Source organism: Lathyrus oleraceus, chromosome 6, assembly GCF_024323335.1.
Source record: "Lathyrus oleraceus cultivar Zhongwan6 chromosome 6, CAAS_Psat_ZW6_1.0, whole genome shotgun sequence".
In the NCBI taxonomy this organism is placed as follows: Eukaryota; Viridiplantae; Streptophyta; class Magnoliopsida; order Fabales; family Fabaceae; genus Lathyrus; species Lathyrus oleraceus.
The window spans coordinates 429990011-430062099 of NC_066584.1; the positions used below are offsets into that span (position 1 = coordinate 429990011).

The window sequence follows — 72089 nt, forward strand, 5'->3', positions numbered from 1 at the left end:
AAGAATCCGAATGACTCGTCCAAATCATTGGGGCGCATCATTTTGTCATACAAAAACCTAATATAAAAACATCATTAACACCTCTTTTGAAACATAAAGTAAACCGGATTAACATAAAGTAAACCGAATTAATAAAACAAAGTAGACCGGATTTACCTAATATATGTATTGACAACGTTGACGCCGATTTCTTCATGACCAAAAACTTGCATGAAGTCTTCATTACCAATCATTTGGTCGTGAGCAAAGCCGAAAATCCCTTCCTCCATATGTATAGTCCGAACACCTCCGGTCGGTATATCGGTCATCTCTATAAATGTCCTGAGGCACGACCTATACTTGGTGGTAGGTTTTTTCCTAGCTACGGTCTTCTTAGCACCAGAACTTTTTTACCCGTGCGGAGGCGTTCTTAACCTCCTTTATTTGTTGTGCGGAGGCATTGCTAACCTCATTTTCTTGAACCTACATGTCATATAAATAGTTAGATCAAATTAAGAATGTAACAACTTCCATGAATATATGTCATATAATTGTATATTACCTCTTTTCTTGATTTGGATTTTGTGGGAGTCTATTTAACATAATCAAGGAAAATATGTAAGTAAAATTTTAAGCATAAATTTTAAACTTTGAATATACACATTAAAGTTAACATAAGTTTTAAGCATACCTCATATCCTACGCATATGAGGTTTGTCGGCCATGCAACAAACGAACCTACTGCTTCGTGCACCGTTGTTGCATCCGAATCATCGCTAGGATATGGTAATAATGCATTCGGGTCAACTGCAATATCAACTGATACCTTCAAACATCCAGCAGGGAGCTCTCTAGTGTGGAGTAATACTCCGCTAACGTTATGCACTTTTCCCTTGCCAACCATCCGATAGTGTGGTGACGACAAATACAGCTGACAATGGGAAATGCCCTAAAACCAATAATAACAAGAAATCGTTAATGTGTATATATGTCAAATACATAATTTAAGCAAACAGTTCAATTTAAGACAATTATATGTAATTACCTCTGGAATGTTCGGCTGAAAGGTACAGTTGATACTGTTTTTGTCCGAAGCATCTCTGTATACCGTTGAGGCGCTAGTCTCTCTTTCTCTCCTCAATGCATCAAGCTCAGCTTGCATGGCTTCCAATCTTGCATGAAGCTCCCGATTACTAGGAGCCTTTCCTTTTCTAACACTGAGGGAGGTCGGAGTGACTCCAAATCCCTTACCCCTCACCCGACCAGAATACTCAGGGACATCTAATGCCCGACTAAGTATGCTCTTAGTATCATCGGGAGATAGAGACTGAGATAGCTCCTCCTGAAAAATCAGATGAATACCGTATACTTGTCAAATATGTGTATAAAAATGTTATTCAATTAATGAAAAAATAGTATACTTACACATTTCTGGTATACGTTTAAAACTTCTTCTTGTGGAACTCCAGATTTGCCCACACGGGCTTCCTTCCACAAAACATGTGCAGGAAGAGATGTTTCTGAACTTTCCTCCTTCTGCAGCTACACATTAAGTCATACAATTTGATCAGATAAAACTAATATATGATGAACAAATTTGTTTTCGCAATTTATAAATACTTACCATGGATTGTTCTAAGCGTCCATATCCGACACGTCCTTTTCGGTACGGATATGCGGGACTTGATGCTCTTTCCCGATTTGTAGCACTTATTCTTTGAAAAGTCGGGTCTTGTCTTTTGGATTTGAAAGCTTCCCATTCTTCAGCCGATATCAAACTTTCATATTTTCTAGGAAGCTCCGCATCCACAAAATTACCATCCGCATCCTTAAGGAACTTGGATGATAAAAATGTCCGAAACCCTCTAAGAAGCTTTCCGGCCAATTTCATGCAAAACCCTCTTCTTTCATGAAAAAATATCGACCTTTTCTTCCACCCACCTTTCACAATCTTATGTGCAAAAGGCTTGCCAAACTCAGTACGCACATCTTTCACCTTTTCAAAAACTTGTTCACCTGACAATGCGGGTGGAGCTCTACGATGTTCGGTGTCTCCATTGAATGCTTTTCTCCACCCACGGTAGTGATGTTTAGAATGTAAGAATCTACGATGACCGAGAAACACATTCTTCTGGCAAAGTTCCAATCGAATCGTATCGGTTCCGTCTTCACAAACAGGACACGCACGTTGACCTTTAATGCTATACCCAGATAGATTCCCGTATGCTGGAAAATCATTAATTGTGCCAAACAACATCGCCCTCAAATTGAAACTTTCTTTCCTATATCCATCATAAACCTCCACACCGTTCTCCCACAAAATCTTTAAATCTTCGATCAGAGGTGTCAAGTATACGTCAATGTCATTCCCTGGTTGTTTAGGCCCAGAGATTAACATAGATAACATCATGTACTTACGCTTCATACATAGCCACGGAGGTAGGTTATAAATCATAAGAATCACAGGCCATGTGGTATGTGAGATACTTTGAAGACCATGTGGGTTCATTCCATCAGTAGATAATGCCAATCGAAGGTTTCTTGCTTCTGATCCAAACTCAGGATAATCATTATCAATCTTCGACCACTGTGGTGAATCAGCCGGATGCCGATACATTCCATCAATAATTCTTTCATCTGCATGCCAAGTAAGATGTCTTGCATCGGTTTCACTACGAAACATGCGCCTAAATCTCGGAATTATCGGAAAATACCATAAGACTTTTGCGGGAGATAATCTTTTCTTATATCGAGACAAACCGCATTTAGGGCACTCAGTTAACATTGCATATTCGTTACGAAACAAAATGCAATCGTTAGGACAAGCATGTATCTTATCATAGCTCATGCCAATAGAGCACAACATTTTTTTTGCCTCATAGGTTCGATTAGGAAGAACATTATCATCCGGTAGCATTTCTCTCATAAGGGCCAACAACTCTGTGAAACTTTTATCCGACCATCCATTACCCGCCTTTAAGTTGTACAACTTTAATACCGCAGAAAGTCTTGAGAATTTAGTGCAACCTTTGTACAACGGTTTCTCAGCATCGCTTACCATCCTCTCAAACATTTCAGGACAATCATGAAGATCTTCTTCCAGTGCTTCTACAATCTCTTCAACTCGATCACAATCGTATGTTTCCGTGTCTTTGTCGTATGAAGCATAGGTCGTACTACTTTTTCCACTCGATTCAACATTCTCGTTAATTTTCTCACCATGAAATATCCAACACTGATAACTTTGATCAATTCCATGCCTCAGCAAATGCGATTTCAATCCATGTGCGTCAACCTTACCAATATAACAACAACGCAAGCAAGGACAATGCATTCGTCTGGGGTTTTCAGCGTGTTGAACAGCATACTTAACGAATTCCAAAACCCCACTCTCGTACTCTTTGGTCATTCGATCGGCACAGATCCATGTTTTATCCATGGTTTTCCTACTTATTAAAGTAAACAATTAAACCATGTCGTATAAAATTATTAACAAAGTGGTTGTAAATAGGTTGAAGATTATTATTCCTCCAACTATCTCTCCTTTTCAATCACGCTTTGTATTAGGGAGAAATATTCATGATAATATTATGATGGCATAAAAAATGGATCATAACATACATAAGATAAAAGGGAAGATAAGATATTTTGTGATTAAAGTTTATCATAATATACATAAGATAAAAGTGAAATATTTGTTATTTTTATTGTTAGTGAAATATTTGTGCAAATTCATAATTTAATCAAGCGAATTCTTAAATTTTTCTTCTTTTATTAATTGATTATATTGTAGTCTCTATTTCTAATATATTTCTAAGTTAATTGAAAAACCATGTTGAAACAAAGATCGAAGGTGGACTGGCTCAAACTGGGAGATAGTAATAATAAGTACTTCTATGCTTCTCTCAAAAGTAAGCAAAATCAAAGTAATATTAGTTCCATGACTATGGAGTATGCTAATATCTTAACTAAGCATGAAGAGTTTGAAAGTGAAATTATGAGGTTCTATAGCAATTTAGTTGGCTCCACTGCAACCAACCTCCAAGGCATTTGCTAATTTTTACCAGGGGATATCCAACATCTATTAAGTTGGTCATGCAGAAATTCAACGAGTTTTCTCAAGTTACTGGTTTGGAGGTTAACCCTAACAAGTGCAGTCAATAAACTAAATATTTCAATAACATTTTTATTGGTCAAGATTTCAACAGGGCAATAGCAAAACCATTAACAATGACAGTTGTGGTGGATAGTAAAAATTTGATCAAGATTGCAACAGGGCAATGGACAAACCACAAGCATTGAGTGTAGATTCAAACAGGACAGCCATATGCTAACACCAAACAAGCACATTTGAACTCATTGCATTACAATCAAACAAGCACATTTTTAGAGCAGAACGTACCGTGAGAGGCGAGTGCGGCGGTCGAATGTTTCGTTGACGGCGGAGGGACCCTCGACGGCGGATAAAAGGGTTTTCGGAAGTTGAAGGAAAATAGGGTTTTCGTGTTTTGGAGTGGAAGGCGTGATGTTGTGTGCTGTCGTCTTTTAGAGTGGAAGGTTGCTGGAGATTGAGGGGAATACGAGTGCGGCGGAAGCGCTGTGAGGTGAGTGAAAGGTTGCTGGTGAGTGAAGAGGCAAAACAAAAGAACAGAGAACGAAAGCGCTAAAGTCTGAAATTTTATTTTTATTAGACCTTAGACAGCGCTTTTGGGGAAAGCGCTTTCTAAGGGGGGCCTTAGACAGCGCTTTCCAAAAGCGCTTTCTAAACCCCCCCTTAGACAGCGCTTTTGGTTTTATTTTTTTTTTTAAATTTAAAGACTTTAGACAGCGCTTTTTCAAAAGCGCTGTCTAAGGTCTATATTTAAAAGCGCTTTCATTATTTTCTTGGAACATTTTCAGCGCTTCATTTTAATTTTAACCTTAGACAGCGCTTTCTTTTAAAAGCGCTGTCTAAGATGCGCTGTTAATAGTCCTTTTTGGCGTAGTGATATGTCATATATATTTACTATGTTAGTATCATATAATAAAAAATGTGAGAGGTAGGCTTAACCTTGCGGTAGTGACCAAACAAATCAAGGGCAAAGACAGGAAAATGGTCAAACCTAGTTATAGATTGGAAAACATAATAGATGTTTAGAATGTTATAATCAATTCTTCTACATATGATTTATATGTCGAATATGTCATACAATTCAGAAGAGTATGTGCGAAATATCCAAATTTCTTGAAATATGTTAAAGGTACAATATTATTGTTTGTGCATGGAATAATCATGTTAAACACTTTGGGAATACCACAATTAACAGAGTTGACTCTGCTCATGCTTCATTGAATAACTTGTTGAGAAATAGTTAGGGGGATTTCTATAGAAGTTGGGAATTAATAAATGAGATGATTCAAAATCAGCATAACGAGATGCATACATCATTTGGTTGTAGAATCAATATATTATAACATAAATACAAAGACAAAAATTTGTATTCATAATTGGTCGACAGCCCGAGATGATTCTCCAACAACTCGCAAGGACTTAGCTCTCTCCTTATGCATTAAAGCATGTTGAGACAGTCGATCATATATGTACTTCGGTTATTCGTCATCCAATTTTCTAAAATCGCACAAGACAAGACCTATCATTAGTAAACAAAATGACAAAACGAATAACAAACATGAAAAATCTAGATTTTGTTGTCCATATTAAGGTTCAGATTTTGATATCCGTATTAGGGTTCGGATTTTGAAATTCGAATTATCTTACATTAGATACAAACCCCATCACACACCCTACAAACCAAATGTGCTAGATTCAAACCAAGAATGTAACCTAATGAAGCTTAACTAATTTCTATTGGATGTAACATAATGTAACTTAACTAGAATTTATCAAAGAATTACATCAAAAGTAGAAAGAGTAAGAGTGAGAAACTTACCATATGTGAGAGACGAAAGTGCCTGTCTTGAACGGAAAGGAGTGGAAGTTGATGAATGTGCTTGTTTTGAATAAACATGTGTATATATTGAGAGAAAAATTGAAAAAATGTTGAAATCGGATTTGTGAGAGGTTTTTAAGGTTGTTGTGATGTTAGAGCAAGCTCACGTATAAAAAATGGTGTTTTCATAGTGAATTGAATATCCCCTTTTAACCTTATGGTTGAAGTATTTATAGAAATCTCTTCAGTCTATATCTTAGGCTCCAAGAAAGTAGTAACAACACTTTCCTATCTTATGAGCATGGGGAATGGATAGTTATTTCCCCAATATGATATGGGAGAATGTGGTTTCCTCCTTTTGACTCCCTCTCTTACACCATTATGGACAGGTACATGTTACCTCCCTCATTTCCATAAACAGACAAGTAACCCAATAAAAGGTCGACCATTATAAATAATGGGTTGATGTTTCAATAACGGACGACTCAAAAAATGACAGGAGTGATATATTGCACCGTTTGTCCTTTGAGAACCTCATACGCCGCCTCTTGTGGGGCTTTTACAATATACAGTTACATATTTCAAATGTAAGGAAATGAAGAGGAAAAGATTGTCCATGCCACTTAAATGCTTACGCTTGAATTTCAGTCTCTGTACGATGCATCTAGATTTTGTAATCCGGACATCTTTTTTAATTTCATTTGGCATGATTTTGAAAGGGTTAATACATATTCCCTCCCTCCCATATTGGTCATTTTAAAAAATCTTCATGTAAAAAAAAGTTTGATGACATCCCCCAACATTTGAAGATTCTCTCACTTTTGACCTTCATCAAATCAACTCATCAAAAAAGCTGATGTAACATTATTTTTTTTATAGTTTTTCCATTTAATCTAATTTCCACATGTGTATTTCAGTGTGTAAGATGACATAAATTTCCCCAAGTAAAAAACAAAACCTTTAAAGCTGAGAGTGTGTGAATCCTCATTTAACGAAAAAAATCTAAATTTACATCCCTTCTCTTTCGTCTTCCTCGTTCATTTTTGTCCACCATTGAAACATATTGAAGCATTCAATGATCAACATGTTTCATATCTTTCATGTGTTATCTGTTTGCAGTGGTCCTGTAGTGCGACAAAAAGGTACGATTGTAATAACTTCATCGAATTTGCAGTGGTCCCAATGCATGGTTTAATAACTTTTAATTTTTCAAATTTAGGTTTTCACTATGTAGGTAAATCATTGTTGTTTTTTTAAACTGTGAATGTTAAACTTCTTAGTTGTATTTTAACTTTTGAGTATATTTGTAATTACAGAAATGAGGTTATTCAGTGTGATGTTTCACCATGGGAAAAACATTGTTCATTACAAGCAAATGTTTTACAAGGGAGGGAGTGAAATTATTGTAGAAGGGCAAGACTCTGATAAGTGGTGTTTTTTTGAGCCAGTTAGCTTAATTAAAGATTAAGGTTATGATCGATTTAGACTTTGGAGAAAGATACCAGAACTTGAGAAATGGTTTATTTTGTGCTCGTTTCTGTTGAAAAACATGTTACAATTTTGTGCATAATTGTGTTGAAAAACATGTTCAAATTTTATGACATAACAAAAGTGCACAAGGATACATCAATTACTCAGTTATACTAAATGTGTCAATTATGCACCAATATCATAACAGATGTGAATCATTTATACTACACCAATTATGCCAACATATAATAGCAATTCATTCATTCAAAACAAGTTACAAATAATACCTTACTAAACAAATACATCAAAACATATTACATATAATATCTTACTTACTACATAGTTACATCAATTTCTATTACATGATCCTAAACCTAGAAGAAGAAAAAACCCATAAACAAATAACTACAACTATTACAAAGTTCATCTTCTTCCTTGCGGTCAACATTTTTCTTCAAATCTTTCATCTCTTTTGAACACAACTCAGGATCCATCTCTTTCCCAGACTTTTTTTTCCCATTTCCTCGTTAATTATATGATTTCTCCTTCAGTTAGAGTTATTTCTCTTTCACAAAAAAAATTCATCATCCCAATGGAATAAGTGACAGTCATCCTCTTTATCCCAATACTTGCACTTACGGTATTTTTTCTCCTAGGATTTACATTCAACTTTGAAACAAACATCTTCATAGAGAAATTATGTCCACATTTGGAAGTGATTCTTCTGTTAGAAGACATGCTTCTGAAACTTTTATTTTCGTTGAATGAATAGGAAGACTGAGAAGGAAACAACGTAGAAGAAGGGAACGACGAAGAAGAAAACATCGAAGAAACAACTTGGAACGACTGCAAGAAACGAAACTGGAGAAGGAAACGACGAAGAAGAAAGTAGAAGGCTACACTTAAGGTTTTTTCTTTCAATGAATCTCTCTCAGAGTTTGTTTTGTACTTGGAGACATTTGTGTCATCTTACACACTGAAATACACATGCGAAAATTAGGTTAAATGAAACAAAATAAAAATAACAATGTCACATCAGCTTTTTTGATAAGTTGATTTGATAAAGGTCAAAAGTGAGAGAATCATCAAGTGTTAGGAGATTTCATCCAACTGTTTTTTATAGGAAGATTTTTCAAAAATAACTCATATGATAATAGGTATTAACCCATTTTAAGCGACCGGATTTCAAGCTCCAAACAATGCGAAAGAGATATTTTTTAATTTTCCCCCAGGAGGGTAAATAATGGCAAGAATGTCATAAAGAATTCCCAAAATTAATTATAAAAGTTGGCCCATTGTATTGCAAAGCAAGCCATTATGGAAAAAGAAAATATGTGAAATGATGAAGTCCCTCCTCATTTTCTCATTCATTCATACCTTTGTCCCATTTGGACTCGATAATATATTTTTTCTTTTGTAATTAGTTGTCAACTTCTAACTATGGACTTCCAGTTGACACCTATAAATTGAGCCAGAAAAATCCAATCACTATATCTTATTAACTCTAAAAAAAAATTGAAGAGGAAACCGGAAAAAATATGTTGAAAACAAGTCAGACAACACAAAATCACCCCAGAGGCGCAGAGCCAAACAAATACATTTAGATGTTTGGAATCATCCAACAATCATTAATTTGGAGAACTTCAATTTGAAGATTGTTGATAAAAATGAAGGGGGAGGGGGGTCCTTGAAAATTACATGACTATCCCTCATTTTAGAAAGATCCCAACCCAAACAAAGAGAAGGTTTGGTTAAAAAATTCCCTCCCCCTCTATCACCTTCTTTCTCCCCCTGAACATACTAGCTACTAAGATAATGGGCAAGGCTACTCTAGAGTGATATTATCTCTAAGGTAAGCAAGTAATAGTGTATATACCCTTCATTTATCTCAACTCTATATTCTCAAGAGTGTATACACTTTTGCTTGCTCACTTGAGAGTAGCTATTCTCAAGATATGTGTATTTACATCACTATGTGCAATTATAATGGAAAATATTCACTGTTGCTGCCACTCCCGTATGGCATTGTGTAATGCATAATTAGGTACCAAATCTGTATGTTCAAGCTTGAGGTTTGTCATAGGAGAAGTGTTGTGACCACTGTCCAACCATCCCCTTATTGCCTCTTCTTCATATGTAAAGCCATCTGCAGCTATGTAGGGATCTTCCATAACTTCCTGTAAAACAACAAACAATAGCCATTGATTATCATTGTCATTATCAAGAAAGGAATTGAGTTCATATTCTTATATTACATCCCACCCACCAACCAAAGAAAAATACAAAATGCCTTTCGTAAGGAAGTGGCAGAGAAAGGAATTATGAGATCCAGACTTGATAATGAAATTTCTTACTCCCTCTTATAATATCTGTCACTTTTGAATTTTGAGCTATATCAAACTACTTATGATCACTTTAAACTAACAAGAAAACATTTTAAAAAATCAACAATGCCCTTATTTATCTTTAGCTGGACTGACTGTATATTAATTAATTTTTTTATCTAACTACTCAACTAACTACCATATTAAAAAGTATTTTAGTCTAAGATTACTATCATAAAAATTATTACATCGCATAACCTTAAATGAAAAATATGTGAATGACGTATGGAGTAATATGATAACTCAACCTAGCTAGTCAATAGTGGCATAGAGCTCCGCGATAGCAGCGGTTTGGGATGGAGCAGAGGCTGTCCGTGGTGGTTGAGTGTTTTGATCAAGACTTGTGAGGTTTTGAGTGCTTTTTTATTAAGCTTTGTGTTTTGATATATGAATATTTTATGGGTTTTGAGTTATTTGTTTAATTTTACAGTAAATGTATGTTTATGTTTATAGTATTATTCATGTAAATTTATCAAAAATTATTAAAACGCGGCTATTCTGCTACCCCAATTTTGGGGTCAGCCAGTCCGCACCACTATCCAGGACCAGGATTGACTACCTAGATCTCAACCTACAATACATTGATTAACCATTTTTATTTACTTAACTGCACAATAAGAGAGAATTTTATTTAAAAAGTTATTTTATCACTTTTTAGCAAATAAGTTTTGTTATCACGGCAAGCAGTACAGTTAATAATTTTCGTGAAAAATGTGTACTAACTTAACTCAAATAATATGAATCGGAGGAGGTAATAAATAAGAGTAGTGCTAATGACAAAATAAAGTCATTTTTTTATAGAATCCTATCAATAGCATAACACCAAAAATAATGCATACCATAAATTCAGGCTTTTGATAAAAATGAATTTGGAACAAGTTATGATCTTCACCTGGACAATGGGGCAGACAAAGTGAGAAGGAGCTCGTTGAAGCTTCTTAGAAGTCAACTCCTGTCTTCTGTTTATGCAAATAGTTCTGAATGGTTTAAGAACACTCCATACTTCTGATACAAGATCTGGCCGGTTCAGCCAAGTCTTCTCGCAACACCTTAATGCTAAACATGCTATTTGTGTGGTTTGATGAAGTGGCCATTCCCCAGCTGAAAAGTCCAACACAGTTTTAAGATTTTCTTTTTCCAAGGCACATTTCATGTCTCTAACTAGCCCCAAAAGTGGTCTTCCAGTTAGAAGTTGTAAGAGTATGATTCCAAATGAATACACATCTGACTCCGGTGTAAGTTTACCAGTATCAAGATACTCTGGATCCACATACACCAAATCTTTATGTGAGTTGTTACATACTACTGTCCCAGTGTCAGCTGAATCCACACTATGCTGGACTAAAGAAGGAATCCCCAAGTCACCAAGTTTGGCAACAAAATTAGCATCAAGCAGAACCTTACTAGGCTTCAGATTCCCATGGATAATACAAGGCTCACTTGAGTGAAGGAAGATTAAAGCAGAGCATATGTCAGTAGCAATGGACATTCGAATTTGCCATGGAAGTGGAGTCTTATCTTTGCATTCAAGATGACTTTCAAGGCTACCATTGTTTAGGTATTCATACACAAGTGACTTAGACTCTGCACAGCTTCCAATTAGTGTTAACAGGTTTGGATGTCTTACTCTACTTAAAACCTCTACCTGAAAGTCAACCAATAATATGTCCATGGTAAAATAAAACTGTGAGTTCCTTATGGTAGAAAAATCTATGACAGATACTTGAAATATCAGAGGATAAAAAGAAATTTGTTAGACCCAGCTATAAATGAAGGAAAAATATATCTCAGTAGATTCTTTTAAGAAAAAAAAAAGTCATAAATTCACCACACCTTTAATTTCTAACTCTCAAAATACATCAAATCGTCAAAGCATATTCAGAATATTAGTCAGGTATAGTATAAGTTGGAATTACATAATACAATACTTTGGAAACAGCAAAGATGATAGGTACTGATCAAGTGAAAATCACAACGCATACTGACATCTTTTGGGGGTCTTTAATGAGCATAGACAGACTTTAATTTTCAGAATACCTAGTAGTCCATTATAAAAGAGAATATAAGATTACCTGATGCTGGAACTCAAATTGGTTCTGACAACCATAAGAGGGTAGCATTTTTATGGCAACAAGCATGTTGCGAAGCAGTCCCTTGTAAACACTTCCACAACTTCCCTCTCCAATTTTCCAAGATTGGTCAAAATCATGAGTTGCCTCATTGATCTCCATGAAAGAAAATGCAGGGAATTCTACCACATAAGAGGATGAAGTATCCACTTCTCCAAATTTTCTCAGCATTTCAACCTTCCTAACTGCATTTGCATGTTCTATCCTCAGCTTATCTCGTTTTTCCTTGAAACTTATCAAAAGATCCACAGCTAATATAATCTTCTCTTCCAACTCGGTTGCTGAACACTCGGACTCAAACAATTGGTTTCTAAGAGCTGAGATTTGGTCTTCGAGCATTTCCAATTCACATACAATTTTATCTCGCTGATTCTTCATTTCTTGTACGTCTTGCTTTTCCCTTGCCAATTGTTCTTCGACTTCTTCTCTTCTACTTATCTCCTTAGCACGCCAGTTTTGTAATGCTTCATCGTCCTGTATAAAATATAAGTTTAAGCAAGTTTCAAGAGAAAAATGGAATCAAATTAGTTCATCCATAGTCAGATAATGATTCATAGAGAATATTTATTACAAGTATCGATGCATTTGTGTTTATCAATGGCCAAACACGGACATTTGCCACACTAAGCTGACAATCCTTTACAGTTGATAAGTAAGGCATTGTGTCTGACAGTCTAGCCTGAATTTTGAGGAAAATGTTTATCCAACAAATCTTTACACTTTGAAATTCAAGCAGAAAGCTAAGGTTAAAATAGAAAATGAACAAGAGCGAGTAGAAGAACCGATCTACCAGTTTTGTAAGTTCAGAATTAATGTGAATTTGAGGCAGCATATTGAAAAAAAAAAGACTAAATTACAAGCTCTGGACTTTTTCAAAATGGCGATTAAACTAGGAAGCACTCAGGTGATTGAGTAAAACATGATATTTGTTCTCGCATTTCTAAATATTATACCCTGATTAGCAGCCAAAGAGAAAAATTTAACAAACCACCTTTTTACTAAGTTTAAGTTATTTAAGACAAGACAGGCTCTGTTTTTCTTTCCACCTCAATAGTATGGATTTCTACTTTCCATCTCATTAATGCCTCTCCAAATCCTTTATGTTTCATGCTCATAGCATCTATGATAGTGTTTTCAGTATTCCATTAATTTTGCTTCTGCTCCCTTTAATCTTCTGCCTCCTGTATATCTAAGACTCTATGAATAATTCTAAAATTACCAAAACTGACAGAAAATGTCAGACTATAGAGTGAATTGAACATATTTATCTAGGCATAGACTAATATCCAAAATCGTTTCAATATACTCTCTGATTTCATTCATAAGAAACCATGACTTTTATCAAAGCATTCTTTCAAGAGCAGGAGGAAGTCACAGACAAAATGGTGGAAGCAACCAGAAAATGTAAAGGCATGCATGAAAATAGCATAAATGTGTGCAGAAAAAAGGTTGAAGGAGATCAATCACCTCTCACCTCATGAATAAGCAAGTCTGTCAACTTTGTCTTTGCAATAACACTGTTAAAGGACCATTCTGCATTTAAAGAACAATGGGAATTGACATCTTCAGTCTCTTCCATATCACCAGAATCTGCAGAACCATTTCACAAGTTATATTCATCCAAAATGGTGAGTGACATGAGCTGAAAAAAAACTTCCATTTTCAAATTAACAATGAATGAGTGGGAAGAAAATAGACATTCAGCAAGAATACCTAAATATTTCAATACATCCGGAATCAATTGTGATTTAATTTTTTCGGATTGTTTGGCTTTCATATTTGAGTTGAGCATCAATAATACAGGGGCAGTCTCTATTACAGGTGTGTCTTCACTATCTAACCTGTTTTGTTGTTCACATTTCATAAAGTGGAAGAGACATCACGTATTAGTATTAACTTAGCAAGTTATTACCAACATTACAGAACATGATAAAAAGAAAATTAAGTGGGAAGATAAAACAAAATTGTTATAAGGGCGTCGGAAGGAAAATGAAATAATAAATTGGAGTTTCGGTATATTCAGTTCTCTTATAGCACTAATTTAGTCTGCCTTTAAACTTATGAACACATTGAACGTAAAATATAAATAGCTGGCAATCATTAATTAATAAAACAAAATTAGTCATTTCTCCTTTAGCTATTTATGTCTACCTATGTGTTGTCACTCTATACATGTTTTTCAACACTCTTTTCTACATCATATAGATATAATTTGTTGATATTAGTATAAAAAAATTGATTTTAAGCTATCCCACTAATTTTCTATGGAATGATTTTTTTCACAAAGCAATTAGATTGAAGCTCCAATTTCATATATCATCTCAGCATAATGCATATCAAATATTAATCCAAACTTGATTAATGCTTCTTTGATATAAGTGGTATTAAAGTCTAATGTACTCATCACATATATGAAAATATAAACTAAATGACTAAATATTACCAATGTCAAATTAATATTTGATCAGCAGGTATTAATGGATCCCAATAATGACCGAGTTTTTTAGAGGGAATAGGGATATTATTATACATTTCCCGTTGGGGATTCAAACTTTGTTCCTTTGAGTTATAAATCTATTCGGGATAAATATGACCATTGGATCTTTCATGGATAATAAAAATTAAAAGATATGAATCTTATTGTGTGACTTTCTAAAATGATAGAATGATAGCCATGTAATGTGATCTTTCAAATCTGACCATTCAATGGTCGTGATTGGCTCCTCACATTCCTCAAATTAGACTAGCTTAGTAGATGGAAAGCCACACAACACAACAGGCAGTTTCCTATTTCCTTCCTGCAATGCGTTACAATAAAAAGCACAATGAGATTTGGAATTGGCACCTCATCTTATGTCTGTCTGCAGCTGCTCCCATTACAAGACACCTAATATTGTGTTGAGCAATAGCTTCTATGATCCCTTTCTCAATATTATCCTTATCAATCAACAATTTAGAGGCATGTACCTACACTCATATGCTGTAATGTAAACAAAGTCTAGATCTCTTCAAGAAATAGTTACTAAAGAGGGAAACCAATAATTCTAACAGTTTAAATTGACTTAAAATTTGAAGTTCCTACTTTCCTGACATCTTTGGAGAAAGCAGTTACTACTTTTATTGTTATATATATTTAGTTGTCTTTATAACAAAGAAAAAAGGCTAAAACTTCCACCCTCCAACTTAGTGACATGCGCACTTTGGTTCTCAAACTTTAAAAATGCTCAACTCTCCATCAGAATTGAACATGTGCACTCTGATCCCTACACTGTAAATCAATGCATATTTTAGTTCTTCTGGCTAACTCTCCATCAGAACTGAACAGAAGATGTCATATTTTTCATTTTAATGACCAGAGTGCACATGAACCTAAATTGGAGAAGGTAAATTGGAATTCTCCCATCAAGAAAGTGGCAGAAAAATTGCTCACAGTTATTTGAGCATGACTATTTTTGTTTATGTTTGAAGGAAATTAGACGGAAGGACTAAAATGCACGGTTTTAAAGTTTGAGGATTTTATTGCATATTTTTAGGGTCTGTTTGGGAGGGAGTTTTGGAAGGGAGGGGAGGACTTGTTTTTCTTTTCTAAATTAAGCAAGATATAAAATATTTTTAAAAATCAATGAAGTGTGATTGAATTGTTACATGATCATATATCATGGTATTCTTTCAATTGTTTTAAAATCACAAATATATATTCAAATAGACTTATTATCCCTACAAAATCCCGCTTCCAAACACACCCATGTTTGAGGACTGAAATGCACATGATCCTAATCCTAAGTTGGAGGGAGTAAATTGGACTTTTCCCTAAAGCAAATACAATTAGACTACAGATTCAGTGCTAGCAGATAACAATACATCTTAGTAAATAGCTAGTCAATAGAGGTATTAAAAATAATCAGAAAGATGCAATACCCCTTCTGGAACCAGAGTGAGGATGAACTGGTCTAGGAGTTCATGCACTGCTTGCCTATCATTCTCCCGGAATGCCTTGATTACATCATCTTTAGGTTCTATTTCAGAGACATTTGTATCTGCTTTACATTCGAGAAAATAAACCACAAAAAGGATGCTTTGTTATATATTACCCAAGCTATCAAATAAGGCCTAAGTACTCTACCTAAAATGAAGATTTGATGAACATTTTCATTACTAGCTAGATCAGTTATGCCAGAACCAGAACCGTAATCAGAACCAAAAAAAGCATATAGATTAGATATATGCACGTAAGTCAAGCTCAAACTTCATATGTTTGAGCAAGTTCAAATCACAACATTAAACTTGGTACTACATTTTAAGTACATGAGTCAAGCTATGCTTTCTCAATTTCAACACAAACTAATCATACAAGTCAAAGTTCAGTCAATTCAATTTCAACAAGGATTCCATCACTTACTTAATCAACTAATTAGTGCCCTATTTGGTATCATTATCATCAATCTTTCTTCTTCCTCAACGTCTTATGAATTTTAACAAAGTGACATAAAGGGAAACAAATAGACCAACAATAAACTATATCCTAAATTCGCAACCATTCCATTCAATTCAATCCAACAAACAAAATTAGCAATTAATTAAACCACCACACCAACAAAGCTTCCCCAGCTAAGAATTGAAGAGAGTCTCACTCAACGAATTCAGAGGATCGGGTTGGTGAATATGAAGAAGACAAATTCTCTTCCCTGAGAATTTCTCAGTTGCCCAATGCAACAGTCGTTGGCTCTTCTTCACGTTCTTCCCCACCGCAACGTAAACGGTGTCGTTTTCCACATCCTTCGCTCGCTCTTCCGCAACCGATACTGCTTCTTGGATGCTACCCATCAGATCCAGTAACAACCGAATAATTGCAGCCCCTAGGTTGCGGTGGATTGGGAATCGTTCTGAGTCAGGGATGGTGACTCGGTGGGTGAAGGACGATTCGGAAGGTAGTAGAAGAAAAGTTAGAAAACGCGATGAAATTGTGAAGACTATAGAGACATTTTTAGAGAGTGGGATTTGAAGTGATGAAGAAGTAATCGATATTAATGGAATCAATCAGCGCTAAAAACAACGTCAGTACGTTACTAGTTTCTTTTTATATAGGTGGGTCCCACGGGATAGTGCTTCGGTGAACTGTAAAACGACTTTGGATTAGCCAATTTAGATAACGAAGTGGAAAAAAAAGAAATGTCAATGTTTTTATTATTATCCTCTAAGTTATCAAAATTACTACTACACAATCTATTAATTTTTCATACAACTTTAAAAAAACGACTTTTGACATAGTTCTAATTGATATTATATCTATCTCTAAGTTATAAAAACTAAAAAAATCAATTTATTAACTATTTATATAATTTTATAAATTAAAACTTAAAGGAACAAATTAATTAATATTTGTATAAGAATATTTATTGCAGATTACATAGGGAAAAAAACTATAAGAAACTCTGAATAAGTTGATAAAAAATATTAATTAACATATTTGAAGAAGGATAAAGAAAAAAATTTAAGAAGGTTTTATTTTAAGAATAAATGTAATATTACATGTATCATTTTCAATTTAACATTTTTTATTTTTTATTTTATTTGATTAGTCATGTTAAAACTTATAGTTTATAAACTATAATAATTGTTTAATAATAGTCCTTTTATTACGATTCAAAATTTTATTTTACTAATTTATAATTTATTTTTTAGACGTTATTTCAAATAGTATCTTAATCTATAATTTATAGTTTCTATTTTTTCTTTTAATTATTTTAAAAAAACTTATGACTATTCTTTAATAATTTATTTTAATTTATCAAACAATTAAACTGTTAATTTATCAAACACTTCAATTAACTTATCAATTATCAACTATAAGACATAAATTATTAATCATTAGTCATTCATAAGTTATTAATCAACGTTATTTTTATCAAAACAAAGTCTTATAATAAATATGAATGTATTAATACATAGTAATATTTTAATTTGTATAAATTAAACAGCTAAATCATTTATTTTAAGTTGAAAAGAGATATAGTTAAAAAACATTAAAAAAAAATGATTTTCAGTTTAATAAATAATTGATTTAATTAACAATAAAAAATTAACGTTAATTAAACTATATGATTAGCCTCATCAAAAGATTATACCCAAAAAATATTTTTATTGAGATTATGCAATTATGCACCTAGAATATTCAATTTTTATCAAAAAAAAATATACAATTAATAATAATTTTGATTTGGCTTCGAAAGTTTGTTTCTCTCGAATATCATATTCAAATTCTACTAAATACAAATAATTCTTAGGTTAGATTAATTTAATCGTTCTGTCTCTCGGATATTAAGTTTAAAAAAACATTGATTTAATCATCTTTAATTTTATACTATGTTATTAACCAAGTGTAACAAAAATCGGGTCATGATGAAACTTTTTGAAGTAACTATTTGCATAGAGACACCATTTATGAATGTTTTAGTATCAAAACTTTAGTGCCAACCTATCAGTCTTGCCAAAACTTGAATGTAAAGTATCAAAGTTGACTGGTAGTTTTGATTTCTAAACTCTTCTATTTTTTTTTTCATCCATTAACTCTATTTTGCTTCAATCTTCTTCATGAGATTCCACACACACACTCACAAATCTTTATATTATTTACTATATTCAAGATGGAACAATCCTCTCAACCATCCTTCAAACAACCCAAACTCATCAATCCAGATTCACCCTACACTTCTCAAGTTTCTCACCATGTTTTCCATTCAGATAAACTTCCATACTTTGAAACTCTTTTGAGTGCAAAACAACATGTATTGGTTGAAAATGAAGTAGAACACATCAAAGAAAAAGTTGAAAGACAACAGAAAAATGAGTTGATGTTAAAGGCTTTTGAATGCTTCACTACTGTGAAAGATTCCTTATCAAGAGTAATAGAGGGATTGGAGGGTGAAAAAGATGAATCTTTTGTTAGAGAAATAGTATGTATGAAATCAGAATCAGTTGATGAATCAACGCTGTTATTAGAAGAAGCAAGGTTGATTTCAAGGCTTGCAGTTGAAGTTGAAACAAAGGTGGAAAACTATAAGGAGTTGAGGAAAAAAGAGAAGAGAGAGTTGGAGAGTAGTTTGATTAGTTTAACTGAAGAGAATAGATATATGAATAACTTGCTAAGGGTTGCTTTGTTGGAGAAAGAAGCTTTAGAGAAGAGAATTAAGGGACATGATCATAGAAGAATGCCTCTTTTGCAGTTTGCTGAGTTTGGATTGCAGAAAGTTGGATTTGGGTTCATGATGGGAGGAAGTAGTAATCATATGCAACCAATGGATAGTACTTCTGAGGGTAACAAATCAGAGAGTAGTGACTCTGAAGTCGAAGTTGTTAGTCTGGTAAGTTCTTATCTCTGTAGCACCGACACTTTTGGAAAAAAATATGTACATTTGTGATTATGTTTAATTTACGTATTGAAAAAACTACATTAGCTCTGAAATTTGTGGTCATTATTTTGCAAGGCCTCTACGGTGGAAAGGATAATGAAGAATCTACGTCTTGAAATCACTCAATCGAGAAGATCTTTGGAAGAATCGAGGTATTTTTACCATATAATTATGTATAATCTACTTCATCTAGTTTGGTTTTGGGTTGTTTATTATGAACTTCATGCCAGGTCAGACACGGAGAGACTCCAGTGTCTCGCGGAGAAACAAAACAAAGAGATTGCAGAAAATAAACTTTACATCAAGGAGTTAGAAGATAGAGAGAGTATCTTGGCTCACAATGTAATCACCTATTTGATCAAAAAATGAGATAATCATTCTTTAACAAAGCCTCTCATTCTCATTAGCTTTTTTCCTTTCTGTCATACTGTAAAAGGTTGAGGAGTTTTTGATGGAAATAAAAGAAGCAGAAGAAGAAGTAGCTAGATGGAAAGAAGCATGTGAATTGGAAGTTAAAGCAGGAAAGAAGGAAGTTGAAGAACGCGACAAAATGGTAAACCAAAATCTAATCAACATTTTTTTTTAAAATTTCGGTCGTTGTTTCAACTTTTTCTAGTATCTAGTATCTAAACTGATGATGTTTGAATGTTCCATGAGGTGGCTGTGCTGAAACAAGAACTACAGAAAACAAAGGGTGCATTGGACATATCGAAAGGAAAACTGAGGCTTAAAGAAGAGCTTGCAATGACTGCAATAGCAGCACAGGAAGCAGCAGAGAGGTCATTGCAGCTAGCTGATCGCAGAGGAGTTGAGCTTCGTCGGCGGATTGAGGAACTAACTAGACAAGTAGAGGAAGCAGAGAAGCGCGAACGGAGTAGCCATAAAGTGAGACGTTTATGTTGGCCATGGCAAGTTTTTAGATTGAGTTCTAGCAATGTTGCTGACTCTAGAATTGGAAATGCTAAAAGGATGCTACCAGAAATGCAATCTTTTCTTGGATGAAATGTATCTAACATGATTTTCCAAAACAGAACAGTGAATTGAATGATTCCTAGTAATTTTGTAAAAGTGGGACATTTTTATTTTAAGTTTTCTATTACACCATTTGCAACAACACTACCAAATTCACGAAGTTATGAGTTTCCGAATTCAAATGAACTAATATCCGATATAACAATGAAACTCAATCTAATAAGAGGATCATTTTGTTAGGACAGAAACTGTGCATTCAAGACTTAACTGTTTATTCCATGGGCTAAAGGAAATTATACAAAACTTACAAAACAAGTAACCTTCTATCTGAAAATCAGTTACAACTAAGTTAACTGATTTTCAACTACTTAACAAACTAACAACCTTTTAATAGCTAGCAGTCTCTATCTTAAACCAAATTGTCCAAACAACTAGTTTACAAACTATATAACTCAAACCAAACTAGAAAAAAACTAGAACTAACTATTTTGGAAATCTTGCAAATTCCAAACAGTTTCTTGAGCTTCTCGAACCCTTCAAACATTAGAGGCTTTGTAAATATATCTGCTATCTGGTCATGGTAACTCAATTCAACTTCACCTTCTTTACTTAGGTTCCTTAGAAAATGAAACTTATGTTTATATGTTTTCTCCTTCCGTGCATGACATGATGGTGGAACTATCATCACAGAAAATAGTTAAACACTTGTTTTGCTTTAGGCCTAAGCAATCTAGAATTCTTTGCAACCATATGACATGACATAAATAATGAGTAGCAACTATAAATTCAGTTTAAGTGTTGGAGAGGGTCACAACATGTTGCTTTCTTGCTGACCAAGACACTTCACCAGACCCTAGCATGAACACATACTCTTAAGTACTTTTTTCTATCATCTACATCTCCTCCTTAAAAGCAATTAATTTTTGTGACATTCATTAAGTGAGTTTTCACATGATGTTCCATGTATTTGCTTATCTTGTTATCTGCAAATATCAAGTCAGACCTAGTGGCAGTTAGGCACATTAGGCTTCCCACAATTTTCTTGAATTGAGTAAGATCTACATTGCTTCATTTGTCTTGTTTTGATAGCTTGGTCCTTAGCACAGCAGGACTGCACACAACATTGCTTTCATTGTTGTCTTCTTTCACAAACAATGTGTGCTCGTAAGGACACTTAATAAAGCATTTATGTTCAAATGTGATTGCTACACCTAGAATCTAAAAATTCAAAGTGATTCTTATAAGACTTATTGTCAGAGCTTCTATCTATCATGAGTAACAAGTCTTCCTCATCCTCGTACTCAACATAATTGGCATATTCTTCGAGATTATGACACTCATACTGAAAGTGACATTTGTACCACTCTATGGCACTTTTTGTTGAATCTTTTTTCTCTATCTTGATCACCATTCAAGGCACCACAACCTATACTTATCCATGCCATCCTTGCTCCACTAGAGACGGTCAAGACTTGGTCTTCCTCCTTGACAAGTTGGATATCATGAGCATGAACTAAGAAGGAACCATGTAGTTCATCAACGGAGAGTACCTTAAAATTATTTGATTCTTTAATGACACATACGACATAGTTGAATATAGAGGACATGGTCATGAGAATCTTCTAAATAGTTGTACGTACCTCCATTTTCTCATCATGAATCTTTATGTTGCCAATATTCTTGCGAAGTAATCATCAACTGATTCGTCTTCTTTCGCGTAGAGAAATTTAAATTCACCCCTTAATGCTTGCAATTAAGCCCTCGTCATTTTGGTGGATCCCTGAAACTTCTTAGCCATTGAGTTCCAAATGATTTTGAATGAACTCTTTATTTCAATGATTTCCTTCTCAATCGATTAAAACAGGTAGCTTATAACCAGTTTTTAAAAAAAAAATCAATAATTCAAAAAAAATACCAAAATAATCAGTTTTATAAGAGGATGCGCCAGATGAATTGGCACACCCCCTAAACATGAAGAGGAGGCGCCAATAGCATTGGCGCATGCATTGGGCTCCTCATGATGCATGCATTGGCCCTCTTCATGGTTAGGGGATGTGTCAATTCATCTGGCGCATTTTTTTGTAAAATTAGTTATTTTGGTTTTTTTTTAATTATTAGTTATTTTCGGAAAAAAAATGCAAAAACTGGTTATTTAAAAAAAATCTTAGTATTGTAATTCAAATATTTAATAAAAAAAAATTAGTCACAAAACTAAAACATCATTAAAAAAACTAAAATAGAATTTTAAAAAAAAATGTAATAAAAATACCCAACAAAAAAGAAAAAACGAGTTTATTGACAACTCGTCATCGTCATCGTCATCGTCTTCCCCCTTTAGCGGAATTAGGGTTTGCAGAGTTGCTCTTTGCCTTCTTCTCAAATTGCACCTTCTTCATCTTCGGCTAATAACAACTCCTAGGTTCGTTTCTACAATTCAACAATTTCAAATATATTCACCGGAACGTGCTGAGCCTCGTTACGGCACAACTTTTTTCGCTTATTAATTTCTATCAATTGCAATCAATTAGCTTAAAAAATCAAATCTTTTTTTTCACTGCACGCCACTTTGATGCATCATTGCCACTGATATTTCCTAAATTTTCATCTCAATGCATTCTGTAATTTTTAAAAAATTGTTATTTTTCTGTGTTTTTATAATTTTGATTGACCCTGTTGCAATTTAATTAAAAATGCAGAATTTTTTTCATTGGAACTAAATTGGAACTTATGGGTCATAAACAAGAGAATACTAGCAATGTGAAGAAAATAAATTCATCATGTGATGTTGAGGCTTTGAGAAAGTGCTTGGAAGAGAACAAAGGGGACTATGTTAAATGTCAGTCACAGATTGAGGCTTTTAAATCATCATGCTCAGTCAAGAAACCAAATTCTTCGCTTGATTCTTCACCACCACTCAAGACAGGTGTTTGATTGACATTGTGTTATTATCATGGCTTTGATTTTGAATTGTGATTTTTTTTTACCATTGAAAGGAACTAAAAAGAAATGACATTGTAGTTTGTATTATTTCTTCTGTTAGTTTTCTTTATACTTTATTCTGTTTTTCTTGGCTTTTTTATCTGCTTCTAACTGCATTTTGAAGATCCTAGCTTGGGATTCACTGTCACTGTTGTTTAACTATAAAGGGTAAAGCATCAAAGCCTCTTGTGTGCAGTGTGCATGTATTATATGCTGGAAAGTTTGAGGACAGATCCTTGCAATTACACCTCTTGTAGGGCATGACGTCTTTAAGGAAGGGATACAGCACATGGTCCAAAATTTATCGGCATTAAATTGTTGTTAAAGAGAGCATCGATCACAATAGATTTATCATGGTTAAATTGGCTCTAAATAGAGTCTCTGTATTTTCCCCATGATTGAACCTAAAAGTTTAAGACAGACATGTTGTAGAGTGAAGTGGTTTTCTCACCTTTCTTGGGCTAGTTCAGCCAAACATGTCTCCTTGATTGCTCCTTGTTAGTTAAAAAAAAATAGACAAAAAAATGGCGTCAGAGGCAACTGGTATGTGCTTTTTGGAAGGCTTTATTATTCTCCTCAGTCCATATTGCAAGTAGTTTAAATGTTTATACAGGTCTTTTCCATTTTCAGAAATGGGAAAAATGATTTCTACCATTTAAAAAAAAACTTTCTTTTGTGTAATTCATATCGAGAACATTTAGAGAAACATTTCTATTCTTATTTAGTTAAGAAATGAGAACGTGAAATAGTTTTTATTTTTTTATTTATTCTAAAGATGCTTATTTAATTTCATTACCAATCAAAGCATCAATAAAAAGAGGAACCTTCAAGAAGTTATGTGTAGGGGTGTTTAAAATTGAATCGGTTATAGAAAATCGTCAGTTTATCCAAATCAAATTAAAAATAATTAAAGAATTGTATTTGATTCGAATGTTTTGATTTTCAAACAAAACCTTATAATTCGTTTTGGTTTGCGGTTTGTAAAATGCAAATTATTTTACAAAATCTTACTATTTATTATTATTATTTTTAATTCTTGATAACTCAAGTGTATATTTTATTTTAATTTATATATCAATAAAAAATAAAATATTATTTATTTATAAATACTATTATTTTTATTTAAAGTGAAAATTGTTATATATTTATTTTTGTTTTTATTTTTCATCTGTTGATATTTATAAAAATGAAATTAAAATAAAAAATTTAATTTACATTATATAAAATATTAGTAGCATTTCAAATTTTAAGAATGTAATTTGTTATTTTTTTTAGACTTAAGATAAAAATTGTAATATACAATTTATATTTATACATTAAATTACTTATTTTGACAACTATAAATTTATTTTATGGTAAAAGCACAAAATTATAATTTTCTTTAAAGAATGATCGTTTTCCGGTTTATGTGTTGTTGCGTACAAGACCATAAACCATGACATGCATGCAGCATTTGCAAATAGATGACATTCAGAGACATCATCTTTTTACCTTTATATTGGCGAGATGTTCCATCATCATATATGACGTTTCATGCCTCGTACATCTTTCTATTAGGGGAAAATTATTGGACCACTCCAGACTCAGTCGAGACGAAGCCAACAAGATAATGGTTATTTATTTGGGAGTTGGCTCAACTTAAGCTCATAATGAGGTACATGACACCATAAATGCTCAGGCTAGATTTAAGTTCTTTGAAGACCTTTATGAAGACCACATGCAGATCGTAGTGGATGCCGAAGGTGATGATATGCAGGTTGAGTACCATTTGTAGTGTGCATTGAGGTGTTACCTCTTGTTCTTGGTTGGCACGTCCATGTTTGTTGACAAAAGTGAAACATACGTCGATGTGGTCTACCTTAAATACTTCATTGGCTTAACGACGATTCACGAGTACAATTTAGGGGATTGTTTGTTTGGTGTATCTGTACTCGAAGTTGGATAAAGCTTTTCTTTGAAAGACAAAGTAGTTAGTTGATAAGAAGTTGCACTCTGCTTACGGTAATTTATTGTTAATAATATTTCCATAATTCTTGTGTTACACTTGTTACTAATATTTTATTAAACTATTTTCATACGTGGATCATATCTCACTTTCCTCGCATATTCGGGTGTGAACCTGAGCCTGACTACATTAAGGATTGGCCACATGTTTGGGCCTTTGTCCCGTACAGAGGGAATTGGGCGATCGAGCTTATGAGTGCATCTTCCGTTAGATATATTTTGGATGATGTCAAAACTAGGATATTGTAGAGTTGATGTATATTGGACGGTATCCTCTGATTCTCTATATGCATCTTAGTATTAGGAAGCATAAAAGTATTTGGAAACAACTGGAAAAATGTCTCATGCATCAACATGCATGAAAAATCATTTTTTGTGAAAAACAGCATTGTAGGTCGACACATGCAATTACAGATCGACCTATGAAAAAAATTCTTGGCTATAGGTCAACACATGCATTCTATAGGTCGACATGCATGCTACAGTACTAAAGCCTGTAGTTTTTGTCTCATGTGCCGACTTTTCAGGTCGACACATAGGAAGCGCATAATAGTTATAGGTCGGCACATGACTTTAGATAGGTCGATCTGTAATTGCATAAGTTTAATCCCCCTATAATTTGCACAATTTTGTATATCCACCTTGTTCTTATAGATTTGAACTAAAGTGTTTCTTCTACATTTATCCGATATATTTTTATCTCATAATTTTATTAAATAGTTTAATGAGTCACTCAATACCTCTATCTTCAAAGATTTTTCACACTTTAATAGGTAAAAATATTGTTAGTTATCAAGTATAAACAAAACTATTAGTAACATTTATTTCATTTTTTTAACCGTGTAAACAATTGACATCAAAATCAAATGAGAATTAAAACTCAAGATTAGTTAACCCGTAAGTGTTGACCTAGTGGTGTAGGCTTGGGTCATGAAATGTGTTCCTCTCAAGATTTTAGATTCAAATCATGTCACTCAATCTTTGTGTTGGATCAGTCTATACAAAATTTTACTCTAATTTTAAACGAGACTCTCGCTAGTGGACGGTGGTAGTCATTTTGGATTAGTCAACGCAATCCCGGATACCAAGATTTAAAAATTAAAAAGAAAAACTCAAGAATAGTTGAGTTAACATGACCGATAACTGATTTTGAGATCGGAGTAAGCTATAGTATCTCTAACTCACAAACCCATATGGGGCTTTAGTTTGACAGCCACTCACTTAACCTTTTCGCTTAGTTTCTACACTGGACAAAACAGAAGAATAATATATTGCATCTGATGCAAATACTTTTTTTCTGTCTTAGTAAATAAGGGCACCTCAATTTACCATAAAATGCAGGGTGCCGTGATGATAAAATTATCAATGAATATATCAATGAATGGGAGAAATTGTACACAGTTTTCAAAGTCAAGCTGAAACAACTCTAACTCACATAACTAATACAAAATGAACTGAGAAACTGTATTCTCACACAGTTACATCTAATGTGATTGTGATGGTGGAGTTTAGTCATTGAAAGAATTACTGAGTTAAGCTAAAAGAGTTAAATACAGTTGTAATGAACTGTAATTGACATAACTAACACAAACTGATCAAAGAAAGTGTACTGGTGCACTTTTACATCAAGAGTATCCTAACATATATGAAGCATAAGAAGACAAGTGATTCCCAACAATTTCTACAGTAAAAGATTAACCAATCATCACTTTATGTTATTTACCAAAAATCACAAAAGAATGAATGAATTTTAGTTCAAGACAATAATTCATGTATAATACATACAAACTACACGATCATTATTCATCTCTTGAACACCATCTTGCCATGCTCATCCGTATCAAAAAGACGCTCAATCAATACATCCCAGCTTTCACCAGCGCTACTCTTATTGGTTGAACTAACAGAAAACTCGGCCTCTGACTTTCTCGAACTCTCCTCACCCTCATCATCAAAAGTTCCGTATTGTGATGGTGGATTAAAAGCATGTGGAACATGTAACGTTTTCGCCCTTTGTAATGCTGCTTTGTACTCATGGTTGTGTCTGGCCATTGTTTCCTGGCGCTCCATGATTTGCTTCGCAGGTACTTCCATGGTATTATCTTTCTCCAGCATCAACTGCAATCAGCAAATATGTTGTCAAAATATTAAATAGAGTGCCAAATTAGTCTAATTTGATTGATTCCGTACTTAGGCCAGTAGACTTACATTCAAAGCCCTTTGAGCCTCTTTCTCGATCCAAACAATGGCATGATCGGATGTAGCATTGCAAGATAGAACTATATGCTCAAACCTTCCATCTACTGGCACTGCTGTTTTCACAACTGGAGGAAACCTTCCGAATCTGCGTAGAAACAGTGTTAAGAAATGAAAAGACAAACGAAAAAAGGCTGTACAAACTTATTTTTAAAAGTAACCGTATAAACAAATGATAGAAAATCAAATTGATAGGTTGTGTTTAAACTGTGTTTTTACAGTGACATTTCTGCGTAAGCGCTTTGTGGAATTCTTATCAATACCTGAAAGGCTTTCTCTCAACAATGTGATAAAGTCGACCAGGTGCATAGAGTCTCCTTGGATCTTTCAGCATCTTCTCCTCCGATATACATGTATCCCTCATGCACTTCAAGCACAACAAGCACGGCAAACTACCAATCCAAAAAAACAGCATTAAAATTACAACGACAATCATTTCCATAACAGACTTATATGACAAGAACGATAATAACAAAGTTAGTAGTAAATGGGATGTTATAACATACCATAACAGAGACTTGAATATATCTTCCAATGGGGTGGCTGTCCGTGGTAAGAAGTCATCCTGACCAAGAAAAAGAGCGGTAAGATTCAGCAAGAATCAAGTATAAGGAAGTATAAGCAGAAGTTTGTGATGCTTCTTAATCTCAACTGTTCAAATAAGCCAAATTTTAAAATCATCTTAAGCACACATATAATAACTATAAGCAGCATATTTTTCATAGGAACAGATATTTTGCTATCTCATAATAAAACCACAACAATCAGACGTTTTTCCATTAACTTTCTATCACATAAAATAAGCAAATAAGATCTTGATAACTTGCCTGAAGCACAACGGAGTTTATGATATCTGCATATCTGACTGCCAAATTAAGCGACATACACCTAGCAGGAGCAATGGCATAACACCTAACCCTCTTCCTCTCAATGTTTCCAAGTCTATCCCGATTCTGCACAACCACCATGCTCAACATCGCAGCCACTCCTGATCCAAGGGAATGTCCAGCAAAAGTAAGAGTATAATCCGGATACTTCTCTACCAATTCCCTCAAAATTTCACACTCAGCATCCAAAACCATCCCAGCAGCTTTTAACAATCCATTATGAACATATCCCCCATCAAACTTTCTCTTCCCCAATTTATTATCCAACAGAACAGCATAGTCACTTTCCTTCGCCAAATTCAGCCCCCTTATAGCAAGAACTATATCAGCATGATCATGATCAAGATACAGTATATACGGCGGAGCCCTACCGTGTGTATCTTTATACGTCTTTCTAATTAATAACCAATCAGGGTTAATTCCATACCCACCAGAAGGTGCCCAAACAGGATTTCGAAGATCGTCCTCATACACAGACAAAATATATCGACAAAGACGCGGAACAGGCTCAAATTCTTCCGTGGTAGCAACCCCCCATGTTTGACTGTCATGGCCTGCAGTATGAAGACATCTCTTCCACGCCCAACGAGCGCAAGCTAGACAATACACACACTCCACAAGAGGCAAGCCACAGCAAATTGACATTGTGTCTACAACCTAACTAAGCATACACGGTACTTTCTAAAATCAAATTGGTTTTCCACCAAATGTTCAAGTTGAAATGCAAATAGAAATCTCACGATAGTACTACTATGCTTAACTAAGGGACTATAGAGATTATACAATCTGAAATAATACAAAAAAAAAAGGTCAAATTTGAATTTGGTGAATATCAAAATTGGAAACAGAGATGGCTTACAGGGACCCAGAAACTCAAAGAATCAAACTTGATAACTTCATCCAAAAACGGTCGCTTTGATCACAATCCGAAATTGGAGAAACGTGGGTGTTTCTGAAAGTAGTGCATGGAAAACAAAAGCATCAAAATTTTGGGTTTTTCTCACATTTATGAACCATTTTCTGCAAGTTGATTAGAGATCTTGTGTAATGAAGGTACATCCAGATTGAGCTTGAGGGAGAGGTCAATGGGAAGATGATAGGCAATGTGCACCATAGTTATAATTATATGTTTTTATTTTATTTTAATGTTTAACAAAATCAGAGATTAACACGTCTTACCCAATAAAATTATTACTAATATTCGTTGTATTTTGACCGTTTGATGATTTAACTCAATTATGCATATCAAATAATGTATTTTTTAGTGAAAGATAACTTTTTATTCCAATAATAATCTCAAGGATCTAGTCAAACTAACTGATTAGACTAACCAAAATGTTACTCACTACATAACATAGCACTTAGCAACTATTAATGTACTAGTATTGTTATAAATTAAAATGAAGAATAATTATAGTATGATATTAATTAAATAATAGAATTTAAGAGGAAAAATAGTTAAATGTATTAGAAATAGAAAAGAACTATATTTTATAACAAATTTCTACTGTAAATAAAAGTTTCTATTACAAATAAAATAAAATAAGACAATTACTATAAAATAGATAAATAACAAGAATATTAACAACAAATCTCTATTATATATATATATATATATATATATATATATATATATATATATATATATATATATATATATATATATATATGAGATTAATTACTATACACTGTCAGTGTAAAAAGTTTTACACCGTCGTTTCATCACCATCACCCGTTTGTATTACTTTATAGATTTTTAAAATAAAAGTCAAACTTCTTTTAATATCCAACGTCTATAATTAAGTGATGGTGTAAAACTCTTTTACACTGACAGTGTATTTCAATTAATCTATATATATATATATATATATATATATATATATATATATATATATATATATATATATATATATATATATATATATATATATATATATATATATATATATATATATATATATATATATATATAATTGAAATACACTGTCAATCTATAAAGTAATGCAAACGGATGATGGTGATGAATTGATTGGATAAAACTTTTTACACTGACAATGCATGGTAATTAATCTCATATATATATATATATATATATATATATATATATATATATATATATATATATATATATATATATATATATATATATATATATATATATATATATATATATATATATATATATATATATATATATATATATATATATATATATATATATATATATATATATATATATATATATATTACACCATGATCCTTTAATTTATTTTATTTTATTGTAATTGATTCACTCTTTAAATTTTTTTAACAACTTGATTATTTAAGTTAACTAACGCGTGCACCATTATTCTTTTTTTACAAATTCCGTTCCCAAAATCATTATGTAACATTAAAGTTGGTGAGGTGGCACTAATGGTACTGAAATATTCCCTCCGTTTCAAAATGACTGTCGTTTTAGAGAAAAAAAAAATTTTCAAAATGAATGTCATTCTCATTTTTCAATGTTAAAATAATTGTTATTTTTCCAATTGCGACTTTAATTATTATTATGCACACTACTTCAAACACATTAATAAGACCAATTTAGTAAAAATATAATGTTTTATGACAATATTATTGCATTTTTTAATCTGTGTGCAAAAATCTTAAACGACAGTCATTTTGAAACGAATGGAGTAGAATGAACATTCAATTCAAAATTGTATTTCTCCAATGAAACCTTGATTCGTAACTTTTGAAGAGAGAGAGAGAGAGAGAGAGAGAGAGAGAGAGAGAGAGAGAGAGAGAGAGAGAGAGAGAGAGAGAGAAAGGTTGGTTCCATTGTTTTCTTCCTCCACTAAATTTCTGAGTTTTTACGCCATTTAAGCTTAAGTTTCCTCCACCACCACACCTTCAAAGAAGCATAGCTACTAGCGTTTGGAGAGGCACTGTTTTGAGTGTCGAAGCCACCCCAAAGATGTACGTTATCTTTCCATTGTCAACAAATTAACTCTTGAGTGTCGATCGTGGTCTTCTTCAACCTTTACTAAAACTATCATGGATATAATGGAGTTATGTCTTTATTAGGCTGCCTATAATTAAATATTGGGAATTTATACCTGTTGTCATTTGGTTCTTCCTAGTGTATGTCCTGATTTGTATCTTATCCTTATGTTTGATTTGGCTTGAGTTAGGTTTGATTGTGTTTAATGATATGCATCAATAAAGATTGGTCTTTTTGGATAAGAAGGATTAGACAAGTCTACATAATGTTATTGATTCATACCAATTTTTGAATTTATATCCCGTTTCAATTCTCTTTCAATTGGGTATTCAGTTTTGACATCACTGAGACCATTTTTAGTCTAAATGAGCTTGCATTTGTTGACAAATTGATCAGTAACCAGATAGAAAAAAAAATTATGGATTCTCTTCTATTCGATGTCATTGACTATGGACAAAAGACTAGGCAAAACTGAAAGTTTAGTTGTAGATATTGGTTTAATAGCACCATTTTGGCTCCTAATCACTCTTTGCTTACTAATGCTTATATTTTGTTAGGTTGTATGTTTAGTGGTCTTATTTAAAGTTGTTGACAATGCTCCTAAAGTATGTTTTCAATTTATTTAGAATTTGTTTTGAATAAATGAATTAGCTTTTTCCTATAAAAAAAACTTTATATTCACCCATCTGATGTTTTAAAATTTAAAAGAATTGGAAGTTTGTTAGACTTGATAGAAAACACAATGGAAATGGTGATAAATAGTTGCTACAATTATTGGCGGTGATCTATTTATGACGACAAATCTCATGAAATTCAATCATTTCTATTAACATAATTAAAATAAAGGATTGGGTTGCTCAATCCCAAGTTTCTATACACATTCATCAAAAAGATAATGCATGAACCAACATACAAATAATGAATAACATACACAAGAGGATGTTGAGGATGTGTGTTACTACATTTGTCTTAAATAAGTTGAACAACAATAGAAGAATATACAAATTCATAGCATTTGTTAGTAACCAACTGCCTGAAGTATCAGTGTAGTTGGACAATATTTAATAAGTTATGTAACCTGAACTTTATGCTCAGTGTTGTTACAACCAGTTGGCAGCATTTTTAACAACATGTGGTACAAGCTCTATCTCCAGTAGCTACGCTGCTCTGAAGGTGTGGCGGCGGTGGCGGCAAAGGAAACTCAAGCTTCAATGGTAGAAAAAATCATAACTTTAGTGGAGAAAGAAAATAATGGAACCAATTTTCTCTCTCTTCAAAAGCTACATGTCAAAGTTTCATTAGAGAGGTATAATTTTAAGTTGGTTGTTTCATTCCATGTCAGCATCGTTAGTGCCATTTCACTAACGTTAATGCCACATAATCGTTTTTGGAACAAAAATTGTAAAGAAAGGTAATTGTACACATACTAGTTAACTTAAAGGATCAAGTTACAAAAAAAAAACTTAAAGAGCCAGCATGTTAAATAAAATAACTTAAAGGACCCATGTTGTAATATATAATAAGAAGGGGACAAAGCTTACCACTTGCTCGTATTGAATTCATCCCTGCTTATGTTATAAGTTAACATGAATTTAAAAACTCATTCGATTTAAGATCGTTTTTGTGTATGTATATGAGAACACCCATCTGACAAAAAAAAACTTAATTTTTTTTAATTATAAGGTTAAAAGAAAAAAGAGAAACAAAATTAAATAGAAGAAAACATTAAGAAAACGACTAAATTTCATAGGAAAAGAGGTATGAACTAAGAGATTCTAATTGGGAAAGACTTTAAATTTAATCATGAAATTAATACGTTGGTTTCTTTCATGAAGAGTGTGGATGATTCTGATACGATAGTTGTATCATAATTTATTATTGATATCTTGAATCAAAATAACATATGTGATACTTGTTGGTGAGAGTGTCGATAAAATGGATATAAGGAAGGAGTGTGTGTAGTAAATTGAGTCATTGTAGCATGTAATTATTATGGATTAGATGCTTGTATGGATGATGTGAAACTATTCCTGAAGAATATGTGATAATCCTGATATGTATTTGGAAAGTCCTGCATACCAAGCAGCAAAGGAATTACATATGATTATATCATAGTATATTCTAATAGGATCCATACGGCAAACGTTCATTAATGTTTATAATAGTGACAAAGAGGTTTAAGGATTTTTCATATTATGTGTTTCTCATGTGAAAGTAGAGTTTAAATACCACTAAACAACTAGCATTACATTGATAAAAGAAAGAATTACAAAAAATCTACAATAAGATGCTAAGTTATTCACTACATGTATAAGTTGAAATCAATTAGATATATTAACTAACTTCTAACCACTTATTAACTACCTAACAAAACGTAGTTATGCTAGTTATAACATGGCTCAACATGATAATTTCATCCATTATGAAGTTAACTTGTCGAACAAGTAACTTCACCAATATCCAGTATCTTATTAAGTTTAACATCCCCCCTAAAGCTGGAATAGATATCAATCATTCCTACTTGTTTTGAAGATTACTGAAAGGGTCATATATGCAAAGACTTGATCATTATATTTGTTACTTGTTCCTTTGATATACTCAGAATTAAATGAATTGTCTCAACTTGGATCTTGTCCCTAACCACATGGCAACCAATTTTTATGTGTTTAGTTATCTCGTGGAAGACATGATTTGCTGCTATGTGGAATGTTGATTTGTTATCACAATAGATCACAACTGGAGAAGGCTGATCTATGTGAAAATCTTTCATCATACACATAATCTATTGTCCTTCACATGTTACTTGGACCAAAGCTTAGTACCCTGCTTCAAAAGATGGCCTAGATACCACTGATTACTTGTTGCTCTTCCAGCTAATTAATTAATTTCCTAGAAAGAAAGAAAATCATGTTGTAGATCTCCCTGCGTTAGGGAACTCTCCCAAATCTGAGTAAGAAAAACCCTTGAGTTCTAATTCAGTTGATAAGTTAAACATGAGACCACTACCTAGGCTTTCTTTGAGGAATCTTAGGACATGAATTCTTGCTAGCACGTGCTAATTTGTTGGTGAACTAAGAAATCGACTGGGTTTACTTACAGCATAAGAAATCTTTGGTCTTGAGTGACTTGGATATAGGAGTCTCCCAATAAATATTATGTATGCAGTGGGATCAGATAGAGATGTACCAGCTCCTTTGGGCAACTGCAAACGAGGTTGCATATGAGTGTTGCAAGGTTTTTCTCCACTCAATCATATGTCTTGCAAGAGGTCAAGAACATACTTTATTTGGCACAAAGTAATTCCTTTTTTTTACCTGTTTACTTCAAAACCAATAAAGTACTTAAGCTCTCCTAGATCCTTGATGCTAAATTTTTCATTTACGAGGGTCTTGATTTGAGTAATCTCATATGCAAGGATCAATATAAAGGTCACATCAATGGATTTAATGTACAATGAGTGGTCATATTTTGATTGAACATAACCCGAGTGTAGCAAAGTTTCGGTTAACTTGGTAATCCACTGCCTGCTAGCCTATTTGAGACCATATAGATACCTCTGAAGTTTGCGCACCATCTTAAGCTGAGGTAAAACAAGACCAGGGGGAGCCTTCATATATACTTCTTCGTTTATATCATAATGCAAGAATGTTGCGTTAACATCGAGTTGAAATAATGACCAGTTTTAAGTTGTTGCAATGGCTATGAAAGTTCTAATGGTTGTCATTTTGACAACTAGACTAAAAGTATCTAGGTATTATGGGCCTTCAGTTTGAATAAACCCCTTATCTACCAAACATGCCTTATATATTTTCACAAATCCATTAGTGTGTAACTTGAGTTTAAACACCCATCTACATCCAATAGCCTTTTGTGGTTAGGCAAAAAGACAAGTTGCCATGTGTTGGTCTTTATTAGAGTTGCTAATTCAATTTGAATTATTTTACTCCAGTTCTCATAAAATATGGCTTCCTCATAAGTCTTGGGTTATATGGAAGTCATGTTGAGAAGGCATTGATCACGTGTGATAGGTAAGTTATGATAAGATATACAAGGTGGGAGAGGGTACTTACTTGAAAAAGAAGTTGGAAGTTCATTTAATATAGGAGGGTGAGTTGCTCGAGAAGATCTCATAGGTTGAAATGAATTACCAGGTAATGTAGGTGATAGAATGTTGAGAGGTGAATGATTTTTGTTATCATTGTGAGGGTTGGGAGAAGGTGAAGTGTTTGTAGTTGGTGAGGGATACGTTGTATGAACATGGGATATATCATGATCTAATGTGTTATTATGATTAGGAATATAAGAGTTAGGATCTGATGTGACATTACTGGGAGGATCATGAATGAAAGGGAAATCAAATAAATCATGTGAATATGAATGATTATGAGACGAGGAATGAGAATCAGATGATACATGTTTAAAATGTTTGTAAGGAAAAATGGATTAAAAATAATAATATCACTTGATAAGAAAAATTCTTTTGATTGTAAATCAAACAAGATGTTACCCTTAACACCTCTTTGTAAACCTATATACATGCATTTCATCAATCTAAAGTCTAATTTCTTTTTATTTGCTTGTAACGTTGATGCAAAACAAAGAGTTCCAAAGACTTTAAGACGGTGAATGTAATATAGGCATTGGTGTAAAGCATGGAAAGGTGACTTGTTTTGCAATAAAGGTGTGGGAAGTCTATTTATTATGTAAATGACATGGCTAACTACATAAGACTGGAAAATATTAGGTAAATGGGCTTGGAATAAAAGAGCGTTAATGATGACAATGATATGTTGATGCTTCCTCTCAACTATGCCATTTTGTTGAGGGGTGCCAACACATAAAGTGTGATGTAAAATACCATATATTCTCTAGAAATCCTTAAGGAGAAATTCATTACCATTTTTTGACCTTATACATTTGATGTTTCTATTGAATTGGGTATGAGCTAGGGAGACAAAAGCTTTAACAAGAGTATATGTATCTGATTTATATTTCATAAGTAAAAATATATGTAAATTTGCTCTTATCATCTACAACTGTAAGGAAGTATTTGTGACCATGGATGGAAGTAATGAACAAGGGACCCCATATGTCCATATGAACTAAGTTAAAAAGCTCAGCTGCCTTATGATTGCTATGAGGAAATGTCAATGTCTTTTGTTTGGCATAGTAGCAAACATCACAAGGTGAATTATTTGGTACAATTTGGAAAAAAGGAAAATATTTTTGTATTTCTTTTAATTGAATCCATTGTATTTTAGAGTCTGGGTCAATTTGGAAATCAATGTGTATGATCTAATCATTCTCATTCTATTTGTATCCCATTATGCATTGCATTTTTGTCATTTTGAAGTCATATTAAAAATAAATATCACAAGTTCTTTGGTTTTATTCTATTCACTTACCATCTTACATTTTCATGTTGAAGTCGTCATTTAGTTTATTTCGTTTTAATTGTAGCACCAATAGTCAACTCATGTTGTAGAGTCGTCATACCTCGAAAAGTGAGGAACATGACGCTCGCGAGGCGCAATTGCACGCTTGCGGGATGGACTGAAAATAGTCGCCACCAAACTTTATTTATTCCCAAAGAAGGAAAAGGGAAATATCGATAAAACCCCTAAAAAAGACAATAATATGGTCATCAAAACCAAATCAAGGTTTAGGAGTCGATTATGTAAGGGGAATGTATTATCACCCCTCATGTCCATTATACTCAACGTGAATCATTTAGTTAGTTGTGCGTTAGTGTTTGCTTTTGAAATGTTAGGCTTCTCAAGTTATTAAGAAAGGAAAAAGAATAGGACAAAAGATTTTTTTTATTAGGGTGCCTAACAAGACTCTGAATCTCGCTTCTACATATCTCCGTGTGTGATGGATAACTCAAGGCTACGTAATTATGGGTAGAAAATGTTTGTTTGTTGGTCCATTGATGCTAGATCTGGCTATATATAAAATATAGTATGTCGGGTACTTGACTGCAAGTGCAGAATCCAGTCGCTTTAGTTTTAAAAGATATCGATCCCACTGGGACCTATGGTCAAACTAGTGTTACTAACGTCACTATGTTTAGCTAAGAGAATGATTAGTAGAAGTTTGGGGGCAAAATAGTAAGTCTAAGGGAAATGTAGTTTTAAGAAGGAATTTATGGAAGGAATCAGTATGCAGCGTATTAATTTTCAGGGATTCGATAAGTCACTGGTGAATAGTTTAAATGCCAAATATCTCTCAGTAGAAAATGTTTTTTTAAAAGACTTTACCTCACACTCTCGTAGTTGTTGATTCGGCCTATAACTTTGAGTCAGAATGTAGGCTCTCGCTATCCCATTTGAAGTCAAAATTACCTTTTGAAAATAAATAAGTTCTAATTACTTTTAAAGTGCTCTCGCTGTTTTTAAACTCAATGCTTAATTTTTACTATCCAGCTCGAGCCTTACGCTCTCGCGGTTGTTGGTTCTTACCTTAGTTAATTTCCCACTCTCGTGGCAAAACCGTATTAAATAGCTTTTCACGCTTTTGTGATAAAGTTAATTAAATTTAAATTAAAAACTTCAGCGTAAAAGGTTATTTGAGAAAAAGGATTTTCACCGGTTATTATTAAATCCCATCAAAGTAAGTTGCTACATACCGATACCGGTAATTTAGCCGGACATGTTAAATAAGGCAAACACAAGGCATAAATAGATCAACATTGCGGCAAACATGCTTATAATAATAATTGGGCAATAATAATAATAATTCAATAAAAACCTGGAGATCGAAGTAACAGAGTATAGCGATTCTTGGAGTACTTGAGCAGTCCTCCACAAGTCGGTAGGCTTTGCTTCTTCAATACAAATTACTACTAAAATTAAATAGAGTGTAGTAGTTCCCTAGTGTAGGAAACTACTACTATGGCTAACTGGAAAACTGTAGGAAAAGGGAAAACGGAATTCTAAAAAGAAGGGCGAATAAAATAAGGCAACGGAAACAAGGTTGCTGAAAAGAAAATACTAAAAACTAGATAGCTGTAAAACTAAATTGCAGAGCGTAAGTGTAAAAAAATAGGCGTCTCCAATTTTTCCCATTTGGGTCCTTTATATAGTGTCCATTAGGTCTTGGTGGTTGAGAAAATCAAGGGAGACTTGGTCTTGAGTGAGGAATCTGTGGGAATAAGTTTGTTGGAGGAGATTTAGGCACGTTTGGGTGCCTGTGCCTGACTGTTTCAAAGCACACTTTGTGGCCGCATGACGCTCGTCATGGGCCTGTGACGGTCATCACAGTCTGGGTCGTGACGAGCATCGTGAATCTGTGACGGTCGTCACATCAGCAAAATCTGCATAATCTGCTTTTCTGGTTTTTCTGTGTTTTTTCACCTGTTTCTTCTTCTTTTTCTTCCTATTCTTCATTTTGCTCTTTGGTGCATGTAGATTTAAATACCTGCAAAAACAACACAGATACTTGCGCTATAATTGGGATATTAGTCAAAATGGTGTGATCTTTGAGTGTAAATTAAGGCAATTATCTGATGTGTTTTCGCGTTATCAAACTCCCCTAAACTTGAATCTTTGCTTGTCCTCAAGCAAATACAATTTTTTGAAAAATAAAGTTAAACGCGAATACATTACCCGTTCCTACATGGTTGTCAGGTGGATTAGTAGGATGTTCGATATTGAGTAAAACACCAAAGATACTGTGACGACATGAGCTTTCAGCTTTAGCATAGATCTCTCCTTTACACAAGCCAGTTCGAATCATGCTATTATAGCTCGACCTAGTGTCTCTGTTTCTATTTCACCCGGTTTCATTCTAGCGCAATCACATTAAGCCCTATGCCTCCGCACGCACTTAGTGAAGTATCCGGTTAGTGACTTTGATCCTTTTCTTAGCACGGGGGTCTGGTACACTAGTGTGGTACCCCTTTATGTATCCCTTTTTTTTAAGGTTGTGGGGGATCGAACCGTAGTTCGCCCTACCGAGTCCAGTACCAGGTACCTCTGGACCAACCAACTGGGGTTTCTATTCCTTCTTTTTGCATAACTTTTCAACCTTTTGTATGGTTCTTTTATCAATTTCTTGATAGCAACAGTATGAAGAAGTTTCTTATTTTGTACGCATCAAACACTTATATTCATCGGCTCTCCACGTGGTTTGTGCTTGAGACGGTGTTGACTGCTAGTATAAACTACTAGAGGTTAATCTAGAATGGAGGCTTAAGGTGTCGGTATAATGGTTATTCAAACTGATCTCGTAGAAATAAGGGATCTAGGGTGTTGGGACGGTATCAATCTTGTTAGATCTTTCTCAGTTTTCCTAAAACCTCCGCAAGACAGCCTATGTACTCGTAGGCTATGCATTTAGTCTTAAGGAAAAAAGAATTGTTATGCCAAAATATGTATAAATGATTGAAAAGGACAAACAAAATTTTTTGTATTGGCTGAAAATATTAGCATAGAGACAAGTAGAGGAGTGATAAGGATTTCCTCCCACATTTAAACAATGCATTGTCCTCAATGCGACAGTATACAGAAGTAAAAAGGAAAGAAACAAAAATCATTGCTCGTCATTACGCGGCTGGCTTCTTCGTGCTCTGGCTCCTGCTCTTGCGCGCTCACCTCGTCCTCGCTGGGTAGGATCCAATCCCACGTGCTAAGTGTATTCCTGGATGGCGTCTACGCGATAAGTCAGGGCACTCATCTGGTCTGAAAGTTTCGCCATCCCCTGATCATGCCAGTTAGCATAATCGTGTTGATCCTGCTGCATTTGCTGGATCGCTTGCATCATTTCTGTTTGGCGGTCTTCCATTATTTGATTGTGTCGTAACATCTCGGTGTAGATGTTTTCCATGGAGGCGGGTCTCCGTTTGCTTCTTCGTTGTCCTCGGGAAGAAGTCTCTGCAACGTGTTCTTGAGGTGGTTAAGACATGTCTCTGTCAAGCTCTTCTTCGACTTCATCTGTACCATTACCAGGATTTCCATCATTTGGTTCGGGGGCCTCCAGATCAAAAATCCAATTTGCCATTTCTCTTGGATTTGTGCGGTTTCTGTTGGGCATGATGATGCTCCGTACTGTCTTATTTCTGACAACAAGATGATACTTCCCATTATCTCTTGCTTTGATTAGGTGTGAGGCACGACAGTAGTCGATGTCGAGGAATTATGCTTCCAGGGCTGGTAAGTTGGCTAGCCTATCTCCCAGGTTCAAGCCTAATGCTATGAAGGTGATAATTCCCCCACAGCAAAACGCTTGGCTTCCTCTCATGCAAGCAGCCTGGATGTTGGCTAGTAGGAAAGGAGTAACATTAAACGCAATTTGGGCAAACACACTGTGAAGAAGGAAAAGTTCCTCGGAGTTTACCTTGTGGTTGCTGACTCTTCCAAAAACTTTGTGCCCTAGGACTCGGTGAAAGTATCTAATGGCTGGGTTGTGGATATAAGTTGCGTTAAGCGTATCCCAACTCGTTGCGTTCATGTTGGTGAGGTTGTGCCAAACTTGGAATGCTATCTCTGACCATCCTTCTGGGATGCAGCAATGGATTCCTTCTCCATGTCGGAAACCAAGCATTCTCGCTATCTGGGTTTGATTAAGGGAATACTCGGTGCCGAACATTCTAAATGTGGCTACACCGATGAGATATTGGGTAGCGCCAGGGGTTTGATGTATGAGTAGGAACTCAGAAATTCCAGGGTAAGCGCTTCGTAGGCTGGCTGCGGTGTGGTACAGAGTTGCGTCAAGCTAGAGTTAGCTAGCATCCACTCCACGCCTTCCAAAATTCCTAACTCCCTCAGGCATTCATGATCAACATACCTCGTGGCTTGAACGGAGCGTTGGTAGAACTTGAGGTAATTGCTTCTTTGGCGTTCGCCGGCTTCTCCATCACGGAATATGACGGTTGAAAGGTTGGGCGTAGCTCTTTCTTGACGGGCCATTGATGAGTTGTATGAAACTTTTGGTGTTGGTGGATGAGTTGGAATATTTGTGAGTTACACGCTTGAAGAAAATATGAAGAATTTAATAGATGAATAGCAGAATGTAAGAGAGTGATAATTGGTGAGGAAGAAGGGAGAAAGAGCGCCTGCATTTATAGGCTAGCTCTCTGGAATTCGTGATGGTCGTCACGCGCAATGGATGCGTAACGGTCGTTTGCAACGGTCATATGCTCGTAACGGTCACTTTCATACGTGTGACGATCGTGCCAGATCCGTGATGGACGTCACCCTATAGTGACGGTCGTCACATGCTGAATTTCAAAAATTTCCTCTAACACAGGTTGCAGCAACATTTAATAACAACATAAATGATAGCTAAGCAATTTTTAATTTTAACAGCATAAATGCAAAAATAAATAAATAGATGAAATAAGCGTAATTAAATGAATAGCAATTGAATTAATAAATTGAAATTAAATGTAACATAGGAAAAAGATTATAGCGATAACATTGCAAACAAAAGCAATAGAACAAAAGTAATGAAATAAATAAATGTGCTCCATCCCCACACAAAACAAAGCAGTGTCCTCATTGCTTAGTGCGAGTAGGAGAAATCAGTGGTCAGTAGTATTAGCCACGTTTTTGTCCCAATGCAGCGATAGCTTCGTTCAGATAATGAAACTGCTCAACGGCTATATCCATCAGACCTAGGACATCAAAGCGTATGAGCTTTATCTCTTCTTTCACAATGGTGATGTCAGCTTGGAAAGCATTCAGACGAGTGATGAGCATGGCATGATTATCAGCAGAAGATGGAGGAACCGGTTCAGCAATGTTATAATAGTTATGAGGTGTTTCAGGGCAGATTCTTCCTTATGGATAGGGTCATTGAGACACTCATATTTAGGTGGGGTGGCAGGAGGTGAAGGTGGATCGATAGGGTGTTCCTCTAAGTCGTAGAGCCAGTTATCTCGATTGTGAACACTCGTTTTCTCATGGTTAGGCAAGGTGAATAGTCGAACCACTTCGTTACTGATTAGATAATCAAAGGAGTTTGTTCCAATGTTTCCTATGATTCTGCGGTTAAAGCAAAATTCGATATCCATTGGACGGATGTTTCCAAAAGGTACAAGCTCATAAAGTGGGCGTACAAGTCCTATGGCGTCTGCTATCATGGTTACTAGGCCACCTATGATTATTGGGGTACAATTATTCTTAGCGAGTTGGACAAATATTTCCATCATGAATGTCATTATATTGACGTGTCGACTTGATAGACATATAGCAAGATGAAAAGTTCATCGCGGGACACTAAGGTGTTATTCTCTTCCTTACCAAATAAGGTGTGGGCTAGTATTTTATGAAAGTATCGGATAGCAGGGTTATGGATCTTTTGTGAGTGCATCTCGTTCGGGTTAGGGTTGGATTCTCCGGATATGCTACCCCAGAAGTCATCGAGGTCAATGTCATCGATAAGGGCCTCTTGGCGGGTAGTAAAAACGAAAGGGCCACTAGGGAATCCTAGGAGGCCAGCAAGGTCTCGACGGGTGTAGGTGAAGTCCATGCTAAATAACCTAAAGGATATCAACCCTTTGTTAAGTCCGTAACCATGCTCAGGGATGTATACCAGGGAGCTCAGGAATTCTAAGGTTAGTTCACGGTACGTGACAAACCGTCTCTTAATGGCTGCGTTCTCCCACCCAAGCTTGTTAAACATATATAGGATGCTATCTCGGATGCCTAATTTATCCATGGTCGGTCCATCATAATATATGGTCAATGCCATATCCTTCTGGGCTAGATAATCATACCGCCTGCGTTGAACTCTGCCCCTGAAAACTGTCTCTGGTTGTTGCATGATGAAAGTAATTAACTAACTAGTTAGTAATTTTCCTGTTTGTCAGTATCCAATATATCTAAATTAGTTACTAGAAGCAACAAGAGTGACTGCAAAAAATCAAGAAGAGGGGAGCAAACAAAAGAAAGAAGAAAATCAAATAAGGGAAAATAAAGTGTAAGAAAAAGAACAAAAAGCAAAAAGGGTGGGTTGTCTCACACTAAGCAGTTTGTTTAATGTCGCAAGTTCGACAAAAGTGTCGTGTTGTACTAGGTTTGGGGTTGAGCGGACAACTCTATGAGTCTGAGACTGTTCGAATAGTCTCTGTTTTCTATATTGTGATAATGCTTTAGTCGCTGCCCGTTTACTACAAAAGGGTCACTATTTCTACCTTTTATTTCTATCGCGCCACTAGTGAGAACTTTGGTGATCTCGAAAGGGCCAGACCACCGAGATTTGAGTTTTCCTGGAAAAAGTTTAAGTCTTGAATTAAATATCAGCACTATGTCGCCGACTTTAAACTCCTTACTATAAATGCGTTCGTCATGCCATCTTTTGGTTCGTTCTTTGTAGATCCTGGCATTCTCGTAAGCGTCCAATCTCAGCTCTTCTAATTCGTGGATGTCTATAATTCGTTTCTCGCCTGCGGAAGTGTAGTTAATGTTTAGGGTTTTAATTGCCAATACGCTTTGTGTTCCAATTCCACAGGGAGGTGGCATGACTTACCATAAACTAGTTTGAAGGGTGTGGTTCCTATCGGGGTTTTGTAAGCCGTCCTGTAGGCCCACAGAGCTTCGTTTAGTTTGGATGACCAGTCTTTTCTGGATATTCCTACGGTCTTCTCAAGAATTTGTTTTATTTCTCAATTCGAGACTTCGACTTGCCCGCTAGTTTGTGGATGATACGGTGTTGCTACGCGGTGTCGGACTCCATACTTCAGAAGGAGTTTTCCAAATATATTCGATATGAAGTGGGAGCCACCGTCACTGACTACCAATTTTGACACACCGAATCTGGGAAAGATAATGTCTTTGAATAACTTGATCACTACTCGTGTGTCATTTGTTGGAGAGGTTACACCCTCGATCCATTTTGAAACATAGTCGACAGCAACGAGTACGTATTTATTACCAAAAGAAGCTGGGAATGGTCCCATGAAGTCAATCCCACATACATCGAAGACTTCTACTTCTAAGATTCCCGTTTGTGGCATTTCATCGCATCTTGAGATGTTGCCAGTGCGTTGGCACCGGTCGCATTTTATAACCGCGTTATGGACGTCTTTCCATAGAGTAGGCCAAAAGAGGCCGAATTGCAGGATCTTAGTGCAGGTCTTTGAGGTACTTGCATGCTCTCCATAGGGGGCGGAATGGCAATTAGAGATTATATCAGCGATTTCGTCCTCAGGAACACATCGACGGAAAATACCGTCGGTCCCTCTTTTGAAAACAAGAGGTTCATCCCAGTAATACTGTTTTAGATCGTGAAAGAACTTCTTCTTTTGTTGATAGGATAGGTTCGGTGGAAGTACTCTGATAGCTAGGTAGTTGACAAAGTCAGCATACCATGGCAGAGTTGCAGTCGCGTGTACTTCTTCCACGAATTCTTCTATTTCTGTATCGTTTAATGTCAATTCAGACATATCACTTTCCATTTGGGCTATGAGTCGTTCGTAAGGGAAATCGTTATTAATTGGGATTTGTTCAGGCTTGTTCCCTTCGATACGAGATAAGTGGTCTGCTACTACGTTTTCGGTACCTTTCTTATCTTTTATTTCTAAATCAAATTCTTGTAAGAGCAGGATCCATCTTAAAAGTCTTGGTTTGGCATCCTTCTTACTTAACAGATATCTAATAGCGGCGTGGTCGGTATAGATGATAATTTTTGCCCCTACTAGATAGGAACGGAATTTTTCCAAAGCGAACACGACGGCTAGAAGTTCTTTTTCAGTGGTGGCGTAGTTCATTTGGGCTGGATCAAGCGTTCTACTCGTATAGTAAATAACATGAAGCTTCTTATCTTTCCTTTGTCCCAGTACTGCGCCTACTGTGTAATCACTCGCATCGCACATGATCTCAAATGGTAATCTCCAGTCAGGTGGTTGCATTATGGCTGCGGTGATTAAAGAGGTTTTCAGTTGGTTGAATGTTGTTAAGCATTTTTCATCAAATATGAAGTCAGCATCTTTCATTAATAATCCTGTAAGTGGCTTGGTTATTTTTTAGAAATCTTTAATAAAACGTCGGTAAAAATCGACGTGTCCTAGAAAGCTTCTTATTTCTCGAACGGTTTTAGGAGGTTGAAGGTTCTCTATAATTTCGATTTTAGCTTTGTCTACTTCAATTCCTCTGTCAGATACCACATGACCTAATATAATTCCTTGTTGAACCATGAAATGGCATTTCTCCCAGTTTAAAACGAGGTTTACTTTCACGCATCTTTCGAGTACCATTTCGAGGTTAAATAGACATCCTTCAAAACTCTGCCCGTAAACAGAAAAATCATCTATAAAGAATTCCATGATATCGTCTATAAAATCGGCGAAGATTGCCATCATGCATCTTTGAAATGTTGCGGGAGCGTTACATAAGCCAAATAGCATTCGTCGATAGGCGAATGTACCATAAGGGAATGTGAAGGTAGTCTTTTCTTGGTTGTCAGGATGGATTGGGATTTGAAAGAATCCTGAATAACCGTCTAGATAGTAGAAGTGAGAATGCTTAGCCAATCGTTCAAGCATTTGATTAACGGAAGGTAGAGGGAAATGATCTTTCCGAGTGGTTTTGTTTAGTTTTCTATAGTCAATTCACATTCTACTTCCGGTCACAACTCTTTGTGCTATGGACTCGCCCTTCTCGTTCTTAACAACTATAACACCTCCTTTCTTGGGTACTACATGAACGGGGCTAACCCATTGACTATCGGAGATCGGGTATATGATTCCAGCGTCTAGAAGTTTCTTTACTTCATCCTTGACTACAGTAATTAGGATTGGGTTAATCCTTCTCTGGTGTTCTCTAGAGGTTTTACAATCTTCCTCCAGCATAATGCGATGCATACAGATAGAAGGGCTTATTCCTTTAAGATCGACAATGTTATATCCTAACGCTGTTGGATATTTTCTTAGGACATCTAGTAATTTCTCAGTTTCCATCTGTCCTAAGTCAGCGTTGACTATTACTGGTCTTTTCAGTTCAGTGTCTAGGAATTCGTATCTTAGGTTCTTTGGTAGTGTTTTTAGTTCCAAGTGAGGTTTCTTTGGGCATGGCATGTGGTCGGGTGTAAGTGTTAAGCATTCGCTTAGACTTTCGTTTTGGTATGGTTCATGCCAATTATTGTCTTCAAGGATTGGAGGGATTTGGATTTTCATTATTTCAGAGTATGTGGTTTCTTCCATCTCCATCTCTCTCACGCATTCGACTATGACATCAAGCAGATAACAGGTGTCGTCTATAGCTGGCACTTGTAAGAATTGGGTCAAGATGAATTCAACCTTTTCCTTTCCAACTTCGAATGTCAGCTTACCTCTCTTTACATCTATTATTGCTCCTACGGTAGCCAAGAATGGCCTTCCTAGTATGATAGGTGTACTGGCATATTCTTTGATGTCCATGATTATGAAATCGGTAGGAATGTAAAATTGTCCTACACAAACTGGGACATTCTCTAGTATACCAACATGATATTTGATTGAGCGGTCAGCTAATTGAATAAACATCTTGGTTTGTCTTAATTCTCCCATACTGAGCCTTTTGCAGATGGTTAAGGGCATTACACTAATGCTGGCTCCTAGATCGCATAGAGCTTTGTCTATGACGAATTTTCCAATGACATGGGGTATGGAGAAATTACCTGGGTCCTTTAGTTTGGGAGGCATGTTATTCTGGATTATGGCGCTACACTCAGCAGTAAGTGTAACTGTTTCGTCATCCTCAATATTTTTCTTATTGGATAGGATTTCCTTAAGAAATTTGGCATAAGAGGGCATTTGTGTGATGGCTTCTGTAAAGGGTATCGTAATGTTTAGTTGCTTCAGAAGCTCAACAAATTTCCTAAATTGACTCGCAGTTTTAGAACTTTTGAGTCTTTGAGGATACGGAATGGGTGGTTTATAAGGAGGTGGAGGCACATAAGGTTTCTCTTTCTCTTCGGCCTCCTGGGTATTATCTTCTGTTTCCTTTGGCTCATTCACCTGGTCAGTTGAGGTTTTATCTGGTTTTTGGTACATGGCAGGGTTTTGGCGTCTTGGATATACGGGTCCGTCTACTTCTTTTCCACTCCTCAGTATAACGGCATTTGCATGTCCCTTTGGATTAGGTTGCGGTTGTCCAGGAAATGTCCCAGCTGGAGCGACTGTAGATGCTTGGTGTTGTGCCACTTGTGAAATCTGTGTTTCAAGCATTTTATTGTGGGTGGCTAAGGCGTCTACTTTATTCGCTAGTTGTTTAAGTTGCTCGCTAGTATGTATGTTTTGGTTCAAGAAGTCCTTGTTTGTTTGAGCTTGGGTATCTATGAAGCTTTCCATCATCAATTCGAGATTTGACTTCCTAGGCATGTTAGGAGCATTATTAGCTGGCTTTTGATATCCAGGCGGAACAGCTGGTGCTTGGCCAGGTGCATACAGGGCATTGTTATTCTTATACGAGAAATTAGGATGGTTTTTCCAACCTGGGTTGTAGGTATTTTAATAGGGATTTCCTTGTGCGTAGTTCACTTGATCGGTTGGGACTCCTGCTAATATTTGACATTCTTATACAATGTTTCCAGGGTTTCCACATAACTCATAGTTTGGAGTTACAGCAGCCGCGGTGGCTGTGGTTGGTATGGTCAAGTTGTCTAATTTTTGGACAAGGGCATCCACCTTTGCATGAACATGGTCAAGGCTATTGATTTCGTACATTCCACCCTTAGTCTGGGACTTTTCCACTGGAGTTTGTTCACCTCCCCATTGGCAATGGTTTTGGGCCATGTTTTCAATGAGTTGATAGGCTTCGGTGTATGGCTTATCCATAAGTGCACCGCCTGCGGCAGCGTCTATTGTAAGTCTTGTGTTATATAGAAGCCCATTATAAAATGTGTGAATGATCACCCAGTCTTCTATTAAAATCCCTATTAAAATACCTACAACCCAGGTTGGAAAAACCATCCTAATTTCTCGTATAAGAATAACAATGCCCTGTATGCACCTGGCCAAGCACCAGTTGTTCCGCCTGGATATCAAAAGCCAACTAATAATGCTCATAACATGCCTAGGAAGTAAAATCTCGAATTGATGATGGAAAGCTTCATAGCTACCCAAGCTCAAACAAACAAGGACTTCTTGAACCAAAACATACATACTAGCGAGCAACTTAAACAACTAGCGAATAAAGTAGACGCCTTAGCCACCCACAATAAAATGCTTAAAACACAGATTTCACAAGTGGCACAACACCAAGCATCTACAGTCGCTCCAGCTGGGACATTTCCTGGACAGCCGCAACCTAATCCAAAGGGACATGCAAATGCCGTTATACTGAGGAGTGGAAAAGAAGTAGACGGACCCGTATATCTAAGACGCCAAAACCCTGCCATGTACCAAAAACCAGATAAAACCTCAACTGACCAGGTGAATGAGCCAAAGGAAACAGAAGATAATACCCAGGAGGCCGAAGAGAAAGAGAAACCTTATGTGCCTCCACCTCCTTATAAACCACCCATTCTGTATCCTCAAAGACTCAAAAGTTCTAAAACTGCGAGTCAATTTAGGAAATTTGTTGAGCTTCTGAAGCAACTAAACATTACGATACCCTTTACAGAAGCCATCACACAAATGCCCTCTTATGCCAAATTTCTTAAGGAAATCCTATCCAATAAGAAAAAGATTGAGGATGACGAAACAATTACACTTACTGCTGAGTGTAGCGCCATAATCCAGAATAACATGCCTCCCAAACTAAAGGACCCAGGTAATTTCTCCATACCCCGTGTCATTGGAAAATTCGTCATAGACAAAGCTCTATGCGATCTAGGAGCCAGCATTAGTGTAATGCCCTTTACCATCTGCAAAAGGCTCAATATGGGAGAATTAAGACAAACCAAGATGTCTGTTCAATTAACTGACCGCTCAATCAAATATCCTGACGGTATACTAGAGAATGTCCCAGTTCGTGTAGGACAATTTTAAATTCCTACCGATTTCATAATCATGGACATCAAAGAAGATGCCAGTACACCTATCATACTAGGAAGGCCATTCTTGGCTACCACATGAGCAATAATAGACGTAAAGAGAGGTAAGCTGACATTCGAAGTTGGAGAGGAAAAGGTTGAATTTATCTTGACCCAATTCTTACAAGCGCCAACTATAGACGACACCTGTTATCTGCTTGATGTCATAGACGAATGCGTGAGAGAGATGGAGATGGAAGAAACCACATACTCTAAAATAATGAAAATCCAAATCCCTCCAGTCCTTGAAGACAATAATTGGCATGAACCATACCAAAACGAAAGTCTAAGCGAATGCTTAACACTTACACCCTGTAACACCTCAAAATTTGCCCTCCTCTCTTGGGACTAGCATAATATATTTGCATATCATTTTAGGTCATTAGGCATTGCATCTTGCATATCATGTGGTTACATTGTGCAAGTCATCCTCATAAGTCTTGATCAGGAGATGAAGAGGTCATGGTGCAAGCTAGGGTTTCATTGGACTGGATCATTAACTATCTGAGGATGGTGATTCAAATTAGGGTTTTATGATTCTCAAGGAGATTGGTCTTCATCTTGGTGGAAATGATACATCATCATCATCATGGTTTTGGTATCACCAGAAGATTCAAGAGATTGATCATACACCTTGAGATTAGGGTTTTGACCACTGGTCAACCCTAATCAGTTGCAGTGGGCCAATCAGGGCATGGCATGGAGATGGGGTCTACAATGGATATAGGGATCATTATGTGATTATATTGAGCTTATGGAGGCTAGGGTATCATCAGTGAGCCATTTCATCAGGAGCTTGAGGCTCAACTCGATCAGTGCATTGCCAAATTCATCTATCAGTTGAAAAAAGTCAATTGTGGTCAACTGTGCTTGATTTTATGGATTTGGAGGTGGGAGAGAGTTGGATACACTTCATTCATGTTGAAACAAGTTTCATTTGACATTTCAAACATCAAGAATGAAGAAAATAAAATCAGGAGAAAAGTTGCCAAAAATAGAAAGTGACTTGTAATGGAAGTTTCCAAAAATGGAAAGTTTTTCACCACAAAATTACATGTCCAAAAAAGCTTCAAATGAAATTTTGTTCAACATGAAAGTTGTAGATCTTGCTCTCACCTTTCTAAAAAGTCAAAGAACTTGAAATTCTCATGTGTGGTTGGCAAGTTATGGTCCATTCATTTTCCAAAAATGCCTAAAATCAAAGTGGCATAACTTTCACATGGAATGTCCAATTTGGGTGATCTTTCTTTGAGCAAACCCCATTTCACATGTACTTTCATGATGCATAATCAAAATTCATCAAAATTGGTCAAGGCAAAAAGTCAAATTTCAAGTGGATTCTTTTGAATTTTTGGTGTGAACATGTGATTTTGAGAAATACTTGGATTTTTCACACAAGACCAATTCCAACACTCTCCAAATGGCCAATGTGACTTGTTCCAACTGTTATTTTACTGTTGCATTGAATATTTGGAAAGGTCATTTTTGGACTTTCACTAAAAATGCAATTATGCTAATCAAGCCAATTTTGGTAATTGTGATTAACAAAGTGGATTAAGGAGTGAGTATAAGTTGTTAATCATAACAGAATTGGTAATGACATTTCATTCTCCAAGAATCATAACAGAATTTCCCTCCAAAACCTCTCAAATTCTTCAAAACTTCAACACACTTTTTTCATCAATTTCATCACAATTCTTCACCAAACTTGTTCATTCTTCGTGGATCCATGCTCCATAAACCTTGAGGAAGAACTGTTTCATTGAATTCGTGGCCAAAGAGTGAAGAATTCCAACTGTCCAAAGCTTGCATTTCCATGGCGTTTTGATGATTCTCGAAGCTGAAGCTGTGTTGAGCTAAACTACTGGTTGTAATCACTTTCCTAAGCATTGATCTTCATCTGTTTTGAAGTTTTGCACGAGGAAACACAAGAATTCATCTCTGCCATCTCCAAGAGGTAAATGCTCGAACTCTTCGATTGTTTGAATCATTATATGGCTTTTGTAGGTCTTTGAATGTAGATTATCATGATGTTTATAGTTTTTGATTTGGTTGAGAATTGAATGAGAAATCTGAATTTGAAGTTTGATATGCATTTCTTTTTTGGATCGATCCCGTTGCTATGTTGAGAATTAGGAGAAATCGTTTACATATCCTTAATCCTTGTTGGAAGACGGTTCTAATGATTATAAGTTTGTTGAATTTGGTGAGAATTTGTTGTTCTTCATTTTCTGCAAATTCTGGAGATGAACGCTTGAAGAACGAGAGCCAGGCCGTGTTTGATCCAAAATTCCCTTGCCTTGATTCAAAAACTTGTTTCCCGCGGCCAGCATCCAATAGGAACGCGCCATGGCGTTTAATTGAGACGACGCCGTTTTGGCCTGGCTCTTTAGTATTACGAAGATGCCATTATCACATTATTATTTATATTATTTCATTTTTCTTTTTTTCATTTCATTTCATTTTTGATACATGATCTTTAGAAATTCATATCTGATTCATTTTTTATCCAAATTGAGTGAGGGTTTTTCCATGATGCTCCTTGTGATGTGTAGAATTTAATCATGATTTTTGTGATTTTTGTGCATGTGTAAAAAATTAAAATGCCTAGGGTTTGTTTGATGGTGTCACATTTGTACATGCTTTGCCATATCTTTTCATAAAATGATGATGATTTCAAAGAAATGGATGAAATTTTTTGTGCATATTCTGGACACTTTGATGGTGATTTTGATGTAGAGTTTGTGGTTTTTGGATACCTGGTTGTTGAGATATGAATTTTTGAATAGAGGTGTGACAATTTGTGTCACACCAAGCTTGATGAATTTCATGATTTTATTTGATGTGCTTAGGGACATTGAATTGAGCCAATGTTTTGCATGATTGAGCATATGTATGTTGAGATGACATGTGAATTTTTCTGGATTTATTGATGGCATTTCCTATTTGATTGAATTTTTTCCTTCTGTTTGGTCATTTTGTTGATTCCATGTGACACATGTTACCATTTGCTTTGTGAAATTCTGGTTACTGATTGTATGAGTGTGAAATTTGGTATGAACATTGTAGACACATTATAGGTCATTGTAGTTTTGATCCCATTCATTTATCATGTATTATCACTGTTTTATGATTTTTGGAAGTTGATGTTTGTTTGGATTCCTTGTGTTGGCTTGCTTGAACTTGTCTGAACTTTATGAATTTAATTTCCATACTTCCATTGATCCAAATGAGCTGAAAATTGATATGCTATTCATTGAATGTGTCCTGTTTAGGTTGGAATTTTTGTGGAATTTATTGAGCTGTTTTGATATGGATTTGATTGTGATCATTCTGTTTGGTCTTTTGATGTTGCAAATTGCATGTTTGGTGCTATTTTGTGCATAAAATGATAATGGTGATTGATATGAGTATGGGACCAATTGGTTTTGCTTTTAAATTGTTTGATTGTGATTTTGGATAATTTTCACTTGCTGTTTTGAATTTTTCACCTCCTTTGGACCCTAGGCTTGGCCTAGTGGTCTTGTTTCTCACTTTTGAATTGTGTTTCAGGTTTGAGATGCAAATGCCTTAAGGAGAACAATGCAAGTTGTGAATTGAGTTTGTTTGATGTTGTAAACTAACATTGGCTTTGTGTTGTAGGGTTTGATGCTTGAGTTTGAGCTCATGGCTTGCACTTGTGTGCATTAACTTGTGTTTGACTGTACAGATTAACATTTGCTGTTTACTGTTGGTTTGTCTGAATACTGACTGTACTTGATTGATTCCAGGTACCATAGTCGCTTTAGTTCTTTAAGAACTTGATGTGCTGCTGCTTGGTTGTATAAACCAGTTGAGGTAGACTCTCTTGTCTCCATGTAGTCTGGAAGACCTGGCTTGTTATTTAGCCAGGCAACTGTCTGAAGTCCTCCTTAAGAGGCGATGTTTGTGATTGTTTACTTTTGTCCCCAAGCAGGTAAAGACCTCTATGAGGCAATTGGCGGAACCCAAGGGATATGCAATCTATCCCCCGCTATTCTGTTGAGTCGTCCCTCTGCTCACACCACTGTGTTGATGCATTAGGACATTAACCCAAGATCTTGTGCTGTTGCACAGTCGAGTCAGAGTCTTGAGCGTAGAAGGGTTCCTCCTTTCTGAACCCACGCTCCTTTGTCTGAAGCTCTCCCTGGCCAGGGATAAGAGCTGTGAAGTCTTATCTTCACTCACCTTTCATCTGCTTCACCCTGACTCTCAATGTCAGGGTTAAGAGCGAACACTACCCTGTACAGTTGACTTGCCTCGGCAGTCCACCCTTGTTTGAGCCTCACTTGACTGGATATAGTGTGTGCTATGTGGATGTTTGCTTTATTTTTTATTGATGCTTGCATGCTTGTTTTTCCTGGTTAGGATTAGCTTGCTGTTGTGCAAGTAGGATAGAAACCATGACATAGGGCAATGATGCATGATAACACTAGGCTCGAGTACAACTCCCTAGTAGCGTGTCTCCCTTTGTCTCTGGCTAGAATTTCTTTCCCGTTCAGGGGAACTACGTCGCCCTGATCCTCATACCAGATGAGGTACGTAGGCAGGAGACCGTGCGAGGTCTCTCCGGGCACTTTTTTTTTCTTTTTGTGTGTGTGCTTGACGGTTATAGGCTCGAGTTCCCGACTCCCTATTAACTTGTTGGTTGTTGTGTGCTTGGAAGCTGATGTAAGTCCATCGAGTGGCATTCGGGTTCCAGTGTGCGTGTGTTTGGTTCGGATGCCGATGTAAGTCCAGTGATTGGCGTTCGGGCTCCACGTTTGCCTTCTTGTGTGTGTTTTGGTTCGGATGCTGATGTAAGTCCAGTGATTGGCATTCAGGCTCCAAGTTTGCTTGTGTTTGTGTGTGTCTTGTTTGGCGTGCGTGAGCCGAACTACGGCAGCTCTGATTCTCGTTCCAGACGAGATACGTAGGCATAGGATGCGATGTCCTAGCGAGCCCCCTCCTCTTTTACCCCACCTGTGTGGTCTTTAGTGTGTGTGTGTGATGTTTGTTTAGCAACCTTTTCTTTCTTTTAGAGCGTGGATCCCGTCGAGTACGACGGACGTGAGGGGTGCTAATACCTTCCCCTCGCGTAACCGACTCCCTTACCCTTTCTCTTTGGTCGCGAGACCATGTGTAACACCTCAAAATTTGCCCTCCTCTCTTGGGACTAGCATAACATATTACATATCATTGTTAGGTCATTAGGCATTGCATATTGCATATCATGTGGTTACATGGTGCAAGTCATTCTCTCAAGTCTTGGTCAGAAGATGAGGAAGTCAAAGTGCAAGCTAGGGTTTCATTGGATTGGATCACTAATCATCTGAGGATGTGGAGGTCCCAATTAGGGTTTCATGATTCTTAAAAGATATTGGTCTTCATCTTGTTTGAAATGATGCATCATCATTATCATGGTTTGACATCATCAAGTGTGGGATCAGATTTGTTGAGATTAGGGTTTTGACCACTGGTCAACCCTAATCAGTTGCATTGGGCCAATCAGGGCATGGCTAGGAGATGGGGTCTATGATGGAGATAAGGATCATTTCATGGTTATATGGAGCTTATGGAGGCTAGGGTTTCATCATTGAGCCATTTCATCAGAAGATTGGGGCTCAGATTGATCAATGCATTGCAGATTCATCTATCAGTTGACAAGTCAACTGTGGTCAACTGTGATTGATTTTATGGATTTGGAGGTGGAATTGAGTTGGATACACTTCATTCATGTTGGGACAAGTGTTATTTGACATTTCAAAGCTCAAGAATGAAGAAAATCAAGTCAGACAAGAAACTGCCAAAAATAGAAAGTGACTTGTAATGGAAGTTTCCAAAAATGGAAAGTTTTTGACCACAAATTTACATGTCCAAGGAAGCTTCAAATGAAAATTTGTTCAACATGAAAGTTGTAGATCTTGGTCTCACCTTTCCAAAAAGTCCAAGAACTTGAAATTCCCATGTATGGTTAGCAAGTTATGGTCCATTCAATTTCAAAAATGACCCATAATCAAAGTGGCATAACTTCCACATGGAGTGTCCAAATTGAGTGGTCTTTTTATGTGCAAACTCCATTTGACATGTATTTTCATGGTGCATAATTGGAATTCATCAAAAATGGTCAATGCAAAAAGTCAATTTTCAAGTGTACAATTAAAAATCCAGGGGCAAAATGGTCCAACTTGAGAAATAATGAGAATTTTGGAATGGGGATTTTTGCAACACCTCACAAATGCAAATTGAAAATGGTTTGAACTGTCATAACATGTTGAGGTTCATTATTTGGTCAAGTCACTTGTGAATTGCATTTGAAAATTATACCATTTGCCATGACATAGTGAAAATCAAAATTACACAACCAATGACCATGGGACAAGTTGCAACACATCATAACTGATATTTAGAGAATGTGTGAGCTGTCATACAGCTGTCATGGGCCCCATTGTGAAATGGCATTTTTGCCCTTGCTTAGTAAAATCACATTTTGCTAATTACATGTGTTTTTGGCTAATTGATGATTAAGAGCTGGATTAAATGGAAGTATATAATCCTAATTGTAACTAACTTTTGATCAGAATCACATTTCACAAGAAATTCAACAAACTTTTCCCTCCAATTTTCAAGATTCATCAAGAACATTCAAGAGCCAAATTCAACAAAACTCCTTCAATTCTTCATCAATTCAGAAAATTCTTCTTGCTTCATCTTCATTGGATCATGATCTTGATCTGTTTTGACAATTCATTGGCAAACAACACCAAATTCGTGACTGTTCAAAGGAGGTTCAACTATGGCATTTTGAGATCTCTTGCACTTGAAGCAATTTCGAGCTAGGCTAAGCATTCCAGTCAACTCACCTATCCTTCTTCTTCATCTGTTTTGGATCAACACGCCTTGAAACATCAAAATTCAACACTGCCATCTCAAGGTACCTCAAATTCGAACATCATCATTCTTTAAATGTTCATATGCGTTTTGTAGTGTGTTTGATGTAGATGATCATGATGCATTTAGATTTTGGAATGGTTGAGTGAGTTGAGAGAAATCGTGCTTGAAAGAGTTGATGTGAAAACCTAATTCGATCGATCCGGTTTGTACAGTTAGATTTAGGTTGATTAGGTTACATATTCGTGATCCTCTTGATTAGACCTTTCCAACGGATATCTATTTGTGGATTTTGGTTGAACTTTGATGTTCTTGAGTTTGTTGAGATTTCTGGAAAAAGATGAAGAAGAGCGAAGGATTTCTGGAAATTTTCTGTGTTTGATCTTGCAATTCGCCTGGCCAATTTCAAATAGTGTTTAGCGCCAAAATCCAGCCAATTAGGTGCAGCCACTGAATTACTAAAACGCTGCGTTTTGCATCCGGCCAGGCATAATTACAACATTGCCATTGGTTCCATTTAATTAATAAAACACTTAATAATTATTTAACAATTCATTTAAATCTTAGAAAATTCATAAAAAAATATTGGCTAATCCAAAAATAGTGAGGATTCTTTTGATGGATCCTAAATTCCCTCTAGTTTTTTATAGGCATGGTTTCATAAGTTGTGCATGATAAAATGTTGACCTGGCCTATTGAACCTTGACTTGTGTGTATTTTTTACATGTTTTGCCATTTTCAATGTGAAATGCTCATACATTTAAAGAAATTCCTGAAATTTTTTGTGCTCATTCTGGACATGTTGATGGTGATTTACATATAAAGTTTGTGATTTTTGGATACCTGAGGAGTGAACTATGATTTTTTGAATCTAGGTGTGACAATTTGTGTCACACCTAGCTAGGTCCACTTTCTGAATTTATTTGCATGACCTATGATTATTGGATTGAATTGAAATTTTGCGTGGATGATTATTGATATGTTGAAATGTTATGTGAATTTTTCTGGATTTTTCTATGGCATTTTCAATTTGATTGATAATTTTCTTCTCTGTTGGTTCATTTTACAAGCTTGTGTGACACATGTTGGTATATCTTTTGTGAAATTCTCATGTGGTTTTGGATGAATGTGAAATTTGATATGCTGGTTATAGACACATTGTAGGACATCATGCTTTTGGTCCCATTCATTTCTAATATGTTGTCACTGTTTTATGAATTATTGAAGTGAATGCATGTGTTGATATCTTGAATTGGCTTGAATAATTGTGTCTGGATTTCTTGATTTTCATTGACCTAGTTCCTTTTGTCCAATTGAGCTGCAAATTGACATGCTATACATTGAGTGTGTCCTGTTTAGGTGTGAATTATTTGAGGATTTTTGGAATTGTTTTGGTATGCTTTTGAGTGAAATAGTTCTGTTTGGGCATTTGATGTTGTATTTGACCTAGTTTGTACCAAATTGTGCATGAAATGATATTGGAAAATGGTATGAGCATGGGACCAATTGCATTTGCTTTCTATTTGTTTGAATTTGATTTTAGTTGAGAATCATTTGCTGTTTAGATTTTTTTCTCCCTTTTGGACCCTAGGCTTGGCCTAGTGGTCTAGTTTCTCACATTTGGTTTGACTTTTCAGGATGAAATGCACAATGCTTAAGGAGAATGCTTCAAGTCAATTAAATTGAGATTGTTTGATGTTGAGAACTAATTTGACTTTATTTTGTAGGTTGTGAAGCTTGAGCTTGAGCTTATAGCTCGCACCTATGTGCATTAACCTGTGTTGTTTGTTTGTACAGATTAACTGATTAACATTTGCTGTTTATTGTTGTCTGTCTGAGTACTGATGATACTTGATTGATTTCAGGTACATTTAGTTGCTTACAGTTCTTTAAGAACTTGCTTGCTGCTGCTTGGTTTTTAAACCACTTGAGGTAGGACTTCTATTCTTCATGTAGTCTGGGAGACCCAGCCTGTTACTTGGCCGGGCAAATGTCTGAAGTCCTCCTTAAGAGGCGATGTTTGTGGTTGTTTACATTTGTGCCAAGCAGGTAAAGACCTCTATGAGGCAATTGGTGGATCAAAGGGATATGCAATCTATCCCCCACTATTCTGTGAGTCGTCCCTCTGCTCGCACGGCTGTGCGTTGATGCATTGGGACACAAACCCAAGATCTTGTGCTGTTGCACAATCGAGTCAGAGTCTTTGAGCGTAGAAGGGTCCCTCCATTCTGGACCCACGCTCCTTTGTCTGAAGCTCTCCCTGGTTAGGGATAAGAGCTGTGAAGTCTAATCTTCACTCTCCTTTCATCTGCTTCACCTTAGCCTCGCAATGGCAAGGTTAAGAGCGAGTACTACCCATGTACAGATGACTTGCTTCGGCAGTCAAACCCATTGTTTGAGCCTCACTTGACTGGTTATAGTGTGTGCTATGTGAATATTTGTTTGGAATGCTTGTTTTGATCTGTATGCTTGTATGCTTGCTTTCTTCCTGGATAGGATTAGCTTGCAGTTGCGCAAGTAGGTAGAAACCTGAACGTAGGGCAATGATGCATGACAACACTAGGCTCGAGTACAGCTCCCTGGTAGTGTGTCTTCCCTTGGTTTCTGGCTAGATTTTCTTTCCCTTGAGGGGGAACTACATCGCCCTGATCCTCGTTCCAGACGAGGTATGTAGGCAGGAGACCGTGCGAGGTCTCTCCGGGCACTTTTTTCTTTTTGTGTGTGTTTACCTGTTATCTGATTGTGTGTTTGGTTCAGATGCCGACGTAAGTCCAGTGATTGGCGGTCGGGCTCCACGTTTGCCCTCTGGTGTGTGTTTTGGTTCGGAAGCTGACGTAATTCCATCGAGTGGTTGTCGGGTTCCAGGTTTGCCTGTGGGTGCGTGTGTTGTTTGGCGTGCGTGAGCCGAACTACAGCAGCTCTGATTCTCGTTCCAGACGAGATATGTAGGCATAGGACGCGATGTCCTATCAAGCTCCCTTCTCTTAACCCCACCTGCGTTCCCTGTGTGTATGTGATGTTTTAGCAACCTTTTCTTTTCTTAGAACGTGGATCCCGTCGAGTACGACGGACGTGAGGGGTGCTAATACCTTCCCCTTGCGTAACCGACTCCCTTACCCGTTCTCTTTGGTCGCGAGACCATTTCCTTTCCAGGTTTCTCTGAGCGTTTCCTTTCCCTATCTTGGGATAAATAACGCGCAGTGGCGGATCTGTGTTGTGTTTTTATTTCAGCCCGCCGGTTGTTTTTTTCGCGGATGCGACAGCTGGCGACTCTGCTGGGGACATGAATGTAGACCTGTGCTGGTCCATCTTCCCTAAGCGAGTCTCTCCTAGCGCTCTAGGATAGTTTAGGTTGCTTATGTTTATTTATTGCATTTATTATTCTAACAGTGTATATTTGCATAAATATTTGCATGCATCATACTATCATGTTGTTGCCGTCCTCTGTGCAGGTGGTTCCGTTATTTTGGGGTGGGTGTTCTGAGTGAGGCCCAATACCCAGGCCTGAGTATACACCTAGGATTAGCGTGGTCTCATGTTTCTTCACATGTTGTACGACATGATGCGGAGACATGTCACCACAGCCGGACGAGGTTCATTTGGGAGAGTCTTGCCGGGTGGAGTTATTCCGCTTAGGTTGGATTATCTCTTTTGGGCTATTGACTCCGGTGACCGATCATTTCCCGGATCTTTGGATTAGACGATCTCAGGAGAGCTACAATGGCACACCCGAAAGGGCAAACCCATTGAGTATCTCTGCCCGATTGTCGAGACTATTATCCGCCTTAGGATGACCTGATTAGAATTTACCTGTGAGGGGAGGGTTGATTCTTTCAGATGCATGTTCTGATGGTGACTCAGATGGTGACTTTTTGTTCCGTTGATCAGAGTCCTATTTATAAGTCGGATTTATGGCCATTTATTGTCGAGACGCCGGAATGCTGTCCGTGGTATTTATCAGTGGGGATCCGTTTATTTCAGGATTCCCCGGGCCGATTAAGAGATTCAATGGGTATCTGCTCAGAGATTGTCAGGTGATGATGATGATGATGTATCTGTCTTCCGTTTATTTCGGAACCCTTGAGTTGGATTTGTGGTTACATTTTCGCCTTCAGATGGTTGTGATCAGTTCAGAGATCCGAGCTGTGGTTCAGGGCAACAGATGATCAGATGACTTGGAGGATGGCAATGCATTGCATTCATTCATCAGCATCATTACATTTTGCATTTACCTGTATCTAACACATGTTTATCCATATGCAGGGACATTTTTGATCGGGATCCTGGTTGAGAGACTTTCTGCTAGAGATGAGAACCAGTTTGAAGCATGATGTTGCCTACAGTTTCTTCAACCCAGAGATTGATGAGTTGAGAGATATGATTGCATTGATTACACCTGACCATGTGGGGATGTTCAGGGAGTCATACGGTAGTATCCTGAAGATGGTTTTTAGACTCATTGACAGTGACAGAAGCGCCATTCATACTCTTCTCCAGTTCTATGACCCGGGGCTGAGATGCTTTGTATTTCCGGACTATTTGTTGGGACCTCTGATGGAGGATTATGCTAGCATCCTGGGTGTTCAGATCCGCGATCAGATTCCTTTTTGTCCTATTAGGAGAGAGCCTGATGTAACACCCCGATTTAAAATAAGAGAATTATTTAATTAAGTTAATATTATGTTATTAATTTAATTAAATAAAGTTGAGATTTTGGGAATTATTATTATTATTATTATTATAGATGTTATTTATTTTAATAATAATTAAATAAATAACATAAATGGAATATGAAGAGTGGAAGGGTAAAGGTGGAATTGGATATAAGAGGCCAAAAGGAGAACTCAGTTGGTTTTCACGTGTTTTGCTTCAGAGTCAGAAAAAGAGAAAGAACTGCAGAAGAGAAAGGGAAGGAAGAGGAAAAGGCCAAAGAGTGCTCAGAGTTCCTTCAATCCAAAGAGGTAAGGGGTCTGAACCTTATTAAATGATCATATGCGAGCAAATTCATGATATATGTTGGATTGTTGATGAATTTGGGGATTTTAGGGAGATTGGGAAAGTTGGGGTTTTGATGGAAATTCTCCGATCTGTGAGTCTGGTTGAGTTATATGTATTATAACCGAAGTATGTTGTGTATGTATGACTGTTAAATGTTGATATTGGGTTGTTAGCTGTGGAGTATGAGTTATGGCAAGTAGAGAAGCAAAGCTGCGCTAGGTTCTGTAGCAGAGGGCTTCTGTTCGCGCGCGATTCGCGGCGCGAAGCCCAGTTCGCGGCGCGAACTGGGCAGAATCCAGAGGAGTTCTGTAACGCACCGTTCGCGGCGCGAACCCTGCTGCGCGGCGCGAACTGTGCTGTGCAGAAGTTGATGTTGGTGAGTTTTTGAGTGCGTTGAGTTGCGAGACTCTTAGTAAGTCGCTGTAATTGTATTATAACAATTAATAGTGATTATAGGATGGTGTATGAGGTGTTTATGATGATGAGATGTTGAATTTACGTGTTTAGTTATACATGTGTTATGTAACGATATGATATTGCTGTAATGTTGTTGTTGTTTTGAGTTGTATGTCATGCTATTAATGATGATGATAACATGACTATATGATGCTGTTGTTGCTATGTTGATAATGATGCATGTTTGGTGTGCATGCATTCATGAAAGGCCGATGCCTAGTGATGAACGGACTGAGTTCCAATGATGATGTTGACTCCGGGCTTGTTGAGAGGCTTGGTTCCTTGCGGGGAACTCGGATTCTATGGTGGTGAATCTGGGAGTGGTGATCCTGTAGTGGTCACAAAATGGGTATACCGAGTCGTGTTGAGTCATGCATGGGTGTGTGCATTGCATTTGATATGTTGTTTTGCTGATGTTCATGAGTATGTTGATTATGATGATTACGATGAGCTGTGTTGGCATAGGGGGAATATATTATGTTTATATTTCTGTCGTTATATTATTATTTAATAATGTAATTCTCACCCCTTCTGCATGTGTTTATGTTCATCTATGATGAGCAATGTGCAGATAAAGAGGAGTAGCTATTGTTGAGGTTTGAAGAATAAGTGTAGAGTTATTCTACAGAGTCGAGTCAAATGCTCTGGTCATGTGACACCGGGGTTATGGGATTCGATAGAGAATTGATTATTATTACGTTGTTTATGATGACTATTATGTTGAGATGTTTGTTGAGACGATAATGAAACATTATTATGAATTGTTATGTGTTGAAAGATTATAATTGTGTTGTTGTCCGCTGCGAAGTTTTTATTTTAATAAATAATATGTTTTATGTTGTGATATGATAAAAGTGTTATGTTGTAAGAAATGTAAACTCTTCTACATGTTGTACTCTGATAATCTATTTAATTATGTTGTTTGGGGTAGAAGGGTGTTACACCTGACGTCCTTGGGATTTCCCGTGCTCTTTATTTGAGTCCGGAAATAGTCAAGGAGGGTTTGAAGGAGAAAGGAAAATTACCGGGTTTTCACTTGAGTTTCTTGGAAGCTAAGGCCAAGGAACACGCTGCTGTGGGTGATTGGAAGACGATTTGTGCTTTGATTGCTGCGGGCATTTATGGGGTTATCCTGTTTCCTAATCAGAAGAGCTTTGTGGACCATAATGCCATCAGATTGTTCATGCAGAGAAACCCTATTCCTACTCTGATCGGAGATGTTTATTACTCGGTTCATAACAAGAACGAGAAGCGGCGTGGTGGCTTGATCCGGTGCTGTGCTCAGTTACTCTTCAGGTGGTTTATGGGGTATTTGCCTTCCAGAGGTGCTTTTGCTCATCTTGATCCTTCGGTCAAGTGGTCCTTCAGGTTGATGGGGTTGAGGGCTGATGACATAGCATGGACTCATAATGGTTTGGCTGGACGGAATTTTATATATAGCTGCGGGGATTTTCCCAATGTGCCTCTCATAGGAGTTCAGGGTTGCATTAATTACAACCCAACGCTTCTTAGGAGACAGATAGGATTTGCTATGGAGGTTCCTCCCCTCGAGTGTGAGACCCAGGAGTCCTTTTACTTCCCGATTGAGGGCAATCAGGCCAAGTTGATGCAGGTGTCTGGGTCATGGCGCAATATTCAGAGGAAAGGAAAGGTTCCATTTGGCAAAGTTAACTGTCGGTATTTTCCATTATTTGAGGATTGGTTGCGGAAGAGGATAGAGCTCACACTTCTACCATTTCCAGGAGGTGATCCTTGGTGTCCCGTGATTGAGGGTCCAAGTTCTTCTGTCAGTATGGAAGAATTTCTCGAGATGAAGAGAGCCAGAGATCAGCTGCTTGCAGAGAAAGCGAAGTTGGAGATGACTGTTGCTCGGGTTCAGATAGCCAACCAGGAGATCAGAGTGAAGATGGAAGATCAAGACAAGCGGCATGCCTTGGAAGCAAAGCGCTTTGAGATGGATATTGCCTACTATGGGAAGGTTAGTCAAGCCTTAGCGTCATCTACCAGAGAGCACGACATCACCAAAGAGAGATTGGCTAGAGCTTCAAAAGTCATTGAAGATGAGAAGAGGAGGCAAATCCTCGTGAGAGATCAGAGAGGTGCTAGAGCCAGAGTCCTTGCTGCAGAATGGGAAGCAGAGAAAGCGAAGATCATCGCCGAAAGAGATCATTACATTGCTGAGAGGGATCATTACTTCAGGCAGATGAAGATTCACCAGAAAGAAGTGGGAAGATTACAGCAGGAGAATACCGAGCTCAGGTTTGCTGTAGAGTTCGCGAAGATGGAAGATGAGATAGGGCCATCTGTGGGACCCTCATCAGGCTAGATCTTTCATTTGTGTTGGATTACCGTCAGGCTTGTTGACGGAATTCATTTGTTTGTATTTCTTTCCTGATTCTGGAGATTTGTATCTGATTTGATGTATGACTATGGCACTTATTGTGCATTTTGCTATGTGATGTTGATTTTCACTCAGTGGTTGATCTTCAAGCTTTATTTGCTTTACCATATGCACTCACACAAGCACACACATGGTTAGGGGTATCGTGCTAAATCATATCTCCGATCTGCACGATGGAATTAAATGCTGCATATCGAAATATTGATGCCGGATTATTATTTGTCTCGATGATGCCAGGATTAAGAGACAAAGTGTCCTTCATATGGATAAACACTGCATTCATGCATTGATCATAATAACTTGTGTTTTATTTTGCAGGTATCTGTTGCTAACGTGCTTGATTGTTTCAGGAATCATTGCTCGTGCTCGCAGAACTGTACCTTTGCACTCAACTCGTCCTCACAGATACTTCACAAGGCGCAATACTCCCAGGCTAATGGATCTCCCGAATACTGATCTCCTCGAGCTGAAAGACAAGATGAACGAGCTGATCAACATCATGCAAGGCTTTGCGGTTGGTCAGAAGGCGTTAGCAGATAAGGTCGAGAAGCTTGAGCGGGCTTCAGCCGCAAACAGTGGTATAAACCTGGATGAAGTCTCCAACCAGGGGCTGGGGTCTCATGATGGCGGTAAGAGGACAACTGTTGGTGTTGTGAATAATGCCGCTGGTTTTGGTACTGCTGGTGGTCAGCCTGGGCCCGGTCTGGGGCAGAATATGAAGGACGGTCTGTTGCCTCCATTCTACGGGTTTGATGAGGACAGAGAGGAAGACAGGGAGGCCGATCAGTTCTCGATGCACAACGAGCCCTTGGGTCAATATGGGGTCCAGCCTCAGAACAAGGAGATTCAGCTGCTGGCTGAAAAGATTAAAGTGCTGGAAAGTTATGCCACTCCGGGGATGATCAATATGTCTAATATGGGGCTTGTTGAGGGGATTGTGATCCCACAGAAGTTTAAAGCGCCCACTTTTGACCGTTACAATGGAAGTTCTTGTCCCGAGACTCACCTGCAGGCTTTTGTTCGCAAGATCTCTGCATATACCATGGATCAGAAGCTGTGGATGTACTTCTTCCAGGACAGCCTGTCCGGAGGTTCCTTGGAATGGTACACCAAGCTAAAGTCCTCAAATGTTAAAAATTGGCAGGATCTTGGGGATGCATTCTTCAAGCAATATCAGTTCAACGCCGACATGGCTCCGAGTCGTACCCAGCTGCAGGGTATGTCTCAAAAGAACAATGAAGGATTTAAGGAATATGCCCAACGGTGGAGAGAGTTGGCTGCCAGAGTGCAACCTCCTCTTGTCGACAGAGAAATGTCGGATCTGTTCATGGGAACCCTGCAGGGGGCATTTGCTGAGAGAATGGTTGGTTGTCCGGTGACCAACTTTTCTGATATTGTCGTGGCGGGGGAAAGGATAGAGAGCTGGCTAAAGCTCGGTAAAATTCAGGGTACTGCCTCTTCTTCGTCGTCTGGGTCGAAGAAGCCGTTCAGTAATAACGGTCAGAGAAAGAAGGAAGGGGATGCTAGTGCTGTCTACGCTCAACGAGGACCCAATAGGGATCGTTACTTCCAGCACACTGCTGCGGTAACTATTCCTGCTGAACAACAACAACAACCGCAACAGCAGCAACAACAGCAGAGGCAACCCTTTCAGCAGAGGCCTCAGAGGGTTGGTTATCAGATGAAGGGTAGAGCAATGGACAAACAATTTGACAGGCCTCCGGTGACCTACGCTTTCCTGTTCAAAAAGCTGATGGACTTGGGGCTTGTACAAACCAGGACTCTGGCACCTTTGAGACCTGATCAAAGGCCAGCTAACTATGACGAGAATGCAAAGTGTGAATTCCACTCAGGTGCGCCCGGACACAACATAGAGAACTGTAAAGCTTTTAAGCACACAGTTCAAGACCTGGTGGATTCAAAAGCAATCAATTTCGCACCATCTCCCAACGTTAATGCTAATCCCATGCCCGCGCATGGTCAAAGGGGGGTGAATGCAATTTCGGAAGAGAATAGGATTGGGTTGTCTGTCGTGGATCAGTTGAAGACTCCTCTGGCTGAGGTCAAGGGGCTATTGTTGAAGAATGGGGTTCATCCGGGCTGTGAAGATGATTGTGCTGAGTGCACTAATTCCGTTAATGGGTGCGAACTTCTGAGGAAGACTGTCCAGGGTCTGATGGACAATGGGGATATTATGATTGAGAAGGCGGATTCTGGGAAGATGGAAGTCTCCACCATAACAATCTACTTTGATCTGGTGGATTTGTCTAATCTTGCTGAAGCGGCTCCAGTTACCATCGCGGTACCTGGACCGATTCCATATGACAAAGATGATGTCGTGCCTTGGCACTATGGTGGGGAGGTTTATTGTAATGGGGAAAAGTTGGAAGATCAGGCTGCTAGTGAAACCACCATTTCAAAGGTGGATAATGCCGGTACCAGCGGTTTCACTCGTAGTGGCAGATTATTTGCTCCTGATGCATTGAGGAGGGGAGAAGAAGAGAAAGAGAAAAAAGAAAAGGCCGAGGCTTTAGCCAGGGCGAAAGGAAAGGTTGTGGTTGATAATGGTACTCCAGTGGTGACACCGGCGCCTGCGGGGTCGGAAGATAAACTTGATGATGATGCAGAGGAATTCTTACGAATCATTAAGAAGTCTGAGTACAAATTGGTTGACCATCTGCAGCAGACTCCCTCCAAAATCTCCATCCTTTCGTTGCTGTTGAGCTCTGAGGGGCACAGGGAGGCTTTATTGAAAATCTTGAAGAAAGCCTATGTTCCTCAAGAGATTACGATTAATCAGTTGGAAACGGTGGTATCTAATGTGCATGCCAGCCACGGGCTGGGTTTCACTGACATGGATTTGACTGTGGATGGAAGGAATCACAATCGGGCACTACACATTGCTATGGAATGTAAAGGAGTCGTGCTTTCGCATGTGCTGGTTGATACCGACTCCTCTTTGAATGTGTTGCCAAAGAAGGCTCTGGCGAAGCTTAATTGTGATGGGCTGATTCTGACCCCGACGGATTTGATTGTTCGGGCTTTCGATGGGTCGAAGCGGGCCGTGTTTGGAGAGGTTGAGCTGCCTGTGAAGATAGGCCCAGAGGTGTTCAAGTCGACATTCTATGTCATGGATATCCAGCCGGCATACAGTTGCCTGTTGGGTCGCCCATGGATTCATGCTGCTGGGGCAGTAACTTCGACTTTGCACCAGAAATTGAAGTACATCTGGGAGGGCCAAGTCGTCACTGTGTGCGGAGAGGAGGACATCTTTGTCAGCCACTTGTCCTCGTTCAAATATGTGGAGATGGACGGCGAGATCTGGGAAACGCCTAGCCAAGCATTTGAAACCGTTAAGGTGGAGAATGCTCTTTTTGCCAAGGAGGAAGAAAAACCGTCCATTTCTTCATATAAGCAGGCCGCCGAGGTGGTGAAAAGTGGAGAGGCTCCCGGTTGGGGGCGAATGATGGATGTCCCTACAAAGAAAGACCGATTTGGAGTGGGGTACCAGCCGGGCCGAGGCTCAGGACAGGGCAGAGGACGTTGTACGTCAGTCACCTTCACAAGTGTCGGAATGCTAGATCCGGATCACATCTGCATGATGAGTGACGATGCTGATAGCGACTGTGACATGGACCGGTGGATAAAGCCGTGCGCACCAGGGATGGGAATCCAGAACTGGAAGGCTGAAGAGATCATCCGGGTCACTCTGCTGGAAGAGTAATATTTTTCCTGTTTTGATTTTATATGCATGAAAGCCATACGTGTTGCCCCACACGTAATGGTCCATTGTAAGGGCCACCTCATGTTTAAATTTGCAAATTCGCATCATGAATAAAAGGATGTTTTTCAATTAAAAGCGGTGTTCCCTGTTTTTCATTTATTTTTGCAGTTTAAAAATAAAAACAAATAGAAATGGCAATGTTTTCATTTTTTCTTTTCAATTTCTCACACCAGTTCTAAAGCAATGCATGAATCAACATTCATGCAGATGCGATTCTTCTCCGGATCTCATTGATAACAATCCTGTTACACCCTTGTATGACTTCGATAATCCAATCTATCTCGCTGAAGAAGAAGACGAAGAAGATTGTGAACTGCCAGGGGAATTAGCCAGGTTGTTAAAACAAGAGGAGAAGGTGATTCAGCCGCATGAAGAGCCGATTGAGGTTGTGAACTTGGGTACCGACGAGGTTAAGAAAGAAGTGAAAATCGGGGCTACTTTGGAGGAAAGTGTCAAGAGCAGAATGGTGGCGTTGTTGAAAGAGTATGTCGACATCTTTGCCTGGTCTTATCAAGATATGCCAGGGTTGGATACCGATATCGTTGTGCACAAGCTACCGTTGAGAGCGGGTTGTCCTCCAGTGAAGAAGAAGTTGCGCAGAACTCGACCTGATATGGCGATGAAAATTAAAGAGGAAGTGCAGAAGCAGTGGGATGCTGGATTCCTTGCTGTCACTAATTACCCGCCATGGGTCGCGAACATTGTGCCAGTCCCGAAGAAAGATGGTAAAGTGAGGATGTGTGTGGACTACCGAGATCTGAATAGAGCTAGTCCTAAGGATGATTTTCCGTTACCTCATATTGATGTGTTGGTAGACAATACAGCTCAATTCTCGGTGTTTTCCTTCATGGATGGCTTTTCTGGCTATAATCAAATCAAAATGTCGCCAGATGATATGGAGAAAACAACGTTCATTACACCATGGGGCACCTTTTGTTATAAGGTGATGCCATTCGGTCTCAAGAACGCCGGTGCTACTTATCAGAGGGCCATGGTGACTTTGTTTCATGATATGATTCATCATGAAATCGAATGCTATGTTGATGACATGATAGCAAAGTCCCAAACAGAAGAGGGGCATTTGGTAGATCTGGCCAAGTTGTTTGACCGGCTGAGACAATTCAGATTGAGGTTGAATCCGAACAAGTGCACGTTCGGAGTGCGATCCGGTAAATTGCTGGGGTTCATTGTAAGTGAGAAAGGGATCGAGGTTGATCCTGCTAAAGTAACAGCAATAAGATCAAACGGTCAGGTGGAATGATGATTGCCAAGCGGCATTTGAAAAGATAAAAGAGTATTTGCAGGAGCCTCCGATTCTGATGCCTCCTGTGGAGGGAAGACCGTTAATTCTGTACCTGACAGTCCTCGAGGGGTCTATGGGGTGTGTATTGGGGCAGCATGACGAGTCTGGTCGAAAAGAGCATGCCATATATTACCTTAGCAAAAAGTTTACCGACTATGAAACAAGATATTCACTGCTCGAGAAAACTTGTTGTGCTTTGGTCTGGGCTGCTCGCCGACTAAGGCAGTACATGCTGGTTCATACCACTTTATTGATTTCTAAGATGGACCCAATCAAGTACATTTTTGAGAAGCCAGCATTGACCGGACGGGTTGCGAGGTGGCAAATGATTTTGACAGAATATGATATACAGTATACCTCTCAGAAGGCGATTAAGGGGAGTGTATTGTCTGATTACCTCGCCCAACAACCTATTGATGATTATCAACCGATGAAGTTTGAATTCCCTGATGAGGACATCATGTTTCTTAAATCGAAAGATTGCTAGGAACCAATCCTGGAGGAGGGGCCTGACCCTGAATCCGAATGGATTCTGATGTTTGATGGGGCCGTTAACGTGAATGGAAGCGGTGTTGGTGCTGTTTTGGTTACGCCGAAAGGATCCCACATCCCTTTTGCTGCCCGGCTAACATTTGAGTGTACCAACAACGTAGCTGAATATGAAGCTTGTATATTGGGGATTGAGGAGGCGATTGATTTGAGAATCAAGAACCTTGTCATATATGGAGATTCAGCTCTGGTGATAAATCAAGTTAACGGGAAATGGTATACGCATCAATCTCATTTAGTGCCGTACCGGGATTATACGAGGAGATTGTTGACGTTTTTCACCAAGGTGAAGTTGCATCATGTGCCTAGAGAGGAGAATCCTTTGGCAGATGCTTTGGCTACTCTGGCCGCCTTGATTAAGGTGCAGAGGTGGAATCAGTTCCCCAGTGTTGAAGTAGGTCGTCTGGATAGACCGGCTTATGTGTTTGCTGTTGATACAGCGTCTGATGATGAGAAGCCGTGGTATTATGATATCAAGCGCTATCTAGAGACTCAAGAGTATCCTGAGGGAGCATCGAAGAAGGACCGAAAGACTCTGCGGAGGTTGGCCATGGTGTTTTACCTGAATAAGGATGGGGTTCTGTACAAGCGGAATTTTGATTGGGTCTTGCTCAGATGTGTTGATGATAGAGAAGCAAGCCAATTGATGAAAGAGGTTCATGAGGGATCGTTCGGTACCCATGCCAGTGGGAATGCAATGGTAAAGAAGTTGCTGAGAGCAGGTTATTATTGGATGACAATGGAGGCCCAATGTTTTAATTACGTGCGGAAGTGTCATAAATGCCAGATTTATGCTGACAAGGTGCACGTACCTCCAAATCCTTTGAGCTTGATGTCGTCTCCATGGCCGTTTGCTATGTGGGGCATTGATATGATCGGAAAGATTGAACCTACAGCTTCGAATGGGCACAGATTCATATTAGTGGCGATTGACTACTTCACCAAGTGGGTTGAAGCAGCCTCTTATACGAACGTGACGAAGCAGGTCGTGGCCAGATTTCTCAAGAGAGACATCATTTGCAGATATGGGGTTCCCGAGAGAATCATTACTGATAATGGTTCTAATTTGAACAATAAGATGATGGCAGAGCTGTGCCGGGAATTCAAGATTGAGCATCACAATTCTTCTCCTTATCGTCCGAAGATGAATGGGGCGGTTGAGGCAGCCAACAAGAATATAAAGAAGATTGTGCAGAAAATGGTGGTAACCTACAAAGATTGGCATGAGTTGTTGCCGTTTGCATTGCATGGGTATCGAACGTCGGTGCGTACGTCTACTGGGGCAACTCCTTTCTCATTGGTATATGGAATGGAGGCTGTATTACCTGTTGAGGTTCAGATTCCCTCTTTGAGAGTCCTGATGGACGTGAAGTTGCAAGAGGCTGAATGGATAAGGACCCGGTATGAAGAGTTGAGCCTGATAGAGGAAAAGAGGCTAGCAGCCATCTGTCATGGGCAGTTGTACCAACAAAGGATGAAGCGTGCTTTTGACAAGAAGGTGCGACCTCGGGTATATCACGTGGGTGATATGGTGCTGAAAAGGATCCTTCCTCCTCAGAACGATCGAAGGGGCAAATGGACACCGAATTATGAAGGTCCATTCGTGGTCAAGAAGGTTTTCTCTGGCGGAGCCTTGTTGCTAACGACCATGGATGGCGAGGATTTTCCATACCCTGTGAATGCGGACGCAGTTAAAAAATACTTCGTATAAGAGACCCGCTGGACGAAAAGAATAAAATAGTTCAGGCAAAAATGGGCATCCCGGCGAACCAAAAACAGAAAGAAATGGTTTGGGCAAAAATTAGGGATAAAAATGAAAAGAATGTACACCCGGCAAGTCGAAAACCTGAAAAGGCGACTTGGGCAAAAAAGGGTATCCCGGTGGACTGAAAACCCGAAAGGGCGGTCCAGGCAAAAGAGGGATTGAAACGAACAACTGCGTCCAGCATGATCGTTTGCGCTTTGGTTAAAGCATCATGGATAATACCCGGTAGGGATCAGTTAGAAGCGTCTTGTTCAGAAGGCAGAAAGCACGGAGAGTCTGAGGACATATGGGGTGTAACCGAGTTGGAACTCGATGAGATCACGGGTTTCACATTGCCATTAGGATAGATTTTTCCTTTTGTGCGCGATTACCTCTTTTCAGGAATTGCTTCCTTTGTATTTCTCAATTTGAGCCACACTTTTTCAATCAATAAAATGCATATTCAGTCAAATAATTTTGTTTTTGTTTTTCATTACCGCTTTGATTGCAAAAACATCCAATTATTTTTTATAAAGAATCTTGCATTTTAAGACATACAGGTCCCTTCCAATACATGCCTATAAGATTGAAAGCTTGAAATCTTATTCGGAAGGTTGAGTGACCCA

The 72089-nt window shown here is 37.4% G+C and overlaps 3 protein-coding genes and 1 long non-coding RNA gene across 7 annotated transcripts; 2 read left to right on the forward strand and 2 right to left on the reverse strand.

The window, feature by feature from the left end:
- Positions 1-8946: 8946 nt before the first annotated feature.
- Positions 8947-16938, reverse strand: LOC127091031 (U-box domain-containing protein 33). Of its 4 annotated transcripts, none has more exons than XM_051029533.1 (8): positions 16524-16938; positions 15811-15929; positions 14738-14859; positions 13606-13733; positions 13367-13482; positions 11836-12366; positions 10656-11408; positions 8947-9556 (listed from the first exon to the last, which is right to left on the reverse strand). In XM_051029533.1, the coding sequence occupies exons 1-8, from the start codon at positions 16714-16716 to the stop codon at positions 9377-9379; spliced, it is 2142 nt and encodes a 713-aa protein (XP_050885490.1). In that variant the 5' UTR covers positions 16717-16938; the 3' UTR covers positions 8947-9376. The 4 variants fall into 4 exon arrangements, with proteins under 4 accessions (XP_050885490.1, XP_050885489.1, XP_050885491.1 ...); XM_051029532.1 differs by having other exon boundaries at positions 15811-15932; XM_051029534.1 differs by having other exon boundaries at positions 16529-16675.
- A 1598-nt stretch (positions 16939-18536) lies between these two features.
- LOC127096082 (uncharacterized protein At3g49055) lies at positions 18537-20368 on the forward strand. The gene is made up of 5 exons (XM_051034702.1): positions 18537-19253; positions 19377-19453; positions 19532-19643; positions 19738-19854; positions 19959-20368. The coding sequence occupies exons 1-5, from the start codon at positions 18537-18539 to the stop codon at positions 20301-20303; spliced, it is 1368 nt and encodes a 455-aa protein (XP_050890659.1). The 3' UTR covers positions 20304-20368.
- A 2160-nt stretch (positions 20369-22528) lies between these two features.
- On the forward strand, positions 22529-23464 carry LOC127092325 (uncharacterized). The gene is made up of 2 exons (XR_007792155.1): positions 22529-22692; positions 22970-23464. It is a non-coding gene; the product is annotated as an uncharacterized LOC127092325 (long non-coding RNA).
- A 3324-nt stretch (positions 23465-26788) lies between these two features.
- On the reverse strand, positions 26789-29521 carry LOC127095598 (uncharacterized). Its single transcript, XM_051034269.1, has 6 exons — positions 29259-29521; positions 28340-29056; positions 28019-28077; positions 27776-27904; positions 27465-27600; positions 26789-27374 (listed from the first exon to the last, which is right to left on the reverse strand). Exons 2-6 carry the CDS (start codon positions 29042-29044, stop codon positions 27060-27062), a joined length of 1344 nt encoding a protein of 447 aa, XP_050890226.1. The 5' UTR covers positions 29045-29056; positions 29259-29521; the 3' UTR covers positions 26789-27059.
- Positions 29522-72089: the final 42568 nt, after the last annotated feature.

What these genes read in the sequence shown, in the direction of transcription:
- LOC127095598 (XM_051034269.1), bottom strand. Translation starts at nt 29,044, where the DNA reads ATGTCAATTTGCTGTGGCTTGCCTCTTGTGGAGTGTGTGTATTGTCTA. An exon ending in TAAACTCCGTTGTGCTTCAG is followed by an intron (nt 28,078 to 28,339) that starts GCAAGTTATCAA and finishes TTTCTTGGTCAG; the next exon opens with GATGACTTCTTACCACGGAC. An exon ending in ATATTCAAGTCTCTGTTATG is followed by an intron (nt 27,905 to 28,018) that starts GTATGTTATAAC and finishes TTGGATTGGTAG; the next exon opens with TTTGCCGTGCTTGTTGTGCT.
- LOC127096082 (XM_051034702.1), top strand. Translation starts at nt 18,537, where the DNA reads ATGGAACAATCCTCTCAACCATCCTTCAAACAACCCAAACTCATCAAT. An exon ending in AAGTCGAAGTTGTTAGTCTG is followed by an intron (nt 19,254 to 19,376) that starts GTAAGTTCTTAT and finishes TTATTTTGCAAG; the next exon opens with GCCTCTACGGTGGAAAGGAT. An exon ending in TTGAAGAACGCGACAAAATG is followed by an intron (nt 19,855 to 19,958) that starts GTAAACCAAAAT and finishes ATGTTCCATGAG; the next exon opens with GTGGCTGTGCTGAAACAAGA.
- LOC127091031 (XM_051029532.1), bottom strand. Translation starts at nt 16,716, where the DNA reads ATGGGTAGCATCCAAGAAGCAGTATCGGTTGCGGAAGAGCGAGCGAAG. An exon ending in TCACTCTGGTTCCAGAAGGG is followed by an intron (nt 14,860 to 15,810) that starts GTATTGCATCTT and finishes ATATGAGTGTAG; the next exon opens with GTACATGCCTCTAAATTGTT. An exon ending in TTGTCTGCCCCATTGTCCAG is followed by an intron (nt 9,557 to 10,655) that starts GTGAAGATCATA and finishes GTTGTTTTACAG; the next exon opens with GAAGTTATGGAAGATCCCTA.